The sequence below is a fragment of the Juglans microcarpa x Juglans regia genome, chromosome 3S, assembly GCF_004785595.1.
Source record: "Juglans microcarpa x Juglans regia isolate MS1-56 chromosome 3S, Jm3101_v1.0, whole genome shotgun sequence".
Lineage (NCBI taxonomy): Eukaryota > Viridiplantae > Streptophyta > Magnoliopsida > Fagales > Juglandaceae > Juglans > Juglans microcarpa x Juglans regia.
In genome coordinates, this window is record NC_054599.1 from 845,407 (window position 1) to 905,954 (window position 60,548).

The following is a 60,548-nucleotide window of genomic DNA, read 5'->3' on the forward strand; positions in this document are numbered from 1 at the left end:
TGATCAAATTCTGAATAAAAGAAGCATGTGATCATGTGATAAGAATATCATCAACATACACCAAGAGAAAAATGTGAATATCGACGTTGTGATAAGTAAAGAGAGAATGATCAACAGAAGAGCCCTGAAAACCAAGATCCAATAAACACTGTGAAAAGCGATTAAACCAAGCTCGAAGAGCCTGTTTTAATCCATAAAGAGCTTTATTAAGCCGACACACATGGTCCGGATGGTGAGGATCAACATAGCCTTGGGGTTGAGAAATATACACTTCTTCATCAAGAGTCTCATGGAGAAAAGTATTAGAAACATCCAACTATTTAATATCCCAACCAAAATGAACGACTAAGGTTAAGACCACTCGCATAGTAGCAGGTTTGATAACCGGACTAAAAGTCTCTGAAAAATCAAGGCCACTAACTTGATTAAAACCTTTGGCCACAAGACGGCCTTCTGTTGGTCAAGAGAGCCATCCTCATTTTGTTTGGTTTTATAAACCCATTTGGTATCAATGATGTTGTGGTCGGGAGGTCTAGGGAAAAGTGTCCAAGTGGCATTTTTCACCAAGTCAGCATATTCTGCATCCATCGCCTCTTTCCACTCTACCGAAGTTATGGCCTGTGAGAAATTCAAGGGATCCTTAGGTAATGAACTGGTGGCTAAGGCAGAAATAGGATGGCGTGTGGAATAATTAGAGAGAAAATCCAGAAACTGTTTTGGCTTAAGGGAACTCGCTTGTGATCTTGTCACAATTCGGTGAGAGATTTGATCTTGGCCAAAATTTGAGGAGTGATCAGGATTGATTATTGGAGGAGGAGAATCTCTGGGAGGTGGATTGGCTAGTGGGTTGACTAAAGGAGATTGAAGAGAAGTATGCGTGGTTGGTGGAGAAAAATTAGGTGTAGATAAATGGAAGGTAGATTCGTGGGATTGGAGAAATTGGTGAGATTTAAATGGAATTAAAAAGAATCGGATTCTAGTAGTTGAAGGGAAGCAGGTCCTAAAATATTGGGATTGGGATTGATGTTTGATGGAGGAGATAAATGAAGGGCTGATTGGTTCGAAAAATGAGGGCTTGATGAATCCAAATTATTGGGCAATAAAATTGAATCATTTGCAAGAAAGAAAATAGGACTAGGACTATCAACGTGAGGATCTACTTCCTTTGGTGGAGTGATGCGTGATTTATCCTGCACTGGAAATAATCTCTCATCAAAGACAACATGTCGTGACAAGTACGTTCTCTAAGAAACAAGGTCAAAACAACGGTATCCTCTATGATTAGAAGAGTAACCAATGAAGATACATTGTTTACTACGGAAGGCAAGTTTATGATTATTGTAAGGACGAAGAAAAGGATAACAAGCACAACCAAAGGATCGTAAAGAAGAATAATCGAGTGGCCTTTTAAAGAGGAGACTGTATGGAGACTCATTTTTTAGAATGGGAGTTGGCAACCGATTAATGAGAAAAATTGCAGTAGAAAAAGCATCAACCCAAAATTTTTGAGAAAGATTAGATTGGGCTAATAAAGACAATCCAATTTCCATAATATGACGATGTTTTCTTTTCTCTACTCCGTTTTGTTGAGAAGTGTATGGACAATTTAAATGGTGTAAAATCCCATTTGAATTTAAAAATGAAAGAAATTGATGTGAAGTTATTCCCCACCATTGTCAGATTAGAATTGTTTAATTTTGCATGAGAAGAGATTCTCAACCAACAATTTAAATTTTACGAAACAAGGAAACACATCAGATTTATTTGAAATAGGATACATCCATGTAAATCTTTAATAGTCATCAATAAAAATAACATAGTATCGACAACTACTTAGAAATGAAACAGGAGAAACCCATATATCGGAATGGACTAATTCCAAGGGACTAACCGACATTCTATGAGACTGAGTGAACGACAATTGTTTACTCTTTCCTAATTGACAAGAAGGACAAACAAACTCGTGAGTCAAAGAACCAACAATAGGAAGCTTGAAAGAGGATAAAATATGCTTGGTCACTTGTGAAGAAGGGTGCCCAAGTCGAGCATGCCAAACATCAAGATAAGTTTTAATGCCTAAAAGAGCCACACTTGCACGACATGTGTTTTGATAAACTTTATCCAACGCAATAGGATAGAGACCACCTTCACTTGTCCCCTCCAGAAGCATTTTTCCCGTTGTTTTGTCCTTCACACAATAATGAGAGTCGGTTAGGATGAAAAAGCAATTGTTATCCACACAAAATTTATTAATAGAAAGTAAATTAAGCATAACGTTGGGACAATGTAATGCGTCCTTAAAGAAGAGATTTTTCTGTGGAGTTTGAATGGAAAAAGAAAAAAGAACCGGTATTAGCAATAGCAAGACCTAATCCATTACCTATGGCCACAGAATCCTCACCACCATAGACTTCCTGCAAAGTCAAATTGGCAATTTCATTAAAAATATGCTGATTAGCACCCAAATCCGCATACCAAGTGTTGGAATCCGCAAAACCAGTGTTGCTTTAGGCAACCATTGCAGCAAATTGAGCTAGTGGATGACGGTCTTGGTAGCTATAATCCATACGGTGATAGCAATCCAAGGGGTGCTAAGTGGCGGATTACCAGTGTTGGAGTTTGGATAGAATCCTTGTGGCTTAGTAGGTGGTTGCTGTTTGATATTTTGAGGTTTGGATTGGCCTTGCCATGGAGGGTAATTCGGTTTTGAGTGCCACTACCTTCCCGAATTAGGATTCTTCCCAGCAAGCATAGCAAAATTCGGTTGTTCATGAGATGACCTTTGAACCTGATTTTCAATCATAATCTCATAGGAAAGCAGTTCAGATTGAAAGTCATCAAAATCCATGGGACAATGGCGTAAAGCAAAAGACACAAAAGTGACAAAGGGACTAAAAGCCAAATTTAATCCACTAAGAACATAGGAAAGTAGATCACTCTCATCCACAGGCTTTCCTATTATGGCCAATTGATCAGCCAATGATTTTGCAGTAGCTAACAATTCAGTGCAATTGGTATTACATTGCTGAAGAGTTTGCAATTTTCTTTTAAGATGATTAACATGTGCAGGAGAATGAGAGGCATATTTCTTGGCCAAAGAATCTCATACCTGTTTGGCAGAAGTAATGCCAAAAACAGAAGGAAGAACCTTGTCTAAGAAAGTAGCATTAAGCCAACCAAGAACAAACTGATCTTTCTTGTGCCAAAGAGCATATTCAGGATTCACAATTTTTGTAGGTTGTCCCTCAAAATCAAGAGTGAATTGTTGTGGGCAGGGCTCCGTACCATCCACAAACCCAAACAAATCATTACTGCGAAGAACAGACAGCAATTGAGAAACCCAATTAAGGTAATTCGAGCCGTCCATCTTCACCGAAACAAGCTGAGAAAAATTCGGTTGAGAGAAAACCATAGAAGCAGCTGAACTTGCGAAAGCCATGGAAGAGTTGTAAAACTTTATCTAGCATGAGCAAAAATACTCTGATACCATGAAAGATTTATGAAAGGTATTGTTCAATGATACAATACTGTGGGTTGATTCTCATTATATACAGAGTTTACATTACAAAGTTTGGAAGCTAAAAGCTGTACAAGGAAATAAAATCAAACAGTAAAGAAAGGTAGCCAAATATACAGGAGACAATTAGAAAGAATATATATATATATATATAGAAATTATAAATCTAACTATATATAATAAGATTAATTTTGACCTCAAGTACGTAATTAGTTATATAAATATATAACTCGGCACCAGTACATGGTCTTGCAAGACATGCTTAGAATGTTGAGAATATTGAGATGTGGGAAGATTGTATTCCAAACTTTCTTTTTCAAATTCTTTGACTTGATAAATATCTGTAATCTTGTTTATTTTCAATGAAGTTGGTTTTTCTATCAAAAAAAGAATTCTATCCAAAAAAGAATTATATAAATATATGACGATTGATCGAGTACTAGATCATACATATAATTTATTTATAATATTATGGACTATATTATATATACGCCAAGAGGATAAAAATCATGTTTTGATCATAAAATCTTAGTAATTAATAACTATATACAAGAAATGAATTAATCAGGATCAGGTCAGACTTTAATATTACTAATTAAGCGACAAATTAATTAAATCATGATCAGTTACATATAATATTATAAGAGTTTTTTTATCATATATAGGATTTCCGGCCTTGCTAGCTTTTCTGTTTCTAACCATTTTTTTTCACCCGAAAACAACAAATTAAAGCGATAAAAAAAAAAAAGGTTCTATATATAAATATATATATATATATAATATTTGATATGTAAGCTGTAAAGTTGACGAGAATGTTGTTATCGAGTCGGTATATATACCGATTATGGATCAATAATGCATCGTTCGGCAGCATCATCAGTACCAATAGAGTTTGTAGATAAGGAATCAGTTAATTTACATATTATAATGTCCACTACTCGAACAAGTCAGAGATCAGGAATATTGATCAGTGATCGCTCCATCGCTGCCAAACTTATTCACACTTACGATCATGCATGTCAATTTATATATTAACTAATTGAAATATAAATTATTATATTGCCCCGAAAAGTTTAAAAACATATAAATTAGCTAATTTCTTAAAGAAATTAAAACAACTAAAATATAAGTTTTAAAAATCTGAAAAGGTAAAAATTAAATATATAAAAAAATATATATGAATCTCTCCTGTATATAATTAAATGTGGTTTGTAGTAAGTGTTAACGGGCGCCTAAAATCAGCACAATAGATCGGAAGGGGTGAAAGAGTCCTTCTTGGCCTGCTATGGCAATCTAGGTCTCGATCAGTATGGTGTGGAGCTCCCGATAGTGATCTGGTACTGCTGTACGGTGTCGTTGCGTACATCCATAATAGTAAAAAGAAAATAAGTACAAGGAAAATAAAGAGAGTAAAAGACACACAGATTTACGTGGTTCGGCATTAGATATACGTCCACGGGAATTTGGGGTGGGAAAGTCCACTATAATGTACTTATTTTACAGTCTCTCATGGTCTCTCATCCTCACTGTATAATAGATATTGGAGGTCTATCTTCTGACAAAAACATCATCACTAGAGCTCCTATTGCCAGGTTGAAGAAGCCCCTCCGGAAGTCGAAGTCCCCCAAGAGATGCTTGGCCCAAAAGTCCCTGAAGTCGTCTGGTTCTCTCCCTTTTATCTTATACCCCATCTCCCTACTTTACGGCCCTTCATCCCTCCTTTATGTCACATTACCTCTTATTTATGTCAACTCCCTTCTTTTTCTTTTGACACCCTAACACACTTCTCAACCTTTTGTCCCTTCCCTCTCTCTTCTCATTCTTCCCTCCTTATGAGTCCCCCTACCGTGAGCTGGGCCTAGAAAATACCATGGGTTTGTTATTATTTTATCCCTTCCGGTAAGAGTTATTATAAAAAATAAAAAATAAAACATTCTTCCTCACAATTAAATAGACATGATGCACTTGACTCGTGAATTAAGTTAAAAAATAAAATAAAATAAAATTAGGAGACCCAAACCATACAGTGTGTATATATATTTACATGGCAAAATATAATCAACTTGAATTTGGGACAACTATTCAAAATCTTAGTGAAAGACTAGATTTATTATCTCATGTTTGCTTTTCATAAAAAAATCCCAATTGAAGTGAAGGGTATTTTCAAGCAACAAGTAATTGCATCAACTATTCAATCAAATGATATTGATCAGCATTTTTCCCTTCTCTTCTCAAAAAACAAGTGAATTATTTATTTGCAAAATTGTGTTCAATTTCATTGTAGCAATTCCGCCAAGATCTCTATTTTAGTCGGAGAAGAATCCGCACCAATCGGACTTTTTGAAGGATATATATACATTGAGATGGGAATTTTAACCTCTCAGGTCAAGCTATGGCTATGAAACAAGATTAATGTGCTTTTCCGATGTCCAATGGGAGAACCTTTAGCTTTTCCAGCAAACCATATCTCCAAATAATTACATACCTTTTCGAAGCAATTAGAATATGTAAATTATATATAGGCGACGGCCTTTAGCTCTCGTATAGATCTAACCATGCATGCAAGATCATCTCCAAATTACAATTTCAAGTGATTAGAATATGTCCCATACATACATGCATCGAAGTACTTTTCTTCTTCCAGCTTAGAAAACGAAATCTCAACTTAGATTTGGTTACTCCGTTAGATTCCAAAATATATGTCTCGTGCTTAATTCTTTCCCAAGATCTCATTACGTGCAATCTAAAATTATTTTCCTTTTTTAATTTCTTTGTCAAGAGAATATATATAATATAACTCAATGCTTCTGCTTCGATGATCTCCATTATATATGCAGCTTTTGTAAAAGGGGATTCCTAAATCTTGATAATGAAAAAATATGTCCCATATGCCCGCAATATGCATGTCAATTAATAGACATAGGAACCATTCGCGTAAACACTTTTCAGGTCCTATAAATATGTAGGAAGGAGGCTACATCGACAGGTGGAGATCAAAGCTGCAAGAAGTCAATGTTCCTGGGGAAGTAGACTAGGCGTGGTGTTGGTTTGGCTCATCTCAGCTCGTCTACTACCTTCACTTCCAATCCTCTGAGATGATGAGCCGAACCAATATCACTCTGGTATGCTTCTTTGCACTGTTGCAAAGCTTATTCTTCTTTTAAATGTGGAATTCAAGCTGCCAGTCGGAAATCATCATTTGCATGACCAACATAGAACCTTTTTGAGTCCCTAGTGCTGCAAATTTCTTCTTCTCCATATTAACTTGCCAATGTTTGGTTTTAGAAGGTAGCAAATTTCGGTTTCGGGATGATGTCGTCTATTGCAGCCACTTCAATATCAGATCAAAATTTATAAGCTCATATTTGCACTCACAGGTAATGTGCTTCAAGCTTTAAGAGCTTCATCCAAGGCATCTTTGGGTTTTGGCAAAATAGTCAACATTTCCCCTGTATGAGACACAACAAACTGTGTCCTCAAAAGCCTATTCCTTTCTTCAAGAAACATAAAGCAGAAAACAAAGTAATCCCAGTTCATTGTTTGTATTGTAATCAACTGAAAAAGTACTGGATAGAGAGTTGATTAATTCTGATAATGCGTACGGGCGTAATTATTGGTTGACACCCACCAATAACAAAAGAGAAGGGATACACTTAATTATGTAGCTTAGCCTTATTTTCATTAGGACTCTTTTTCTTTCTTTATTTTTTTCTCGAAAGAAGATAATACTCCTAATTTTATTAATAACAGTAACTTGTGGTGGAAAAAGACCGTGGTTATAAAATTAGAACACCATGGTGATCAAAACCAGAGTGCAAACAGCCTGCATAATCCGCTATAAAACTGTATTATACTATCTAAAGAACACAAAACCATTTACAATATCGTACAACTGGTAAGCCTAATCTGTCTAATCTCATTATCCTTTCTAAGAAGGCTCTAATCTGAACAATAGTGTTAGTACTGCCACTGCCATATAAATCTGAGAATGCCACCAGGTATATACCTTCTGCATCCCTTACTCCACCCCCACAGGTATTTGGGTTGCCCAAGCAGCTTCCCTCTATGTTCAATATCACATACACCGACTTTGGTTTTCTCCACTTTAAGCACAATACCCTCGGTACCTTTACAGGGAGGCTAGATATCCCCAGCTGCTGTAACACATACTGATCACCTTCTAAGTTTAACATTTGGCATTCTGTTCGATTTCTCTGCAATCAGTACTTAATTATGACTCTCATATACACAATGATAACTATCTAGTTCCAGGTATAAATCAAGCCATTTAGACCATAGCTTACAGTAAGCTTTGATGTTTTCCCCAACAAAAACTCTATCTGCAGTCACTTTTGTATACTCCTTGTACACTCCACTAATATGATTGACTGCATCACTTTTTTTTAATATAAAATAACTGCTTTAGCCAATCACATTAGTAGAGTGCGTAAAAAATATACAAAAGTAACTGTATGTAACAGAGAACTCTTATCTTTAGATTAATATAAAACCATCCTCTGTCGATTAAATTTCTCATTTTTCTCCAGCATTTTCTGAAACGATAGTAATAGCTTACACATCAGCAGAATGGTACACGTCCTTTAAAACCCTTTATAGAAGTTCCTGCCAGTCAGCTCTTCACATATTTGTGCTTACAGACTTCTTTAGTTAGCTATCGTCTTTGAATTCACATAGGCTGCAAGAACAATCGATTCTTTGTTGCGAAGACATTACAGTTAAGTCAGTCAGTTGTAAAGAACCTCAGTGAAACAAGAAAAAAATCACGTGTAGCAGCAGTTTTATGGGTAAATACAAGGACTTAGCATCCAGCAGAAGAATATTAGGCTGCAACCATTTTCTTGTCAGCAAGAGCTCCGCGTTCTCAAAGATATCTCACTACCCTAATAAGAATGAATAGCAAAATTGTGATTAGTAAGAAGCGAAGCAATTCTAAACTGTATGTACTTCATACCTTTAGCATACATGGACAAATTGGTAGCAAACGAAACAATAAAAGACTATATGACTGAGGCAATCGCTCACATGGTCCGCACATTAGCTTTTAATTTACAAAGCAAATTTTAAGTTTGACTTTTATTCAAAAAAATAAATAAATAAAGTTTGACTTCACAACAGCACCATGAATTTGCAAGCCAACCCTCAAATCATCGAACCCGAAACATGCTTTCAACAAACAAGAAGAGCATCACAGTGGAAATCGTTGTATAGGGAGCTTCTAATCATGACATTAACGAAAACAAAGTAATTTTATCAAATACTAGGTATGCAAGGCCGGGTTCCCTGCTAGATGCACAAGTTCTCATGAGTTGCATGCCAAGGGAGGGTTGGAGTGGAGATACTGTAACGTATTAATTTAAATAGTTATGGTTTTTTCTTCTCTTAAATTGATTTTTAGCCGATTATGTAATAATCCCAAGATTGATTGTGAGATCGGTGAAATTCAACTTAAAGAGATTGAGAATTAATTAGAAACATTGAAATATCCGATTTGGATACAAGAGTAATCTCAACTCATTTCATCTAATCATTACAATTTTTTTAAATTTTCACACAAAATATAATAAACAATTTAACTTTTTTAAATCTCAAAACAATAATAATATTAAAAAATAATAGTATAACAATATTTTATTCAACTTTTAACTTTCATTTCAACGGCAAGAAAAATACTAAAATAATTTTCACTTTTCATATTTCGAGAAATTTTATATTCCAGTGTTTAAAATACATGGAAGATATCAAATGAAATATTACAGCTTTATGTTAGCAACTCAAAAGGGGGGAAAAAAAACATGCTTACAAAAAACAGCAGGAAAATATTGACCTCAACCACTTAAGGTTTGCTTGCTCATGTCGCAAATGCATGGCAGCTAGTTCTAATCAAGTCTATGCTAGTTTCCCAGTGTTCCTATGTCAGAACCGCACGTATCAGGTCAGCTCGAAGTATATGGCTCATCATGAATCATCCTGGAACAAAGCCTTAGAAACAGAACCCCCAGATTGACTTCCAGAATCCTGGTAGTCTTCATCGTCAATGCTGTTTCCTAGTGGGCATGAACGTTTATTCCCTGTCATAGGTGTCTCGCATACCATGTCATAGCTTACCCTTCGGCGCTCCTTCCTTTTTGACAGCTTTCGAAGAGGATCTGACTTCTGTTTCATCAACTTCGGCTGCTTTGGGGCCCAAACTTTCTGCAAATCAGGCATCCAACTTGTGAAAGATGCAAACCTCCGAGCCCTCTCCCTCCTCTCCTGAGCTTTCATCAATCTGCAAGCATGCTCCGTCTGTTTAACGATCCCTTGAGGGCTTCCATCGTCGTTCTCTGGCAGTTGAAGGGACTCGGCTTCTGCTGACACCAGTTCATTGTTTCTTTTATTTTCACCAAATTCATCTCTCTCTGATTTCTCCCTCCAGGATTGATTGCTGTCCTCACTGTTGAGTAAAGTATTGTGGGATTCATCCTCATTGGCAAACAGCAATAAATCCATTTTTGTGTAGATTTTATGAACAATATCTCCCAGGGTGTGACAATACCTGAAATTTTGTTATTCAAATATTACTTTATCCCTCTTCATATTCTTTCATCTCAGTGATAATTAATTACTTGTGTTTATACATTGTAGAAGGAAACCAAGATGCTAAAAGTGAGTCATTTTTAGAAAACTATACAATTAGGCAAGTATCTGAGATCCACCATTTCCAAGGACCATATTAACAATCTAAACATGTCTTTATCAATGTTAATATACACAATTCTTAACTATAAAAAAATGGTAATATACATACATGGCCTATCTCTTGCAAAGAGCATCCTGTACAGCGTGAGGAAGCTGGTCTCACTATTGGAATTTTGAAACCATTTTGTCCTTTTTTCAGTATTTTGTAAAAGGTCAGATGGCATAAGAATATATCTCTTGAACGAATAATAATGTTCCAGAGAAAGATGGAAGAGCCAGCACCAGAAATATGTATCTGGTATAGCTCCACATAATAAACGTGTAACATGTTCTGGGCTCCTCAAAGAACCTATAATACAATATAGCATAGAACGTCAACATAATTGTTTGAAAACAAGTTTATTTATCAATTGTATGTACCTGTTTCTTATAATCTTTCCAACATAATTGTCAAGGCTCCAATCACCAAAAAAGCCTCCCTCCAGATGGCACTGAATGCTCTCTAAAAGCAAGCAAATTTGTTTCACAAACTTTTGCTTCATGGAGTCCCCAATACTCCCTCCAAGCTCTGATTGCAGTATCTCCATCCGAAATAATATCTGCATTTCATATCTTGTGCTTATAAAGGAAAAAAAGTTCTGAAAAAAGGAGTCCAATTGATAGATAAAGAAAATAAACAAGCGTATGGAGATGCAAGATTAGCGGAAATGAAAAAGGATACTCTCGAACTACATCTTTTGAAGCAAAAACAGTACATCCTGGATCAGATGCCTGAAAGGATGGAATGTTATCTTTGTGCTTTGCAGCCAACTCCTTGGGTTCCCTGAGTAACACTTTTGTCACTTCAAGAACTATGCTACCACAAGCATCATCAGATTTTACCTCAAGATTTTGACTCTCAGAGGGAGATCTCATTCCACGCTTTTGATATAACCAATATATGGATGAGTTCACAAGCCGCTCAGCCAAAGCCCCAAGTCTACTCCTTCAGACTCAAGTCCTTGTTGGATCTTACTGGAAAGATTACTGAAGAAGGCTTCACAAGTTTCTAACCGAAAGTCAAGAGTGGCTTCATCCTGTATCTTGGAAGCCTCGGTCAAAAAGTTTTCTCCAGCTGAGGCAGATGAAGAGACTGGCTGTTCAATTTCTTGGTGCAATTTAGTCAATCTATCATCCTTTTCCTTTTGAATCTCCTGTTGAGACATGTACTTTGGTTGTAAAGTTAGACTGCAATAACGAGGTTTCTTAATCTGCTTCATCCAACATTTTAGAAATTTCAACTTCTTTGAGTTATTACATTCCCTCGCAAAGTAAACTTCTCCCAAGTCTAGCTCAAGTAGTTCTACTGCTTTCTTGCAGAAGGCACTCCACGTGAGGTCTTGAAGCATGCATAACTTCTTTTTCTTTTTCCCATCTCCAAGGGTTGTCACCTTATTAGATGGTGAGGGCCCAGCCTGAGAATTTATACTTTTGTCTACATAGGATTTGTGGATCTCACTGTTCATCTTGGTAATAAATCGAGCCACTTCTGCTCCACCAAAATCGTGTACCATGTTTGGAGGATAAACTCCATCTTCTATAATAGACAGGAGAGCCGAAGAAAATGTGAAAGGCTTGAGAACTCCCAGATGAGAATCACCATTTCCATTTGAAAGAGACACTACTGCCCAGCAGTCTTCTCTATAAAGAAAACTCAAGAGAATCTGCCAAATGGGTATGGATTTTCTCTGCACAAACTCGCCCAATTCCATTGCCAGCATGTCAAGAACCCTATCTGCAAAAAATCCACCAGAACATTCTTTCAGGTTTCTCTTAGAGTGCCCCAAAGATTCATGCACAAGAATCGGATCAGATAAATGGCCAACAAACTTTGCACACTCTTTGTGCCTTTGTACAGCCTTAATATGGAGTTTTACTATCCCATCACCAAAAAGTCCGAAAAACAGGTTCTTCTGTTCACAACCTTGCGGTTGTAATTCTGGAGCAAACAGAAAATCATTACATTTATTTCTAGCCAGCATCTTCAAACGGACCATTTCAAGATCACTGCACTTGCATTCCAATGGCTTCGTACTTGCATCTAATATCTCAAGAATCAGCTGAGCTTTAAGTTTCCTACGACAATCATTACAATTGAAAAACTTGGAAGAAATGGCAATCTTCGGATAAATCAACCCAAAGGGAACGAGAGCAGAACCGAGAATGATCGAATCCGTCGTGCAAAATCCCCAACCTAAACTCCTAATCGCACTTAAAAAAAACCCCGACTTCAATTGAAAATCATCAAATTGAACCTTGCAATCACCATCTTCCAATTCATATCGAACATCAATCCAACTAAACTGAATACCCCTCTTAATAAACGCACTGTTCACATTGTCAAAAATCCCACGAAATGTTTCACAAAACCCATCCACATTTTGCAAACACTCATCATCAATTTCCACGTTCAAGAACTCAGAGAAACCCTCCTTAGATCTACAAGCCGGCGAAAGCAAAATAACCAAATTCGACCCAACAACAACAGAATCATTCTGACTGCAATTAAAAAGTGTACCCGTAATCGAGTCATCTACCACCGGGTCCCACGCGTAGTCGTGCACGAGTTGGCGCATGGACGAGGCGAGGCACGAGGCCCGCGACGGCGACATGGGCGAAGAATCGAACGCCTGTTGGTTGTGGAATGACTGGAGGGTCTGGGAAAGAGAAGTGAGAGTAAAGGATGAGTGATTGAAGGATAGAGAGAGGGAGGAGCTGGGAAGGAAAGGGTGTAGTTTGGAAGAGGAGAGGAGGGGGGAGAGAGAGGAGAAGAAGGTTTTGAAGGAGAAAAGGGAGGAAGAGAGAGGGGGAAAAGAGAGGAGGGTTTTGGCGGAGCTGAGGAGGTAGTCGAGAAATGGAGTTGGGTTAGAGATGTGAAGAAGTGGGTTTAGGTCAATAAGGAGGAGTATACGCTGGGTTTGGGAGTAGTCTGTGATTGGATCTTTAGGTTGTGGTGCCATTGAAGAAATAGAGAGACACGGACAGACAAATCTATGGGGGAATTGGGTAAAGGCGAGACGGAGAAAACCGGCGAGAGACAGGGTGCTAACATGCGCCGAGAGCCAAGGGAGTGAGTTGGGGAACATTAATCAGCAAGGCATAAGAACAAGGAAAGAAAAAAGGGAAAAGAATAGATCAGGAGGGCAAAACGGTGACGTTTGCTTTTGCAGAGACGGCAATTGAACGATGTTTGGGCGGGAAAGCAAAATTGGCGGCTGTGAATATGTTTTTTGTCTTTGATTAATTGTATTTTTATTTATTTTTTTTGGAGTAGTGGTTGCTTCGCTCCTCACCCCAGGCCCAGCCCATCTCCCTACAATCTATACTTCAAACGTCCAAGTCCCAACTCCAAAACCTAACAAAACAAAAAGTCAGCACATGTTTGTTTGGGTGTTCCAAACTCTCCTTCAAAGTTCGAAGTTTCCCAGTTCAGATTCCACACTCTCCCTCGAAGTGCACTTCCCCCATCCCAAATATCTCCACCATTTTTGGGGCCAAGTTCTCCTAAAGAAATACCATATTATTAGTTCTTTCTACCTCAAATTCTCATAAAAGATAATTAATTGATGGAGTAATACTATATGTAAGTTTAGAATATACAATTTGATAAATAATTTAGTCACAAAAATATTTTACGAAAATAAACTCATAAACTAATGTGACTAGTATGATATGTCAGATTGATTTTAAGGCTATTTTTATACTTTTATTGTAAATCAGATCTAACGTATCATATAAAATCAAGTCAATTTATTAACTTATTTTTGTGAAGTCTCTTTATGGTTGTATCACTTATCATTCTAATGTGAGTAGCATTTTTAGAAGGAAAACGCTATAAACACAAAGGAATCCCACAAAGAGATCTCACACACTAATTAGTGTGCCACGTCTCCACCTATTTTTTTCTCTTTCTTTCTCCCCTCCCATCATGCTGCCAACCCTACCCTCTCCTCGTGCCCTCTCTCTATGCAGGCTATGGTGGTTGGGGACCACTTTAGAGTGGGCAGAAGACACTAACAGTCCAAGCAACACCTCTGGCGTGGAGCTCACGGCAGCTCGTGTGTGCATGTTGGTGGCCGGGGGCCACATTTCGCACATCGTGTACATGGTAGACCGCGCGCCGCTAGGTGGCTGGGGTGGCAGGATATGAGCCAATGGCTTATCCTTTGGCCGTTTGTGGTAGTCAAGAACCACTCTGAGAGGGTAGACAGCTTCAATGAGGAGGGAAAGGGGGAAGAAAGAGAGAGAGAGAGAGAGAGAGAGAGAGGACAAAAAAAAATAGATGTAGCACACTACTAGTGTGCTAGATCAGTGTGTGGAATCTTTTTATGTCTCTAGCTGCCATCTTTTTAGAATTCTAGCCATTAGACCCTCTAAGGGTGGTGAAGGCTTGGGTGGTCACATATTTAATGTTTCCTTAAAAAAAAAAGGTCAATATTTTAAAAACCAGAAAAAATATATAAAGGATGATAATAAAAATATGATCGTGATTGTATTTTTCTTATGATCTCAAGGTGGAAGCCGACAGAGATTATCCCGTGCATCTTAGTAAATAGAATTAAAAAGAAAAACAGGATTCATTTTGACAAAACCAAACACACAGAGACATATATATATATATAGAGCAAGAGAGAGAGAGAGAGCACTATCGTCGTCCTTCTCTTCAAAGAGCAAAATGTCTGATATAACATCACATTGCATTGTGAATAAGAGTGGCACATGATTGATATTAGGCTGCAAGCAAGGGTTGTTGATAAATAATAGTTGTTTCTTAGTTAAATATGAAGTTCATGGAAGGGGAGCTCCTTTTGAGTTTCTCATTAATTCATTGCCTTTCAGTGAAAGGAAGCGTGGCATTTGAATATGGCTAGAGATACATAGAACGTTGGCTCGCTGCCTGATCTTCTGGTTGATCTCTAGTCCCCATTTATATCTGCAATATGCATTATGATACATTTCACTCTTCACCTTATTGCCACCAAGCCCAAGAAAAATCGTTGGATAAGAAATTATTGGTAGACTCAATTCGATTCTGCTGACTGATTATGAGACCAGTATTCCGAGACAAGCTGCCCAAAAAGTGAACCTTCTCTCTTCATTAGTTTCGTTGGCTCATCAAACTCCACCAGTTTCCCTGAAATAGAATGGAATGATTTCTTTCAAAACTCTTCAACACTTGATAATTCACTGCACATCTTTATCAACTTTTTCATATTTATATGATGCCGTTTGTCTAGTTACATGGACATTAGTATCACCTCCTTAATTCTATACACTAGCTGTTGGACCCAAGAATTGGAGACATTCTAATCTTTTACCACAATGGTCATGCAAACTGATACGATAGTCCTATGTGGCAGTGCATGTTAGCTAATAAACTGAAATGGGTGTTATGCTAGCTTTAAAAAACTAAATAAAAATTATAATTTAAAACAAAACTTGGGTGTTCGGCCACCCCGTCAGTCCATGGTGGCAGACCACTTCTATTGGGGGTGAGCGCCAACCGCCCTAAGAGGTGGATAGATCCACATTCTATGACCACAGGTCCACAAAGCCACCCAATTGCAGGGTATTGGATCTGGCCAATTGACCAGGGTGGGTCACAATCCACCCCACGAGGACAACTCAATCCACCCCTTGGGATGGCTAGCCCTTAACCCATTTTTCCGTGTTTTTTCTTATTTTTTATTTTTGTGGCTTATCATTATTTTTTATTTTTTGAAGCTGACATGGCACCCATGTCAGGTCATTGCGTGGCATGGCAGTGCCACATAGAACTGCCACGCCAATTTGTAAGGCCATTTTAAGTTAAATATAGAATTTACCATTAGAAACATAGTCGGCATACACTAATCACTATCAATGGGACAACACCCCCATCCCCCACCCCAAAAAGAAAAATTAATGGTCAGTCCAACTGTCTTAAACGATGATGTTGCCTAGGTAATATTCTATGGATAAGAGTTAGGGTAATTAATGTAACTCACCATCCCTAATGGAAAGAACCATTCCACAATCCATCACTGTTGGTATCCTGTGGGCAACCGTAATCACTGTACAATCAGCAAATTCAGTCCGAATTGTCTTCTGCAGAATCATGTCTGTTGCATTATCAATTGATGCAGTTGCCTCATCAAGCACTAATATCCGACTTCTCCTCAAAAGTGCACGCCCCAAGCAGAACAATTGTCGTTGTCCCTGGCTCCAATTTGATCCATCTTCAACAACTGAAAAACACGTTATTAAGTACTTTTGCTTTTCAAAACAAGTTAGTTGTCATTGGTGAACACATCCAAAAGTAGATGCAGACAGTGTACCAAAATGTCAGAGCCTTACCAACGGAGTCTAAGCCCATTTTTTTCTCATTCACAGCCTCTTGAAGCTGACATTTCTCCAGAACCTTCAAATGAAAATCACCTCTTGCTCAATATTCTCAACCCATGAGATAAACAAGCAAAACAAGAATGAGGCAGACCAAATGACTGGTATCGAAACAACCAAAGGTGTAACAGACATGACAAAGTACCTCCCATATTTCCTTCTCAGAATGTTGAGACAAGGGATCCAAATTATATCTCACAGTACCATTGAAAAGAGTAGGGTCTTGAGGAATGATTCCAAAACGCGACCGCAGATCATGCAGTCCAATCATAGAAATGTCAATGCCATCTACTATAATCTTCCCTCCTTCTGGCTCCACTAGACGAAATAGAGCACCTATGAGAGTAGTCTTTCCACTGCCGGTTCTGCCAACAATACCTATTTTCTGCCCTCCTTCAAATGTGCAACTGATTCCACGAAGAACAAGAGGTGTATTGGGTCTATATCTTATCTGTTTTAAGATCAATATTATCAATTTCTCAGACTCTTGGCATGATAACCTTATGTAATTCTAACATTAAAAGCAAATAAATATTTACCTGCAAATCAAGTATCTCCACTTTACCAAAAGAAGGCCAATTAGTTGGAGGACGACTTCCTTCTATTACTTCAGGGGCCTCACTGGGTATATGCATGTATTGGTTTACCCTTTCTACAGAAATGATGTAATTTGCAAGAGTGCACTGGTTTTGTATTGAGAAGACAAGAGACATGTTTAATGAAAGACCATAAGAAATTGCCATTCCAATAAACCCTGCAATAGGAGTAGTTGTTATAATAATAAAAATCTTCGTAATAAAAATAATCTGATACAAACATTTTGTGGCTAAAAATGACTCAAAAGATTGCTTGCTCAAACAAAAATGAAAAAAAAAAACACACTAGAAGAAAGCAATAATGACTACTCTTCAAGGAAAACTGCTACTTACCAGAGCTAAAAGTTCCAGGAGGAAGCAAAACCATGCACAGTGCAGCAGATGCAAGAACAATTGCACTAATTGTTTCTAATCTTTGGATCAGCCACTCATTTGCAGCAAAACTATGGAAGAAAGGACTAGCGTTTGTGTCTATTAGGTCAAGATTTTTTGCAAAAAACCGATCTTCCTCCTCAAAAGCTCTTATAGTCATGGCTCCTGCTACAGACTCCGCTAGATGATTTGCTACCAAGGACTTGGTTGTGCCATTGATACGCATCAGCTCTTTTGCAGAGGAAAAATAATATCGCTGTAGATAAAGAATGACATGATGTTATATTAACTATTCATATAAAAGAGAATTAAGATAAGATTTCCCCAAGAAAAGAAGGATGCTCCTGTTTTGAGAGTAAGGCATGAAGGCTGTGACTAGCAAACAATTGATCCAATCAGAAGAAAAAATGTCCCCTATTTTCAAGTTTTTCTGCAACATAGCAATAATATCCATTGCACAGAAAAGAGAGAGGACAAATAGTCAGTAACTCAGATTATGTTTCAAACAATTTGCCCCAATCTATGAACACATAGTCAGTAACCACACACAAAAATGCAACTATTTGCCCCTAACAAAATTCAATTTACATGGTGGCATCCAGACTTTGGCAGATTACATTACTATTGATTTTAACTTTCAAGTGCTTAAAATAAAATCATCTAAAACATCCACGCTATAAGAGTGTGATGATCTAATCTTCACTACGTGTATTGAGCCACCTCATCATAGCATGGGTACACAACTAGTTTTGTTAATAGCATCACATATCACAAGTTGAGGTTTAAAGATTCCTTAAAATGTGAGTAAGAAATGTATTGCATGGGGGAAAACTTAGACCATTGAGCGTTACAAATATAAGACAAGTATGGTGTTACCTGCAAGCGAATTGCCAAATAAACCATTGGTATGGAGACAAAAAGGACTTGCCATGTAACAACAGCCAGTACTCCAAGATTAGCGTAAGTATTAGTGGTTGCCCCAACAGCAAATATAAAGCTGAAAGGAACATCAAGATCAACAATACTCAGATCAGATGAGACCTGTACAATAACAAAAAGATACAACACCTTGTTACTTTCACAAATCTTAATCAATCTATGAACACATTTTCTGCTTGAGATGTATACCCGACTAAGTATCCTTCCCAGAGGCGTGGAGTCATAAAAAGACATGGGTGCACGAAAAAGGGAGTTGAGAAGCTGTGAAAATAAAGATTTTGACGATTGAAGACCCAAAACAACTGTGGAAATCGATCGGCATAACAAGACTAGTGTTGCGGAAAATCCAATCAGCAAGTAAACCATGATCAACCGCAATGTGCTGACATTGGGATTTTCCACATTAGCAGCCATCCAAGAGTTCTGTGATATCTGACTAATCACAAATAGAATGTGACTGAGACTAGCCAAGGAGAAGTACAAGAACCCCTTGTTCTGATTGAGATATTGTACATAAGGTCTAAATCCTGTGTCTCCTATTTCTCTTTCTTCTTGCTTAATCAATTGATCACCTTTAGATCCTTTAAATTCCTTCTCTATGTAAGTCTTCCTGATATCTTTGGCAGATGTTCCTCGTTCCAGGGCAGCAGAAACATCCGCAAGCCTATCAGAACCAGCAGTCTCTTTGTGTGCATTGACAAGCTCCTGAAATTCTTGGCTTGAGGCCAATAAATCATGATAAGGAGCTGCTTGTAGGACTTCCCCATCTGACATCAACTGTCAACAGTATCAACTTACTTAGATTGATGTATTGACAGATTTTGACAAGAAATAATATCAATAAACAACAAATTGCAAAAATAGAAAAATGAAATTCAATAAAGTATACATGTTTAGTGACTAGTTTTTCTTTTTGGTGGAAACTTAATGACATGATCTAGAAAAGTCAGGGATTTCCATCCAATTGGAATGTATGTGCAGAGTGACCAGAAAGTTATAGTAACATATCTTGTTTTTTGGGAAATAAGAGTCATCAAGATGGTTTTATAGGGGTGATCCATTATTGCATCATCGGTTTGGATGTGCTTGCACAGAAACATGTGGTCATTCAATCGGCCCCCATCCAATTAATAAGTTTGAACATTACAAATATCACAAAGAATTCAAAGGAAATAAATGACAAATGTTGACGATCGCAACTTAAGTTGAAAGTATACTCACCAAAACAGAATGAAACGCAGGCAGGAAATCAACTTGATGGGTTACAAGTAAAACTGTCTTCCTTGAGAGTGCTTCCATAACATATCCCTGCCAAGATGTAATTACTTTCCACTTAAGTTAGTTATTGACTTAAGAAGACATAGCATGGCGATAGAAAATGTGATTACATTGAATAAGCTTGAAGCAGTCTGGGCATCAACAGCACTGAATGGATCATCCAAAAGATATATATCAGCATTCTGATAAAGGGCACGAGCAAGTTGAATTCGCTGCTTTTGTCCACCACTGAGATTAACTCCTCTCTCCCCTATCTCGGTGAGATCGCCATATGGAAGCAACTCGAGGTCCTTTACCAGTGAACACCTTTCAAGCGTTTCTTTGTACTTTTGGCTGTCCATGTCAGACCCAAACAAAATGTTCTCCTGTATCGTCCCTGTCTGGATCCATGCCGTTTGGGAAACATAGGCAATCTTCCATAAACTTGAATCTGTAAATTCAAGAAATGTAACCATTTTACTCATGGATGGTACATGTTGACATTTTGCAAGTCATGATAGGACCACATATGTATTTATGCTAAGTTGTACGGAGTGTTTAACTCTAATAGAAATTGGTAATGCAGGGAAACATAAGATGAGAAAACTTGGCAAGAAATAAATAATATACTGTAACACTAGAAAGAAAAGCAAAGGGCAGTAGGAACTTACGGTTCCCTGAATATTTGGAACCTCGCCAAGAATTGCTGCCAGAAGGGTTGATTTTCCTGAGCCAACTTCTCCACATATAGCCACCTTTTCTCCAGGTCCGATCTCTAGATTTATGTTTCTAAGTGTGGGCTTTGGTAAATTTTCTTCCCATGAGAAATTGGCCGAATTTATAAGGATGGTATGGTTTACTGTCTCCATGTTGGTCTTCATCCGAACATTTGCACTCTGCAGCTCCGGCGCCTCAAGGAATTTTAAGATGCGTGAAAATGCAACCTTTGCTTGAATGACTACTCCAATAACATCAGGGATAGATCTAATGGGATCCTGAACAAGGCGTAAAGTTGCTACAAAAGTGAAAACATTATTTGCATGTAGAGGAACTTTGAGGAAATAACATGCGCCAAAGGTTGCAGCAGAGACTAAAACAGGGGATGTCCAAAAAAGAAAGCCATTATATGCTTTTCGCATTTGCACCGCTGATAACCATTTGTACTCTTCCTTCCTCAAATTTTCAATTACTCTCTTGAAATGGGTTTCCCATGCATATAATTTCAACACCTTCATGTTGACAAGAGCCTCAGTACTAGCCTTCAGTCTCTCATCTTGTGCAACCATAAGCTTACTTTGAAACTGATGCTGCAACTTTGCAAGTGGAGCATTGCAAAGCACAGTGAGGATTATCACCACCAAAGCTGCGATTGTTGCTAGCCCCACTGCACGAAATAGAATTACTAAAGCAATACAGAGCTGGAGGCTTGTTGTCCAAGTTTGATGGAACCAAAATGGGAACTCGCCAATCCTATAAGCATCCACAGTAACATAGTTCATTATCTCCCCTCCTGAATGCACTAGCCTTGCAGCGTTTGATAACCTCAGTTGTTTCTTGTAAATGGAAGCTGTGAGCAAAGACCTCACTTTTAGGCCAATAAGTCTGCTTCGGAAGTACCACTGCCTTTGTGATATGGATTCTATGCTCTTGGAAAAGAAAAGCGTTATGGCCAATACATAACCTTCATATTTAAAACTTTCTTTCCCCTCAGCAACCAAAATGAATGCATTCAAAAGTAGAGGACCCATGGACAGAGTGATAATCTTTAGCAAAGCAAAGAATCCAGACATTAGTATCTCTTTCCAATGGCAAACAATAATTGTCCTCAGGACTGATGGTTGAGAAGATGGTTCTTTTTGCTTCTGTTTGTTCAGTTGCTCCAAGAACACCAAATAGCAACTTTCAGCTCGATCAGCCTCGCGCAAGTTGGGAATATCTTCATCCTCAAGTGTTTTCTCCCTGCCCTTTTCATTAATGGATTCAACCACCAGAATGAAATTCTACTGAATAATCCGGCTTCGGCAAACAGAGTAACGGAGCCAACAGCGTCGCTTTTACTAATACCATTGGTTTCACCATTTAAAGGCATATACAGGGTACTTTCATTGATGCTCTCATCACTTGTTTCATATTTATACCCCTTAAAAGTACAGAACAGCAACGATATGGCTCCTGGAAAAGACAGAATATCCAAAACTACCTTAATGGATACTTCTTTGTTTAAAATGGCACCAGACAGAGATAAAGAGCAAACAATTCCAGCAAACAAAAAGGCAAGAATGGACAGTAGCCGCAATGGTCCTCTGGGAAACTTATATCCCCAAAGGCTCACGGTTAAACTCACCAACAGCCATGTGATCCCCTGTACCATTATTAGTATCCACCAATCAAGAGGAAAAGCAGTCCTGGTTTTCCTCAACTTCTCCTCTAAAATCCAAATTCCCAAGCAAGAGTACCCAAATCCAAGACAGCCATTGACAATTGAAGAAACTATCTGCAAATTTGAGAAGCCTTCAAATCGAGCTCGAATGTGAACTGTTTTCAATGGCGACTTCTGAAGCATATTCAATAAAAGCATGACCAATAGCAAGACATCTAAACAAATTATGAATATGTGATTAATGCACGACGAGGAATGACTCAGCAACTGAAAATTAAAACTGCAGGGCCTTCCAACACTGTCTGAACAACCAGACTCCCCACAGAATATATCCCATGAATACTCCATAAGCCTTTTCTCTTTGCTCTGTAAGTTCAGCTCCTGTATATGGAAAATAAGAACATGTTATCCACACAATCGATTCATCAAAGCAATCAACCAACCATACACAAGAAGCACACTACACCGAAGATTTTTTAGAAAAAGGGAAATCAAAGAAAAAAATTAAAAGAAACAACAATATGCACTATTTGAAACACAATTTAAGACACTCTCAAATGACAGACATCCCATACGACTACTTGTGAAAGGCAATGCAGAGAATGGCGTAGTGAAACACCTGAAAAAAAAAAAAAAAACAGTGATCGTGGAAAACAAATACCTTGGATTGGTTTAAGAACAACAGCTTTTTCTCTCTTGGCAAGTTAATCATACATAGCTTTGGTGCAAACTGTCCTGCAAAAGAACCCAATTCAACCTCACAATAGCAAGTTCTAATGATCACAAATTTAACCAAAATCAGCATTCATTAATTACCGAAGTTCTCCACGGGGGAGACGTGTAGACAGTTAAACATAAAAAATAAAAATAAAACAAATTAATAAAATCCAACAGGACATCAAAGCAGGCCAAACGTGGACATTGAAAAAACTTAAACCATCCATCAATGAATGATTTTAAAATGTCACAGATAAAGAGGAGGCATTCAAAATGACATAAACAACTGAACCAACCGACAATATGGATAAAACGCCAATTAAAAGAATGCATCTTATGTTTTTTAAATAAGAAAATCAAACTAACCAAGATCTCACGTAACCCGAAGTCACCGGCCAAAAAATGAACAAAATACGGACGGGATTTTTTTGTTTTCTGGCATATATGGACGCAAGACGTTGAAGACTTGCAGTTTTCCTATCAAAAATAAAAAAAAAAGACTTGCAGTCATGTAATTATGGAAATCCGGGTTCGTCTTTCATGGAGGATGAGGTCATGAGGTATGGCTCTCCCTGTATGGAAGAAGTTAGAAAGACAGAGAGAGCAGCAGAGAGGGAGAGAGGGAACGAGTTTTTCATTAATAAAAAAAAAAATCTTGAATGAAAGACAACATAACACCAATGAGGTTGGATCGGAGTAGGATGTCGTCATGGCTCACGTCTCTCTTTACATGGACATGTGTCTTCTTCTGCTTGTCGTCGTTTCATGAAAATTATACGTGGATCAGCGTCTCCTCTTTTTCCTCGGAAGGTTGATGCTCGCTCATTTTTAGCCATGATAGCCTTAGGTTAGTACAAGAATCACACTTGGAATTCTCTTGCGAGCGAGCAGGATGAATTTCACGCGTTTCTGGTCACCTGAAAGGGACAGTCTCACATTCATCACCCACACATTCAATTTCACATTCTCATCCATGCATGTATCTCAATGATTAGGATCGATTGTCGATTATCAGAAACTACCAATTTTTCTCAATTCTTACGTAACGATTACCAGCAGTTCTTTTTACTTTTTTTTAACAAATAGTAGTGTTACGTGTACTTAATATTTGTATTTGTTTACGTTTTATTTGCTACGCAGCCCACGTGGCTTCTATTTTATTTGTTCTTTCTTCTGGCTTGATCTAGCACTGAGATTCTTCAAAATCACAAACTCAAAGCTGAGATCCATTTGCCTCCGCGTCCGAGCTCTTTCCTCCGAGCCCAAAAGCTACCGTTAACGGCAACGAAACGAGATGGTCAACATCAAGCATCTAAGCTCGGAAACGGCTCTGAATAGTTGTGAAAAGAAGTATCCTAATTAAAAACTAAGCCTGAAAAGTCACAAATTCTGGAGGGCAGATCGTGAAGGGGGTATGTGACTATTCGAAACAATACAAAACAAAGAAAAGCAATACCATAGATCTTTTTCCAGTGGTGGTAGAAGGAGATCAGAACTCTAGGGAGTATGTTGTGAGAAATAGGCATGGGCTGAGAGAGGAGGCTTTTAACATCATCCCCTGAGTTTTGTTACAGCTGTTGCATTCCGTTTACATATGCCGGCCGGTTGTACGTAACAAAATGGTTATTTTATTTAATTATTATAATTTTTTAAAGTATTATATAAAATATAATAAATAATTTAATTTTTTTAAATTTAAAAATAAAAATAATATTTTTACAATATTTATAAACAAAATGATGCGTAGAGCAGATCAAAGTTCCCTTAATTTCTCTTTATTTTAAAAAGCTCCTCGATCGACGAGACAAGATAGGGAACAGCTTGTACTGTAGTTGATGCAATTTTGAAAAGAAAAATAATAAAGTGACCGAATTTTTTATACATATTTTATACCATTTTTTTATTTTTTTATTTAATAATTATGGAAGGATTTTATTAATAAATTTCAATATTTTATTTTATTTTTAAAAATATTTAAAGAAAAATAAATTACACCATTTGGTCAGTACCAAATCGATGAAAACCATATTGATATTATATCATAACTTTATATAATCCCTGCTTGTATTATTTGTTGTTTTAGAGGACTATCTCAATCCATATTATTTTATTAATATAAAACGTTATCTAACAATATTGGTCATATTGTAATCTATTTACCTTGCTGCGCAATGCGCATCTCCTATAAGAAACAGCCAAAACAGCAGTCGTGGTTCTCCCAGTGCAGGTACATATATATACGGGGTATGCCTGCATGCCCACATCATTCAAATGATACCGACCGACCATGATTGATCCTTTAATTTGAACGGTTGGAAACCGTAGCTGTCCAGAGTCGAGGTTGCAGGAAATAATTAATTAGCAATCTGCGGCCGTGGGGTAGGTTCCGATACCATCACCACTTGCGTCATCTAATTGAAAACGAGCCAATTAATTATATAATTGCATTCTAAAGGTAACTGGCCTTTCATCTCCATACATATATATTCCATTAAATTAATTACCAGTACTACTACTTTTGCTTAGAAGCAATGATATATCTACAATATTTTATATAATAACATGTTAAATAAAGAATATTTTTATAAAATTATGTTATTTTTATAAGATATTTTATAAAAATATCTTTAATTTAATATATTATTATATTATACAAAAAATTATGGATAAATCATTTTTCTATATGAAATTAGTTACATGGTTGGTGTCCAGACTCCTGCAGGCAAAACGTACAATTCCGGAGGCCAGCGCATGATTGAACTACAAATTAAGGCAGGCAGGCACCAAAACCATTGGGAATCAGCTTGACCTTAATCGTGGGATGCATGCAATAACTAGTTTATTGATCTGTAGCCTACGGCTACGTGCATGGGCCTAAACTGACCTAGCAAACTTTTTGCTGTCATTTGGACGGCCAGCAATAATAATTATATATATAGACGTTCCTGCATTAATTAATAACGTCAACGACCATCGATGCAGAAAGTATTTAAGGTATTATTTGGACACACATTCTAGATTAGATAATATATTTTAAATAATAATAATAAAATTTTTAAATTAAGATGAAATAAAATAATTTATAAGATAAGTATGTATTTAAATAGTAAAATGAGATGAAATAGTTTTTAATTCTTGAAATTTAAAAAATGTGTGAGTCCTAGTGTACCCGAATTGTATATTGTTTATAGATTATTTATGTTTATATCAATTTTGATATTGTTCTATTCATATATGAAGGAGTAATGAAAAACAGAGCTTTACACCTATTCGAAGAAATGCTTCAACGAAAGTAAAGTCTGTGTAAAACTCATCATTGTATTACTATTGCATTTTTTTATTCCGAATACAACCACAACAGTGCAGTATTTATAGGCATGTTTATCCTATATTTCAGACTCATTTACATAAAGAAAATAATAATAAAAGTCCTGCATTCGGTTACAGATATATTCAAGAATCTTCTACTTTATTCTAGCACGTCTATTGTGCAATTCTGTTGAGAGTTTGTTGCAGAAGGTTCTTTGGATGCTGAGTCACTATGTGCTCTATTATCCCCCCTTGCTTCAAGCGACATAGGAAGTATGGTGAGACTTGAACGCAGCAATGAGAAACGAGCAGTAGATAAGGGCTTTGTAAGAGTATCAGCCAATTGATCATGGCTAGAGATAAATGACACATTGAGTGTTTTGGCTGCCACACGGTCCCTCACAAAATGAAAATCAAGGTCCACATGCTTTGTCCTAGAATGCAAAATAGGATTCACAGAAAGATAAGTAGCACCCATATTATCACATAGCAAAGTAGGAGGATCAGCAAGACAAATTCCTAATTCTTTAAGAAGGGATTGGAGCCATAATAATTCACAAGCAGTATTGGCAACGGACTTGTATTCAGCTTCAGTTGAAGAACGTGCAATCGTGGGCTGCTTTTTGGAACCCCATGCAATTAAATGAGAACCAAAGAAGATACAGAAACCACCGGTGGACTTCCGATCATCAGGACAACCAGCCCAATCAGCATCGAAGAAGGCTAAAAGCTTAGGAGAAGAAACTGGAGAAAAATGAAGAGCAAAGGCAGCAGTTAAACGAAGATACCGAAGTATTCGTTTAACAGCTTGCCAATGAGAAGTGCGGGGACAATGCATAAATTGGCAAACTTTGTTGACAGCAAAAGAAATATCAGGACGAGTAAAAGCAAGGTACTGAAGACTGCCGACGACACTACGATAAAGTTGTGGATCCTTAAAAGTGGATCCATCAAGAGCACTCAGCTTTGTCGAGGTAGCCATGGGGGTAGACACTGGTTTACAACTGTCCATATTATTTTTTGATAGTAAGTCAGAGATATATCGAGACTGAGAGAGAAATAAACCAGTTGGGTTACGAGTGACTTGTATGCCTAGAAAATAATGTAGGGAGCCTAAGTCTTTGACAGGAAGGGTATTTCGAAGAGCTGTAATGAACTCAGTGACAAGCATAGGATCAGAGGCTGTAACTATGATATCATCTACGTAAATGAGTACATAGACAGTTGCAGAACCAGAGTTAAAAATGAACAAGGAAGAATCAGAGACAGATGCATGAAAACCCAAGGCAAGTAATTGTGAACTAAGTTTAGAAAACCAAGCTCGTGGGGCTTGTTTAAGCCCATAAATGGATTTTTTGAGTTTACATACATACTGAGGGAAGTCAGAATTAACAAACCCGACTGGTTGCTGCATGAAGACGTCCTCCTCTAAGTCACCATGGAGGAAGGCGTTCTGTACATCAAGCTGGTGCAAGGGCCAGTGCCGAGAAACTGCAATGGAGAGTAATAAACGGATGGTGATAGGTTTCACCACTGGGCTGAAAGTCTCAGAGTAGTCAAGACCAAGCTGCTGATGGAACCCTTTAGCAACCAAACGAGCTTTCCGACGCTCTAGAGTACCATCAGCATGTCTATTGGTCTTGAGTACCCATTTTGAACCAAGAATATTTTGAGAAGGGTGAGGAGGAACCAGGGTCCACGTTTGATTGTGAAGGAGGGCCTCAAATTCACTGGCCATGGCAGCACGCCAGGCAGGGAATTTGGAGGCCTCAGTGTATGTGGAGGGTTCCTCAGGAATAAGTGTAGCTTCGGTGAGATGAGAAGAAGGATGAGTAGATGGCCAGGGTATAGTGCCATCAGATCTTTGTTTTGGTCGATGGATGTTTGTCTTGGATCGGGTGAGCATAGAATGGGTATTGGACCGATGCTCAGTAGAAGAGGGAGGTAAGGAGGAGACCAAAGTAGGTAGAAGTTGAGAGCTGGAGTCAAGAGAGTGGGGTAAAGAATCAATCTGGGAAGAGAAGGAAGTATGAGTTGTGGAGATGGGTGTCGGCGCTACCGAAGTAGAAGGGGGATTTGGGTCTGAGGAGGAAGACGATATTTCGGAGCTGGGTATGAGGGTTTCACACGAGAGAGGAGACTCAGTTGGTAGGCTGGGTATGGGTGGATCGGGTTGGGGGGCTGGAGTGGGCCCAGATGATGTGGGAATAATAGATGGAAGGAAAGAAGAGGTATCGGGCCGAACAGAGGAGAGGTTTAGAAAAGTAGGATCAGGTTGGGCCAAATTTACAGATGCTAGGGAACCAGTGCTATTAGAAAAGGGAAAATTAGTTTCATCAAAACGCACATCACGCGAAACATAAATTCTACCAGTTGGAATATGAAAACAATTGTATCCTTTATGGTCAGACGTGTAACCAAGAAAGACACAGAGTTGAGAGCGCATATCCATTTTATGTTTATTAAAAGGACGTAAATTAGGCCAACAGGTTGAGCCAAAAACACGGAAAAAGGAATAGTCAGGAGTTTGAGTAAAGAGAATTTGAAATGGTGACTGATTTTGTAAAATTGGAGTGGGCATTCGATTAATAAGAAAAATAGCGGTTTGAAAAGCATCAACCCAAAATTTAGTAGGAACAGAGGACTGAGCGAGTAAGGACAGTCCAGTTTCTATAATATGACGGTGACGCCGTTCAACACTGCCATTTTGAGAATGTGAATATGGACATGTGATGCGATGATAAATACCAAAATGTTGTAAAATTTTTGGAAGTGGGCGGAATTTACCACCCCAATCCGTTTGGATGGCAATGATTTTAGAAGAAAATGTATTTGTTATATATTTAACAAAAGCCAAGAAAATAGTAGGTACATCAGATTTAGCATGAAGGGGAAAAAACCAGATGTATTTACTAAAGTCATCGACAATTGACAAATAATAACGAAAGCCATTAGAGGAGAGCACAGGCGCTGGTCCCCAAACATCTAAAAATAAAAGTTGAAAAGGTTGGGAGGATTGAGATGGTGAGGGAGGGTGCGGGAGAGCATGGGCTTTTGCTTGGAGACAGGCAGCACATGGTAAAGGCAGTAATACGTGAAGACGGATGACCGAGACGAGAGTGCCAGATTTGAAGAGAAATGCGTTCACCAATAAGAGCATGTTTGGAAGAAGAGGACATGACCCGAGCATCAGCAGGAAGCACATATAAGCCATCCTTAATGGGTCCTTGAAGAAGAACCGTCTGTGTGTGCAAATCCTTCACAAGAAAACCAGATGAATTAAACTCAAAGAAGACATTATTGTCATGACAAAACTGACGAACAGATAATAAATTGTGTGAAATTGATGGAACATGTAATAAATGACGAAGAAGAAATTTGCCATTTGGGGTGGGAAGAATTCCAGTGCCAGAATGATGAATTGGAAGTGATGAACCATCTCCGATGCATACTTGGTCAGTGCCTTGATACTGATGAGAGTCCAAATTTAAGGTGGAGAAATCGGCTGTAAAATAATTAGTAGCTGCTGTATCAGGGAACCAACTGTTCGGATAAGTGGGTGTTTGAGTGTAGGTAGTGTTATTTGCCGAGAAGGATGGTGGTGGAGGTGACTGATGAGCATGATCAAAGCGATGGTGACAGACCATAGCAGTATGACCAATTTTATAACAGACCTGACAGACAGGACGATTAGAGGAAGCATTAGAAAAGTAGTTTGGAGATGGAGGGGCTCGACCTCCTCCTCGTCCACGCCGAAAGCCACGACCACGGCCTCGGTTTGGAGAGGAAGGTGAGAAAGAAGTACGAGCAGAGGTGGAGTGGGCAGAAAGTGAGGTACCAGAGAGTAAAGACTGAGTTTGATGAGCCAGACGTGACTCGTGGTTAAGTAGATAGCTGAAAATTTGAGAGGAAGATAAAGAATCAGGTCGGGTGGAGATGGAAGTGACCAAGGATTCGTAATCCGATCCAAGGCCAGCCAAGAGATAAACATTGAATTCTCTAGAAGAAATGGGACAACCAGCAGCAGAAAGGGAAGAAGAGAGAGCTTTGACTTTATTAAAATACTCGGTAATGGAGTCACTTCCCTTCTTAAGGGTTGCTAACTGAAGATGTGTTTGCATAAGATGGGCATCGGAGTGAGAAGAGTAAAGACCTTGAAGAGTTGTCCAAACCTCATGCGAGGTGGAGCAGTCCGTGATTTGTGCAAGAATGCCATCAGTAAGAGTGGCAGAAAGAGCAGAAATAAGTAATTGATCATGAAGAATCCACTTATCATGCTCAGGATTAGGGGCATCATTGAGAGTGGAGGGGGGGGTTTACAGCAGGAACCATCGACAAAGGCAAATAGTTGATTGCCTTTGAGAAATGGTATAATCTGGGATTTCTAGAGAATAAAGTTTGTGGTAGAAAGTTTGATAGTGATGGTATGGGCAGTGGAGGCAGTGAGATTGGGATTGGGTGGAGGAAGTTTTGCCATGGTGGATCGGAGAGAAAAAAAAGAAAAGAAAAAAAAAGAAAAGGGATGGAGGTCCTAAGGGCTCTGTGATACCATGAAGGAGTAATGAAAAACATAGCTTTACACCTATTCGAAGAAATGCTTCAACGAAAGTAAAATCTGTGTAAAACTCATCATTGTATTACTATTGCATTTTTTTTATTCCGAATACAACCACAACAGTGCAGTATTTATAGGCATGTTTATCCTATATTTCAGACTCATTTACATAAAGAAAATAATAATAAAAGTCCTGCATTCGGTTACAGATATATTCAAGAATCTTCTACTTTATTCTAGCACGTCTATTGTGCAATTCTGTTGAAAGTTTGTTACAGAAGGTTCTTTGGACGCTGAGTCACTATGTGCTCTATTAATATCAATTTTCATTATTTTATACTGTTTATTTAAATAGATGAGGTTCATCTCATGTATTGACTAACCAAACCGGACCTTAAGCTAGAAGCCGTACACTACAACAATTACATGCATACAGTGTTAAGCACCTGTGAAATTCCAGCTTGCATGATTAAGACAATAAAAACACAATCAATAATAAGAAAACGTCAACCACCATCGATGAAAGTATTTAAGCCAGAAGCCGTACACTACAACAATGACATGTACATACACTCTTAAGCATCTGTCAAATTCCAGCTTGCATTTTCTTTTATTTTTTACTTTTTTTCAAATATTTTTTTAGACTCTTCCAACATTTAAAAAAAAAATAAAAAAATAAAATTATTTAAAAATATTTACTTAATTATTAAATAAAAAAATTAAAAGCATATCGGCAGAAATCATCGGACATTATATCTGTGACTACATCATTTTCAAAATGATGACATTAATTAGGTTGTCTCTAATGGTTAGAATTGAGTAGAATTGAGTTGAGTTGAGATGATAAAATATTATTAAAATATTATTTTTTAATATTATTATTATTTTATAATTTAAAAAAATTAAATTATTTATTATATTTTGTGTTAAAATTTAAAAAAATTATAATAATAAATTGAAATGAATTAAGAGAAGTTGAGAATACAAATGTAAACCTTATTGTCATTATTTTGTGACTACGGCACTCTTGACCCTTGGGTTAATGGGTACTACTGTACATTGGCCAGAAACGAACATTACGTGGATGGTCGGTTGTCTCTAATGGTTAGAATTGAGTAGAATTGAGTTGAGTTGAGATGATAAAATATTATTAAAATATTATTTTTTAATATTATTATTATTTTATAATTTAAAAAAATTGAATTATTTATTATATTTTGTGTTAAAATTTAAAAAAATTATAATAATAAATTGAAATGAATTAAGAGAAGTTGAGAATACAAATGTAAACCTTATTGTCATTATTTTGTGACTACGGCACTCTTGACCCTTGGGTTAATGGGTACTACTGTACATTGGCCAGAAACGAACATTACGTGGATGGTCTAAAATTACTATATTCTATAATAATGGCTAAGGAGTGGTTTATATTCATAGATGAGTTGAGATGAATTGAGATAATTTGTTAATAGTAAAATAAAAATTGAATTATTTATTATATTTTATGTAGAAATTTGAAAAATTTTTTTTGAGATTTAAAAAAAATTAAATTATTTATTATATTTTGTATAAAAATTTAAAAAAATTGTAATAATGAATTAAAATAAATTGAAATGAATTTTAAATACAAACGAGACCTAAATCTTTTGACTAAACTGCCCTGTATATTCATAATGGACGGCATGCAGAAAATGCGCTCTAGTTGAACTTTTTATCGATAAAATAGATTATTATTTTTAATATTGTTTTACTTAATAATTAAAAAATGATAATTAATAAATTAATAATTTTGATTTTTAAAAATATTTAAAAAATACATTTATACTTACCGATACAATGCGGCACCATTCTCAATAGTCAATCCTCTAACATTATCTATAGAAAAAATTTACACAATCTTTTACTATTTAAATAACTTCTATACATCACTTTTTTTTTAATTTTTATTATTTTCTTCTTTTATCAAATATTTAATAAATAAATAAAAGAATTAAATTAGTTTAAAAAGAATAAACTAAAAAAAAAAAATTTAATATTCAAAAATTTAAAAATTTTAAAAAATATGGTGCGTAGAAGTTAGAAAAATTGTGTAGTATTACTCCTATCTATACGGTACAATGAATTAACTGGTGAAACGTAGACGTGGATATATGGTCTATTAATTTATAATAAGTTCTATATTTACGATATATAAAATGTGAACGGACGTAGATATATATAATATGCATGCCTGTCGCACAAGCTTTCATCTTGAAAAAATAGTTTGGATTTAGAGATAAGTTGAGATAGATTAAGATGATTTATAAATAGTAAAAAAAAGTTAAATTACTTATTATATTTTATGTGAGAATTTGATAAAGTTATTTTAAAATTTTAAAAAGTTAAATTATTTATTATATTTTATGTGAAAATTTGATAAAGTTATTTTAAAATTTTAAAAAGTTAAATTATTTATTATATTTTATATAAAAATTTTAAAAAATTATAATAATGAAATGAGATGAATTGAAATAAATTAAGATAAATTTTGAATACAAATGAGACGTTAATTTGTTAGATTTTCAAATTTATAATGCAGCTGTCTTTTAATAAAATTCATCAACTACACTTTTAATACAGCCAATACCAATACTCTTGAGTTGTCCACTAGCGGTTGGCTAAAATTGACTAAACCTTATTGGCATTATTATATTGTGACAACGACACTCTTGGCCTTTGAGTACTGTATATTGGCTAGAGACGTACATCACGTGGATGATCTGCGAGCTTTCATCTGGGTCCACCTTTTTCATCTGGGTGAAAACTTACTTTGATGGGTTGCTATCTAGGCAGCGAATTTTAACTTTCATTCCCTTAACTTTACACGTGGGTGGCTGTTGGTGCCAATTTTTCTTTTTTTCTTCATTTGTTCTCGTAAAAATTTTATCTTATTTTATTTAATTATTATAATTTTTTTAATTTTTAATATAAAATAAAATAAATAATTTAATTTTTTTAATTTTAAAATAAAAATAATATTAAAAATATATTCTAATAATATTTTTTTAAAATTTTTAATTTTAATATCTACTCATCTCATTATAAAAATAAACGAAAACTAAGTTTCCACCTAAATGATAAAAAAAAAAAAAAAAAGTAATTTCCTTATAAAAAAGTAATGCTAGCACGCACATTAAGCTGCTAATCAACTTTTTGAAATTTGATTAGCACTTTAAGCTGCTAATCAACTAGTTTGTCTTTCGTTCTTTTGCGAATTAATTTCTTTTGCTCGATGCTACTTAATTAAAATGCTATCTTGGTTGCTGCTGCTTCATTCCTCAAAATTCTATAGCTAAATTAAGCTACAGCCACTACTACTACTGATGGCAGTAGTAGTTGCATGGACTCGTTCCAACACTTATATACATTGATCAGATGGAGTACTCGTCGGACGCTAATTATGAATATGTGATTAATGCACGACGAGGAATGGCTCAAAAACTGAAAAATAGAACTGCAGGGCCTTCCAACACTGTCTGAACAACCAGACTCCCCACAGAATATATCCCATGAATACTCCATAAGCCTTTTCTCTTTGCTCTTCAAGTTCAGCTCCTGTATATGGAAAATAAGAACATATTATCCACATAATCGATTCATCAAAGCTGTCAACCAACCATATACAAGAAGCACACTACACTGAAGATTTTTTAGAAAAAGGGAAATCAAAGAAAAAAAAATTAAAAGAAACAACAATATGCACTATTTGAAACACAATTTAAGACACTCTCAAATGACATCACGTACGACTACTTGTGAAAGGCAATAGCAGAGAATGGCGTAGTGAAACACCTGAAAATAAAAACAGTCATCGTGGAAAACAAATACCTTGATTGGTCTAAGAACAACAGCTTTTTCTCTCTCTTGGCAAGTTAATCATACATAGCTTTGGTGCAAACTGTCCTGCAAAAGAACCCAATTGAACCTCACGATAGAAAATTCTAATGATCACAAATTTAACCGAAGGAGGCCAAAAGTGGACATTTAAAAAACTTAAACCATCCATCAATGGTCCTCTGATCCCTTGCCTGGGGAAATGGTTTCCAATGAAGAAACGTAAGGAGGTGCTATGAGAGAGGGACGAGATTGTTTTGGCTGATGTGGGTCTAAGACGGTGTTCCTAGTGCAGAAGGCAGAAGAAAAAAAAATAATAATTCTTCTATACACAGTCGCAGATGTTTATTGAAAAAAAAAACAAAAATGAATCTTACAGCAGAAGGGTAATGGTTTCTTCTCGTATAGATGTTGTGCAGTTAACTGACACGTCAGCTGATATTTATTAAAAAAAAAACAAAAATGAAGACGAATTAAATTAGAAAACAGGGATGAAAATCCATTTCGTTTGGTTAGCTGCTGCAGTGAAGCATAGTATAGAAACTGTTTTTTCAGGTAAAATGATAATGTTTTTTTTCACTTAAAATGCAACATTGAAAATCTATAAAGGAGAGGAAAAAAAATGTTTATGCTCTAGTAGGTCTTTCTACTGTGTCAGAAGCCCTTCTACTTGAAGTTTTCGTGTTGATTTTCTTCTTCTTTTACTTTTTCAAAGAGGTAGGGTCTTTACTATCTGCTGTTTGAAACTTGCTTTGACGTTTGGCCTGTATGGGTTTCCTTATCTCTGTCTAACATTTTTGAAAGACAAGTTTGGGTATGAATGGTGTTTGTGAGTGACGGTACTTTTATTTCATGAGGAACTTTACCTTTAATATTCGATCTTAAAGTGGGTTTCTGATATGAGTTTTTTTTCACATCTTTTCTCTCTTAAAGTTCTTTTTTTTTTAAGCGTGATTTTGTTGTATTTTGGAGTTCTTTTCTGCGTGGTAAAGCTTGCAACCTGCTGCATTTGGGCACTTGTTTCTCTTTGAGAAAGCATTTGGAGAATTTGACTTTCTAATTTTAAGTGTGGCACGAGGGTGGAATAGTGTCTCAAATGAATCTTAGAGTTGTTTTTCGGCTGGACGGATAGAAGGGGCAGCAAGGGAGAGAAAAGGGGAAAGGGATCGAAGAAACACAGAGAGGTCTCGGGAAAGGAGAAACACAGAAAAGGGGTCGAAATTGGAGAGAATGAGGGAGGGCTGGGGAAATGGGGCAAACTTAATAAAATTAAAATGGCGTGGTTTTTCTTTTATCCACGTTAGTGCCGTTTGCCCAGCGCTTGCACTAGTCAACTACCTCCAACATTTTAAAAAATAAAAATAAAAACCCAGTTGGGTAGTAGAGAAGTGGTACGGAGTGGTATCATTACCCATATTTATATATAATTTTATTTATAGAACTTGTTTTATTATTTTTTAATTTAAATTAAATTTCATGATTCTAAACATATCAATAAATGATATTTAGATAAATAAATTTTTCTTAAATAAATTTAGCATTTTCCTTTTAAGAACGTTTTTTGCTACACAACCAACTACACTACACACCATATTTTTTTTTTATTCTTACTAAATTAATAGAGTTCTTTTAATTGTCATCCGTACACAACATACTTGTTAAGAGAAAAAAAAAAACAAAAAGTCAAAATAGATGTGTGGTGTAAGAATGATTATTAGAATTTTTCTCTTAAGAAAATATTTTGCTCAATGAGTAGTGCTAGATAAAATCATAAGGTGTTAGTCTCACATATTTTTTCTCAAACGAGTGTGCGAAACTTGAACATCCTAAAACTGTAAATATTGATCATTTGTCTTTGTTTTGGCCATCGTAATCACGTGTAAGATCTTTGTTTCTTTTTTTTTTTTTTTTTTTTTTTTTTTTTTTTTTTTTTTTTTTTTTTTTTTTTTTTTTTTTCTAGAATGACCACATGCATCTTATATAGTGAGTTATAATACCCATTCCACTTTCGTATGAAATATCGATGCCTTGGAGAGTCATGCACGTTATCTCGTACTCGCTTTGTAATTGCTTTATAGCCACATCCCATGATCTGTTGATGCGATGTTATAAAATAAACATGCTTGTGGATTGAGAAATGTTTTATATAGATTACATAAAAATAAATTTATAATTAAATTGATATGATTTTATGTGATATTTTAAATCTATTTTATAATAAAAATAATTTTATAATCTAATACGTCATTTTGCATATTTACTTTTAAATGGCTAAAATATTTCTTTTGTGGATTTATTAAGATTTTCAATTACGGCAAGCAATTCAATTATGACTTTTTAATACAAATTTTGAAATCCCAAGAAATAGCTAGCACTATATATTATGTGCTCAATTTATACTTCAAAACAAATCATTCAAATTCATTTTTTGATCGATCTTTTTAGAACCGTTACGTCGATGCACTCGTGAGAGTTGTTACACGTCATGTGGGTGTGGTAATTTTGTCTAATACTCCGATTATGTGGTTTTATTTCGATATATGTAATTGTTTGGTCGCGTATTTAAATTTGTTGGGATTCTTTATTTCTTTCTTTCTTTGTATACCTTGTGATTCTTTCATTTGGATGTAATTGTGATAATAAATTACTTTATTTAACAGAACTGTTTCTAAGCGATCGGGCTATTATATGAAGTAGAGTAGCCCTCCTATCAACTGTTGCTACGTCAAAAACCATAAAATAATTTCAATACTCTCAACCACACATAATAGATCATTTGCAAGACACAAATTTCACCCATGAGCCCCTCCCTTGCATCTTTTCTTCTTCCCTCTTCCATCGATCACACAGACTCACCATCCATTTGCATCGATTTCAACTCCTCGAATTGCAATCGAAAATTTATAAAAATCCCTTCACTCGTGAGCTACCTGAACTGCAAAACCCCTTCCCCAATATTTTAAACGCTTACTTTTGTCAAACAGTTAGGGGACTTAAACAAGTTTCATAAAAAAAATACTGGCCGAAGTATTCAAACACTGACTTTCGTATGTATACACGTAAACAAGCTATAAGTATTCAAAGACCAAAGAGAAAATTTATGTATAGATATAAGAAATCGAAAGCAAATGCAGAGGTAAAGAAACGTTCTAGGTCAAAAGCAAACTCAAGAAACTCATAAATCAAGTTTATGCGAGGGATGGTCACGCATGCGAGAGTCGTCAACCATCATTCGCCTCTTTCGTATAGTTTATGGACCTTTCCAATCGATATAGCTTTATTTTTCCTTTTTTCGCAATTTCTCTCGATACGATCAAAATTTCATGGATGTGTATAGTTTCTGGACGGTTCCAATCGATATTGTAATACCCTCGAACTCCTTCAAACCGGTCAAGTTTTGTCACGGCTTGGTGGCAAGGTCCGTTGGCTCTGTGTTTTTTGCACTTTCGCTGTGATGGGTGCTTTGGGGGGGAAAAGGAACGAGGGCACAAGAGAGAGGGTTACGATGAGTTGTTGATCAAGTGTAAATAAATGCACAGTATGTAAAATAGAAAACTTACATGAGGGCTATTATTAGAGGGCTGTTGATTGAATAAAAACAGCCGAACCGGTTTGAAGGATTTCTCTTTATTTAAATAGAGGTACTCGATCGGCTGTCTGTTTTCCAAACTCCAAGAAGAAATGTTGTTAGTGGACACAATTAACGAGACCTTTTGATGTGAAAAAGAAAAGGAAAATGGAAGTCCTACCGCTCACATTTGTTTTTGTATTTTTGTAGCTTTTTGTTTTACTTTGTATCAACTATAGTTGTAGGGTACATAAATATAATGCAGTTATTTTTTTAAAAAATAAGATTATTAAAAAATTAAATTTCTTTTTATATGAATCTTATATTTATTTACTTTTTTTAAAATGATTATATGACATTTATACACTCACGATTGCGATTATAATTTTTGAAAGAGAAATAACAACATCAACTAAGACTCTGTTTGATATAAAAATGATTTTAAGTCATTTTAATTTATTTTATTTAGTTATTATAATTTTTATATAAAATATAATAAATAATTTAATTTTTTTAATTTTAAAATAAAAATAATATTTAATAATATTTATAAACAAAATGATGCGTAGAGGTCCAATTTGTATTCGTAAGTCATCTCAATTTATTTCAACTCATCTCAATTCATTTCATTATTATTCGTTAACTTTAACTCATAAATCTCATTACTATTCACAATTTATCTTATTATTATTCACAATCTATTTTAACTTATTTTAATTCATCTTTAAATATAAAGGATTTCTAAATTTTCTTAAATTTTTCTTTATTTTAAAAAGTTCCTCGATCGACGAGACCAGATAGGGAACAGCTTATACTGTAGTTGATGCAATTTTGAAAAGACAAAAAATAAAGTGACCGAATTTTTTATACATATTTGTAGTATTTGATTATTTAATAATTATGGAAGGATTTTCTTAATAACTTTCAATATTTTATTTTAATTTTCAAGATATTTAGAGTGATTTAAAAAATATTTAAAAAAAAATAAATTACACCGAATCTTTGATGGAAATAACACTGCTCTTTTGAAAAACCACATTGATATTATATCATAATTTTGTCAATTTTACAGTTTATCTTATTTTATCATTATAATTTTTTTATATTTTATATAAAATATAATAAATAATTTAATTTTTTTAAATTTTAAAATAAAAATAATATTCTAACGACATTTTATTTAATTTTCATCTCAACTCACTATATAAAATAATCTCGCTACCCTTAAAGTAACCTCATGCTATAATGGCCATGAAGCAAATTAATTAATTAATCTATGATTATAATTTCTTATATATTGCGTCATGGATATCAGGAGTCTTTGATCCTCTTGATCTATGATTAGAATTTCTTTTATATTGCATTAAATCTTTGTACTGTATTTTTTTATTATAAATTGAAATAAAGTAATTTTCTACAGTTCAATGAATTCTAGACACGTTATCAAGTTTTAATTGATTGCAGTTTTCTTTCACTTTTCTTCTATCCTACATGACAAGGATCACTCTTGACACAATTTTCTTCCTATCCATAACGTGTTATCGATGTCCCATTGCTCATCTAACAGTACATGCATGCTCGAGTCCTGTTCTCCTTTCCCACCCCGTAGAAATAAATGATCAAGGTTTGAAAACTTTATCAGAAGTAATTAACCAATTGACATGCTACAAACCGAAACCACCACATTGTCGTTTTCTAGAGTACTTTGGTAGGTTAATTAATGAATTATAGTACTATGGTCAATATTGGGCCACGTATGCATCTGAATATAGTACTGATACTATTGAAGTACTCTAATCTTTTTTATTTTCACAAATTTTTCAAACTATTTTATTTGATTTTCTCTTAATATTTAAACACTTCAAATATAAATATTTTTAAATTTTAAATGTTTGTTTTTTTTATCTAATCATTAATTAATTATTATAATTCTTCAAAACTTTTAAATAAAATATAAAAAATAATTCAGTTTTTTTAAATTTTAAAATAAAAATTATATTATAACCATCTTTTTAACTTTATAATTTTTTTTATTTAATTTTTTTTCTTTCATTTCAACTTTTTTTTTATTTTTTAAAATCTCATAAAATATTTTAATTTAAATCATTTTATTAGTCTTTATAAATTATCTTATTATTATTTATAAATATTTTATTTCACTTTATCCTATCTCATGTGTGTATAAACTGAACGAGGCCTAGGCCAGCGCATGATTGAACTACGAAACAAACAAGGCAGGCATTGGAAACCAAAACCTAAATGATAAAAAAAAAAAGTAATTTCCTTATCATGATTAGGTAGGTAGGATAATTATTATGTCATTTCATCGATCCGAAAACATGCTTGCACGCACATTAAGCTGCTAATCAACTTTTTGAAATTTGATTAGCACTTTAAGCTGCTAATCAACTAGTTTGTCTTTCGTTCTTTTGCGAATTAATTTCTTTTGCTCGATGCTGCTTAATTTAATGCTATCTTGGTTGCTGCTGCTTCATTCCTCAAAATTCTATTGCTAAATTAAGCTACAGCCACTACTACTACCGATGGCAGTAGTAGTTGCATGGACTCGTTCCAACACTTACATATATTGATCAGATGGAGTACTCGTCGGACGCTAATTAATAGGAACAATTAGTAATTAAATAGGCATCTTTCGAAGAGTATTTTAATTATTTTCTATTAATACAATTATAATGATCATAATCATCTGATCACGACTAATTATTTCTAGCTAGCAGTGCTACTACTCACTATAACAAATTTAACTTTTAGGAACGAACTAAATTTCATTCTTAAAAGTAATTTTTTTAGATAAAATTTAAATTAAGTTATCTCAAAAAGTTTTGTCCGTTCAAACGGATAAAAATTCAATCGAACAATAAAATCTTCGCGGAAAGTAATTTATTATGCCAGGAAAAGTTCAAAACCATTCGAACCGAAAATTTTATTGTTCGAACGAAAAAGATTTGATGGCAAAACCTGGCAGGAAGTTTTCTAGACCGTTCAAATGGAACATATTTAGTTTAAGCATATTTAAACACCACATTTATACATTCGAACGTATAATATTAATCTCGATACGTAACTCAAAATATAAAAAAATATATATTATATATACGAATTCAGAAATTCATTTTATGTAATTAATTTAAAAATATTTTAATGATTTCTTTTTTGTTAAATAAGATTTTTAGTTAAATAAATATTATTAGTCATACACAACATAATATAAATCAATAATTACTCCAGAAAAGACAAAATATTTAATTTATAACTAAAGCAAATTATTAAAATATCATATATACTGTTCATAACTATAATAAACAAATATAAAAAAAAAATAGAAACTACTGTGATGCGAGGTCTTTGCACATATTTTCGACTGCAGCTAATCATCTCTCTACCTGTGTCAGTCGAGTACTAAGCATGACCTGAGTTGTATTACTGGCATGAATCTCTGTACGTAACTTAGAGATACTAGCATTAACATCTGTACGTAACTCAGACATGACAGTATGCACTGCATCGATCACCGCTGATGTGCGTATGCCGTTCTCAGCAAGTAGTATGCCGGCCATCTTCTCGCGAGTAAATGTGCGTGATGCCTTAACCTATATAGATGCCTCTGCCTTTGTATATGCCTCACCAGCCGATACTCTAGGATCTACTAGTTGTGCATCTCTCTAAATATCAATCCTGTCAGGAATAGGTCCACAAAAATGAAGTCTCGAGTGTCCTGTGCCCCGTGATAGGGTGGTGCTATTGATCAGTCCCATCGACTCCCGTGCACGCTCGGCAACTTCTGGCACGATCCCGAAATATAGTAAAAATCGAGTGATCATGATCCCAAACGGCAGTATATCTGTCATAATGTACCGAGCTTCTGATCGGATCCTCTCAAATATATACCTCACAAGTTCGATCGGAATGCCATGAGTGACTCGTATCATAAATTTCATTCGATCTATGCCAACATCGATCTTGTGCTGTCGAGGGTCAATATTATTGACGATTATCAAATTTATGATCTTGAAGAAAGAAGATAAATATGCCTGCCTCATGCTCTTCTTCCCATCGTACACTGGAGCATTTGGACCAACAATCAGGTCTTTGACCTCATGATCAACGAGTGTATCAACCTCATCTGTGTAAACTGGTCCCTCGTCCTGAGCGGTCTCTACATCACCTAAAGGATTAGACTGTCTAGATAGCAAGTTCGGATAGGCATCGACCAACTTAGGAATACTGAGATATGCAATGAGTCCGTTCGTTGAAAATATAACAGGAGTTCCTCGGACACAAATCTTGTATGCCCCTCCATCGTCTAGGCTGGCACCACTGAGCTCTTTATAGAATGCAACAACGATGTCAATATATAACATGAGCTTCATTCCTTTTTCTCATTGATCTAGGATTGATGTCCAACCACGATCATTGGATACTGATGGGATAGAATGACTCTCCCATATAAGAGTCACAAAATTAGACAGTTTTACCTACCGCTCAAGTAAAACAGTCCGTTCTTGAACTGTATGGATGGAAGGCTCGCCTGATCTGCCATTTTTACGGCCCCTATAAGACATTATTATGAACCTGAAATTTAAAAAATAAAATATATATATTCAACATTAGTGATAAAATCCAATATTAGAAAAGATTCACAAAATTATATACTAATAAAAATTTAATAAATTAATTGATAGAATAATTTAATAAAAAGATGAAAATAATTTAATAAGCTAATATAAAGTAATTGGTTCGAACGAAATCTGTAGTGGTCGAACGTAAAACATCTTGTTTGGTTCAAACCGTTCGAACATCAAAAAATGTTCAATCGGATAGGTTAAACCTGTTCGAACGCGTTCAAATGAAAAACAGATCGAGCTCGCTCATGGTTGAGTCAACTTAGCGGCCATGAAAACACTTAAAAATATGTCGATTTGGTGGGTTTCTTCGACAAAACACATACTACTCTTCATTTCTAAACATCCTACGGTGGATTTGTAGTGTTCTATTGTGCTATTGATAGAAAAATACAATTTTTTTAGAGAAAAACAAAAAAATGATAAAACTCTAAAAATAAACAGTAAGATAACTTATAAAGAGCATACATTTACTTTAGGTGAAAGAGTGTTCGAGGTGGGTGGTGATTATGGTTGCTGACAACGACGAGTTATGATCATTCAAACGTTTTCTCTCGTTTGCAAACGGTTGTGACGATGGTGTTGAAATGGCTTCATCCGTGATTTCTTATATTCGCATATCCATTTGAACGCAATCTTTAACCATTCAAACGGCTTTAAGATATTGTTCGAACGATAGTAGTTAACTATTCAAACGATATTTGTTTCAAATTTAGTAAAAATGTATATTATGATTAGTATATGTTTTAAATGAAATTTATAATACTATAATTTAGTATAATATATATATTATTATAGTAGATTATATATACTATAATATATATGTAATATTATAGTATATTATACATATATATACTATGCTAGTATAATATTTTAAATGAAAACATAATATCTTATGTATATTTTATTATAGCATAATAGTAATATGTTATAATGCTTTACTATCAAAGTATTATATATGATAATATATATATATATATGAAGTGGAGGGAAAATATCTCGCCAATTAGTGACTCGTAGATTACCGTTCGAATGTACTTTATCATCATTCGAATGGTTTATTGCAGTGGTTGGAAGATATCCCTCCAATTAACGACTTGTGAAGTACCGTTCGAATGTATTTTTCACCGTTCGAACGCGTCACTGAAAATTTTTGCAAGCGAGAAAACTTGCACATTGAAACTTTTTCATGTTCGATTGTCAATTATTTCCGTTCGAACGGTAAGTGAGAACTAAAAACATTTTCGCAATCTGTCAGTCCCTCATTTTGCTCTCTTCTCCGTTTTCTCTCCAAAATCTTCCATTTTCTTCACACAATCCTTCATTCTATCATTTATCAAAGAGGGTTGCACACTTATTTTGCTTAAAGGTATAATTTTCTTTTTTATTTTATTTCCAAATCAATTATTGATTCTATTTTTTGTATATATATTGTGTGGGTGTTTATTGTAGAAATCTATACTTTAATATAAGTGTTTATTGGATTAAATTCGAAATATTGGTGTTTATTAATTTTATAGTTTATATATATATTGTGTAGGTATTTATTGGATTAAATTTGAAATATATGTTGTATATTTGTCATGTTTCGTATATATAGTTGCTATTCGAAGTATATATGTTGTATGTTTGTAGTGTTTTTTCAAAATGAGTTTGTAATGTTTTCTGAGATTGTGTTTCATCTAATCTGACTGGTGTTTGGATTCTGGATTGAAACCGTTCGAACACTATAATGTTCCATTTGAACTAATTATCCTGTTCGAACAGACATTTAAGTATTCAAACGGTTGTACTCATGAGTTGTGATACTTAAAAATAATAAACATAAGAATTATTATTTTTTAAACTCATATTAATGCTTGAAAGACAATTAATTAAAAACTATGAGGACTAACTTAAAAAATAATAAAATTAATTATAATTAATATTTAAAAATACTAAATATAAGAATTATTAATACTTAAACTCATATTAATGCTTAAAAGATAATTAATTAAAAACTTTGAGGACTAACTTAAAAAATAATGAAATTAAATTTTAATTAATACTTAAAAATAATAAACATAAGAAGAGTATATTTTTTGAACTCCCCTACTGGTCGACGTTAAAATTGCTACATAGTCTCGATGTTATGCATATTGAGAAAAATATATGTGAATCTGTGTTAGGAAGATTGATGTAAATTGAAGGTAAAACGAAGGATAATATAAACTCACGGAAAGATCTAAAGCAAATAGGTATCAAACCTGAAATACACTTGCAACAAAGTGGTTCGTCTGTCTACATGCCAATGGGGTTGTATACATTGTTAAAGAGCAAAATGACTACATTTTGTGAGTGGTTGTAGAAAATTAAAATACCGGACGAGTATGCCTCGAATCTAACAAGGTTTATGCGGACAAATGACTGGACTAAAAAGTCATGATTGTCTTGTATTTTTACAACGTATCTTGCCTTTTAATATCCATGGGTTCTTGACGAGAGATGTGAGGGTTGCGTTAATTGTTTTGGGTGCATTTTTTTAAATATATATGTGCTAGAACGTTGAATGTAGAAGTTTTGGATCGTATGAAGTGGGAAATTGCTATAATATTGTGTAAGTTGGAGAGTATTTACCTACCGTCATTTTTCGACATCATGGTTCACTTATCCGTTCATTTGCCACGTGAGGCTCGACTTGCAGGACTAGTCCAATGTAGATGGATGTATCCCATTGAATGGTTTTTTAGAAAGTTGAAACGCATAGTGGGTAACAAGGTCCGCCCAGAAGGATCAATTGCAGAAACATATACTAATGATGAGTGACATAAATTCTATTCCAAATACTTCCATGACGTTAACACAACGTTTGATCGGCCGGAAAGAAACTTTGACGTTGACCAAGCAAGACAACGGAACGGGTTTTTGTATTTTTCTAACAAGTATGTCCACTTGGTGCTCAGCGTGGATATGATTTGTGTAGAAAGGAGTTCGAGAAAGCTTAGTGTTAGTGCTAAACACGGACAGAAAAATGTAAGGTGCATAAAGATGGACTGTCATGGAAGCTGGTATAGAGAATAGAAGTTGGCATTGAAAGGAAATAAGTGAACAAAACGGGGCGTAGCAAGTTGTAACAGAAATAACAGCATTACACTTAAGTGACAAGGTGCATATTGACTGTAACAGAAATAACTGCCTGGAAGTGCAGACTAGGCTCATTACGACGATGTTTTATTCTTCCTTTTCGTTCTATAAATAGCATTGTAATAAGTAGAGTAAGGCATTGAACAATCTTGATAGAAGTTCTTCATTTCTTGTAAGGAGGTTCAGGGTTCCTCGAAAACCATTGGCAAAAATCAATAAGAGTGGTTCTTGATTTACGTTCTGGTTTGTGTGAGTGAGTAAGGTTACTGGTTAATTTTCTTGAGTTCCATTATTGTTTGGTTTGGCACCTTACACATATCTATGGAGGAATTGGGTAAGGCGAGACGGAGAAAACTGGCGACAGATAGAGTGCTAACATGCGCCGAGAGCCATGGGAGTGAGTTGGGGAACAATAATCAGCAAGTCACAAGAACAAGGAAAGAAAAAAGGGGAAAGGATAGAGGAGGCAGGCAAAACGGTGACGTTTGCTTTTGCTGAGATGGCAATCGAACGATGTTTGGGTGGGAAAGCAAAATTAACAGCTGTGAATATATTTTTTGTCTTTGGATAAATTTTTTTTTTGGTTGCCTCCAAAACCTAAGAGCATCCTCACTGGCTTGGTCAAATTCATCTTTAAAATTTAGCTAATATCACACTTTTTTATATTTTTCTATTCCATTTAAATTCAATCTCCACATTGAATTATTCATTCACTTTCTATATGATAATAAAATATTATTAATTTAATAATTTTTTTTATTTAATTTATTTTTATCACATTTTGTAGCTCTACCGATTAAATGTTAATAATAATTATATTCTAATTAGATTAATATTAAAAAAATCATATTTTCAAAAATCATTTAATACTAATAACAAAAAATATTTGATTAAACTTATATAAAATTCTATCCAAATTTCTTAATTACAAACCAAATAGTATTTTTGCTTAAAGTGAGAAACTAATATTTTAATGTTTGATGAATCAATTGTAGTTCTTTATCTTTCTCCAACCACTATAACAAAAATCTAAATTAATTTAGATTTGCTCAATTCAATGTTAGATATTTTTGACATCAATTATGTAAATTTTAACTGACATTCTCATTTGGCCAAGCCAATGAAGATGCTCTAACAAAAGAAAAAGTCAGCACAAGTTTATTTGTGTGTTCCAAACTCTCCCTTCAAAGTTCGAAGATTCCACACTCTCCCTCGAAGTTCACTTCCCCCATCCCAAATAATAGAAAACTTTATATATCATATTAGTAAATTAAAAAAACAAATATGTCCACCATTTTGATGCTAAATCCTCCTAAATAAATACCATATTATTAGTTCCTTCTACCTAAAAAAATAATTTAGTCACAAAAATATTTTATAAAGTAAATTCATAAATTTATGTGATTTGATATGATATGTCAAGTTTTAAAATTATTTTTATACTTTTATCGTAAATCAAATCTAATGTATCACATAAAATCAAATCAATTTGTTAACTTATTTTTAAAAAATCTCTTAGAATTCTAGTCATTAGACCTTCTAGGGTGGTGAATGCTTGGGTGGTCAAATCTTAAATGTTTCGTTAAAAAAAAATGGTCATTATTTTAAAAACCAAAAAATATATATAAAGGATGATAATAAAAATATGATCGAGATTGTATTTTTCTTATGATCTAAAGGTGCAAGCCGAAAGACATTATCCATGCATCTTAGAAAATAATAAAACAAAAAGGGATTCATTTTGATAAAACCACACACACAGACATATATATAGAGAGAGAGAGAGAGAGAAAGAGAGAGAGCACTTGCGTCGTCCTTCTCTTCAAATAGCAAAAGGCCTGATATAGCATCTTATTGCATCGTGAATAAGAGTGGCGTGCGCAAGATTGATGTTAGGCTACAAGCAAGGGTTGTTAATAAATAATAGCTGGTTCTGAGAAAAATATGAAGTTCATGGAAGTGGAGCTCCTTTTGAGTTTCTCATTAATTCATTCCTTTCAGTGAAAGGAAGCGTGGCATTTGAATATGGCTAGAGATACATAAAACGTTGGCTCGCTACCTGATCTTCTGGTTGATCTCTAGTCCCCATTTATATTTGCAATATGCATTATGATACATTTCACTCTTCACCTTATTGCTATCAAGTCCGAGAAAAATGGCTGGATAAGAAATTACTGGTAGATTCAATTCGATTCTGTTGACTAATTATGAGACCAGTATTCCGAGACAAGCTGCCCAAAAAGTGAACCTTCTCTCTTCATTAGTTTCGTTGGCTCATCAAACTCCACTAGTTTCCCTGAAATAGAATGGAACGATTTCTTTCAAAAATCTTCAACACTTGATAATTCACTGCACATCTCTATCAACTTTTTCATATTTGTATGATGTCGTTTGTCTAGTTACGTGGACATTAGTATCACCTCCTTAATTCTATACACTAGCTGTTGGACCCAACAATTTGAGACATACTAATCTTTTACCACAACGGTCATACAAACTGATACGATAGTCCTATGTGGCAGTGCATGTCAGCAAATAAACTGAAATGGGTCTTATATATGTTAGATTTAAAAAACAAAATAAAATAATAATTTAAAACAAAACTTTGGTGTTCGGCCACCCCCGTCAGTCCATGGGGGCAAACCACTTTTTTTGGGGGTGAGGGCCAACCGCCCTAAAGGGTGGATAGATCCACACCCTGTGACCACAAATTGGCATGGCAGTCCTAGTTGGCGGTCCTATGTGGCACTGCCATGCCACGCAATGACCTGACATGACACCCATTTTCCTATGTTTTTTCTTATTTTTTAGTTTTGTAGCTTATCATTATTTTTTATTTTTTGAAGCTGACATGGGTGCCATATCAGGTCATTGCGTGGCATGGTAGTGCCACATAGGACTGTCACGCCAATTTGTAAGGCCCTTTCAAGTTAAATATAGGATTTACCATTAGAAACATAGTTGGCATACACTAATCACTATCAAGGGGACAACACCCCCATCCCTCACCCTTAAAATAAAAATTAATGGTCAGTCCAACTATCTTAAACGATGATGCTGCCTAGGAAATATTCTAAGGATGAGGGTTAGGGTAATTAATGTAACTCACCATCACTGATGGAAAGAACCATTCCGCAATCCATCACTGTTGGTATCCTGTGGGCGACCGTAATCACTGTACAATCAACAAATTCAGTCCTAATTGTCTTTTGCAGAATCATGTCTGTTGCATTATCAATTGATGCAGTTGCCTCATCAAGCACTAATATCCGACTTCTCCTTAAAAGTGCACGCCCCAAGCAGAACAATTGTCGTTGTCCCTGGCTCCAATTTGATCCATCTTCAACAACTAAAAAACAGGTTTTTTTTCCAAAACAAATTAGTTGTCATTGGTGAACACAACCAAAAGTAGATGCAGACAGTTTACCAAAATGTCAGAGCCTTACCAACGGAGTCTAAACCCTTTTTTTTCTCCTTCACAGCCTCTTGAAGTTGACATTTCTCCAGAACCTTCAAATGAAAATCACCCCTTGTTCAATATTCCCAACCCATGAGATAAACAAGCAAAACAAGAATGAGACAGACCTAATGACTGGTACCGAAACAACCAAAGGTGTAAGAGACATGAAGAAGTACCTCCCATATTTCCTTCTCAGAATGTTGAGACAAGGGATCCAAATTATATCTCACAGTACCATTGAAAAGAGTAGGATCTTGAGGAATGATTCCAAAACGCGACCGCAGATCATGAAGTCCAATCGTAGAAATGTCAATGCCATCTACTATAATCTTCCCTCCTTCTGGCTCCACTAGACGAAATAGAGCACCTATGAGAGTAGTCTTTCCACTGCCGGTTCTGCCAACAATACCTATTTTCTGCCCTCCTTCAAATGTGCAACTGATTCCACGAAGAACAAGAGGTGTATCGGGCCTATATCTTATCTGTTTTAAGGTCAAAATTCTCAATTTCTTAGACTCTTGGCATGATAACCTTCTGTAATTCTAACAATAAAAGCAAATAAATATTTACCTGTAAATCAAGTATCTCTACTTTACCCAAAGAAGGCCAATTAGTTGGAGGACGGCTTCCTTCTATTACTTCAGGGGCCTCATTGGGTATATGCATGTATTGGTTTACCCTTTCTACAGAAATGATGTAATTTGCAAGAGTACACTGGTTTTGTATTGAGAAGACAAAGGACATGTTTAATGAAAGACCGTAAGAAATTGCCATTCCAATAAACCCTGATACAGGAGTAGTTGTTATATTAATAAAAATCTTCGTAATAAAAAGAATCTGATATAAACATTTTGTGGCTGAAAATGACTCAAAAGTGAATTTCTAAATTGAAGCATCCATAAAGGAACTGTAATTACGAGAAGATTGCTTACTTACCAGAGCTAAAAGTTCCAGGAGGAAGCAAAACCATGCACAGTGCAGCAGATGCAAGAACAATTGCACTGATTGTTTCTAATCTTTGGATCAGCCACTCATTTGCAGCAAAACTGTGGAAGAAAGGACTAGCATTTGTGTCTATTAGGTCAAGATTTTTTGCAAAAAACCGGTCTTCCTCCTCAAAAGCTCTTATAGTCATGGCTCCTGCCACAGACTCCGCTAGATGATTTGCTACCAAGGACTTGGTTGTGCCATTAATACGCATCAGCTCTTTTGCAGAGGAAAAATAATATCTCTGTAGATAAAGAATGACATGACTGTTATATTAACTATTCATATAAAAGAGAATTAGGATAAGATTTCCCCAAGAAAAGAAGGATGCTCATGTTTTGAGAGCAAGGCAAGAAGGCTGTGACTAGTATACAATTGATCCTATCAGCAAAAAAAATGTCCCTTATTTTCAAGTTTTTCTGCAACAAAGAAATAATATCCATTGCACAGAAAAGAGAGAGGTCAAAATAAACACGCTAGAAGAAATGAATGGATTAGTTGGTAACACAAAATTGCTTACAAAATACAAAACAAAAAGGATTAAGTAGCTCAGATTAGTCGGTACACAACAAGTTTTAATAATAGCATCACATATCACAAGTTAAGGTTTAAAGATTCCTTAAAATGTGAGTAAGAAATGTGTTGCATGAGGGAAAACTTAGACCACTGAGCGTTACAAATATACGACAAGTATGGTGTTACCTGCAAGCGAATTGCTAGATAAACCATTGGTATGGAGACAAAAAGGACTTGCCATGTAACAACAGCCAGTACTCCAAGATTTGCATAAGCATTAGTGGTTGCCCCAACAGCATATGTAAAGCTGAAAGGAACATCGAGATCAACAATACTCAGATCAGATGAGACCTGTACAATAACAAAAAGATACAACACCTTGTTACTTTCACAAATCATAATCAATCTATGAAAACATTTTCTGTTTGAGATGTATACCCGACTAAGTATCCTTCCCAGAGGCGTGGAGTCATAAAAAGACATGGGTGCACGAAAAAGGGAGTTCAGAAGCTGTGAAAATAAAGATTTTGACGATTGAAGACCCAAAACAACCATGGAAATCGATCGGCACAGCAAGACTAGTGTTACAGAAAATCCAATCAGCAAGTAAACCATGATCAACCGCAATGTGCTGACATTGGGATTTTCCACATTAGCAGCCATCCAAGAGTTCTGTGATATCTGACTAATCACGAATAGAAGGTGACAGAGACTGGCCACGGAGAAGTACAAGAACCCCTTGTTCTGATTGAGATATTGTACATAAGGTTTAAATCCTGCGTCTCCTATTTCTCTTTCTTCTTGCTTAATCAATTGATCACCTTTAGATCCTTTAAATGTCTTCTCTATGTATGTCTTCCTGATATCTCTGGCAGATGTTCCTCGTTCCTGGGCAGCAGGAACATCCGCAAGCCTATCAGAACCAGCAGTCTCTTTGTGTGCATTGACAAGCTCCTGAAATTCTTGGCTTGAGGCTAATAAATCATGATAAGGAGCTGCTTGTTGGACTTCCCCATCTGACATCAGCTGTCAACAGTATCAACGTACTTAGATTGATGTATTGACAGATTTTGACAAGAAATAATATCAATAAACAACAAATTGCATAAATAGAAAAGTGAAATTCAATAAATTATCCATGTTTAGTTACTAGTTTTTCTGATTGGTGGAAACTTAATCTAGAAAAGTCGGGGATTCCATCCAATTGGAATGTATGTGCAGAGTGACCAAAAGTTATAGTAACATATCTTATTTTTTGGGCAATCAGAGTCATCAAGATGGTTTTATAGGGGTGATCCATTATATGTAGACCTGATGACAGTTGAATTCCAACTGCACCATGCATAACTGTAGATCAATGAATCTCGCTCAGTTATAATGTATCATCGGTTTGGATGTGTTTGCACAGAAACATGTGGTCATTCAATCGGGCCCCATCCAATTAACAAATTTGAACAATACATATATCACAAAGAATTCAAAGGAAATAAATGACAAATGTTGACGATCGCAACTTAAGTTGAAAGTATACTCACCAAAACAGAATGAAACGCAGGCAGGAAATCAACTTGATGGGTTACAAGTAAAACTGTCTTCCTTGAGAGTGCTTCCATAACATATTCCTGCCAAGATGTAATTACTTTCCACTAAAGTTAGTTATTGACTTAAGAAGAAATAGCATGGCGATAGAAAATGTGATTACATTGAATAAGCTTGAAGCAGTCTGGGCATCAACAGCACTGAATGGATCATCCAAAAGATATATATCAGCATTCTGATAAAGGGCACGAGCAAGTTGAATTCGCTGCTTTTGTCCACCACTGAGATTAACTCCTCTCTCCCCTATCTCGGTGAGATCCCCATATGGAAGCAACTCGAGGTCCTTTACCAGTGAACACCTTTCAAGCGTTTCTTTGTACTTTTGGCTGTCCATGTCTGACCCAAACAAAATGTTCTCCTGTATCGTTCCTGTCTGGATCCATGCCGTTTGGGAAACATAGGCAATCTTCCCATAAACTTGAATCTGTAAATTCAAGAAATGTAACCATTTTACTCATGGATGGTACATGTTGACATTTTGCAAGTCATGATAGGACCGCATATGTATTTACGCTAAGTTGTTCATAGTGTTTAACTCTAATAGAAATTGGTAACGCAGGGAAACATAAGATGAGAAAACTTGGCAAGAAATAAAAAATATATTGTAACACTAGAAAGAAAAGCAAAGGGCAGTAGGAACTTACGGTTCCCTGAATATTTGGAACCTCGCCAAGAATTGTTGCTAGAAGGGTTGATTTTCCCGAGCCAACTTCTCCACATATAGCCACCTTTTCTCCAGGTCCGATCTCTAGATTTATGTTTCTAAGTGTGGGCTTTGGTAAATTTTCTTCCCATGAGAAATTGGCCGAATTTATAAGGATGGTATGGTTTACTGTCTCCACGTTGGTCTTCGTCCGAACACTTGCACTCTGCAGCTCCGGCGCCTCAAGGAATTTTAAGATACGTGAAAATGCAACCTTTGCTTGAATGACTACTCCAATAACATCAGGGATAGATGTAATGGGATCCTGAACAAGGCGTAAAGTTGCTACAAAAGTGAAAACATTATTTGCATGTAGAGGAACTTTGAGGAAATAACATGCGCCAAAGGTTGCAGCAGAGACTAAAATAGGGGATGTCCAAAAAAGAAAGGTATTATATGATTTTAGCATTTGCACCGCTGATAACCATTTGTACTCTTCCTTCCTCAAATTTTCAATTACTCTCTTGAAATGGGTTTCCCATGCATATAATTTCAACACCTTCATGTTGACAAGAGCCTCAGTACTAGCCTTCAGTCTCTCATCTTGTGCAACCATAAGCTTACTTTGAAACTGATGCTGCAATTTTGCTAGTGGAGCATTCCAAAGCACAGTGAGGATTATCACCACCAAAGCTGCGATTGTTGCTAGCCCCACTGCACGAAATAGAATTACTAAAACAATACAGAGCTGGAGGCTTGTTGTCCAAGTCTGATGGAACCAAAATGGGAACTCGCCAATCCTATAAGCATCCACAGTAACATAGTTCATTATCTCCCCTCCTGAATGCACTAGCCTTGCAGCGTTTGATAACCTCAGCTGTTTCTTGTAAATGGAAGCTGTGAGCAAAGACCTCACTTTTAGGCCAATAAGTCTGCTTCGGAAGTACCACTGCCTTTGTGATATGGATTCTATGCTCTTGGAAAAGAAAAGCGTTATGGCCAATACATAACCTTCATATTTAAAACTTTCTTTCCCCTCGGCAACCAAAATGAATGCATTCAAAAGTAGAGGACCCATGGACAGAGTGATAATCTTTAGCAAAGCAAAGAAACCAGACATTAGTATCTCTTTCCAATGGCAAACAATAATTGTCCTCAGGATTGATGGTTGAGAAGATGGTTCTTTTTGCTTCTGTTTGTTCAGTTGCTCCAAGAACACCAAATAGCAACTTTCTGCTCGATCTGCCTCGCGCAAGTTGGGAATATCTTCATCCTCAAGTGTTTTCTCCCTGCCCCTTTTCATTAATGGATTCAACCACCAGAATGAAATTCTACTGAATAATCCGGCTTTGGCAAACAGAGTAACGGAGCCAACAGCGTCGCTTTTACTAATACCATTGGTTTCACCATTTAAAGGCATATACAGGGTACTTTCATTGATGCTCTCATCACTTGTTTCATATTTATACCCCTTAAAAGTACAAAACAGCAACCATATGGCTCCTGGAAAAGAAAGGATATCCAATGCTACCTTAATGGATACTTCTTTGTTTAAAATGGCACCAGACAGAGATAAAGAGCAAACAATTCCAGCAAACAAAAAGGCAAGAATGGACAGTAGCCGCAATGGTCCTCTTGGAAACTTATATCCCCGAAGGCTCACGGTTAAACTCACCAACAGCCATGTGATCCCCTGTACCATTATTAGTATCCACCAATTAAGAGGCAAAGCAGTCTTGGTTTTCCTCAACTTCTCCTCTAAAATCCAAATTCCCAAGCACGAGTACCCAAATCCAAGACAGCCATTGACAATTGAAGAAACTATCTGCAAATTTGAGAAGCCTTCAAATCGAGCTGGAATGTGAACTGTTTTCAATGGCGACTTCTGAAGCATATTCAATAAAAGCATGACCAATAACAAGACATCCAAACAAATTATGAATATGTGATTAATGCACGACGAGGAATGGCTCAAAAACTGAAAAATAGAACTGCAGGGCCTTCCAACACTGTCTGAACAACCAGAATCCCCACAGAATATATCCCATGAATACTCCATAAGCCTTTTCTCTTTGCTCTTCAAGTTCAGCTCCTGTATATGGAAAATAAGAACATATTATCCACATAATCGATTCATCAAAGCAGTCAACCAACCATATACAAGAAGCACACTACACTGAAGATTTTTTAGAAAAAGGGAAATCTAAGAAAAAAAAATTAAAAGAAACAACAATATGCACTATTTGAAACACAATTTAAGATACTCTCAAATGACATCCCATACGACTACTTGTGAAAGGCAATAGCAGAGAATGGCATAGTGCAACACCTGAAAAAAAAAACTGTGATCGTGGAAAACAAATACCTTGGACTGGTCCAAGAGTTAATCATACATAGCTTTGGTGCAAACTGTCCTGCAAAAGAACCCAATTCAACCTCACAATAGCAAATTCTAATGATCACAAATTTAACCAAAGGAGGCCAAACGTGGACATTTAAAAAACTTAAACCATCCATCAATGAAAGATTTTAAAATGTCACAGATAATGAGGAGGCATTCAAAATGACATAAACAACTGAACCAACCGACAATATGGATAAAACGCCAATCAAAAGAATCCACCTTATGTTTTGTAAATAAGTAAATCAAACTAACCAAGATCGCACGCAACCCAAAGTCACAGGCCCAAAAAAAATTTGTCCCTTCAAACGTTAAAAAATGAACCAAATACGGATATGATCTTTTTTTGTTTTCTGGCATATATCATATATGGACGCAAGACGTTACAGTCATGTAATTATGGAAATCCGGGTTCGTCTTTCGTGGGTGATGAGGTCATGAGGTATGGCTCTCCCTGTATGGAAGAAGTTATTACGACAAAGAGAGCAGCAGAGAGGGAGAGAGGGAACGAGTTTTTTCATTAATAAAAAAAACCTTGAATGAAAGACAAATATAATCTTAATGAGGTTGGGTCCGAGTAGGATGTCGTGATGGCTCACGTCTCTCTTTACATGGACATGTCTTCTTCTGGTTGTCGTCATTAAGAGAAAATACGTGGATTAGAGTCGCCTCTTTTTCCTCTGAAGGTTGATGCTCGCTCATTTTTAGCCATGATCGGTGAGTAGAAGAATTCACACTTCGATTTCTCTTGCGAGCGAGCAGGATGAATTTCATGCGTTTCTGGTCGCCTGAGAGGGACAGTCTCACATTCATCACCCACGCATTTGATTTCACATTCTCTTGCATGCGTGTATGTCAATGATTAGGATCGATTGTCGTTATAGAAACTACCAATTTTTCTCAATTCTCACGTGACGGTTACCAGCAGTTTTTTTTTTTAATTTTTTTTTTATCAATGCATTTTTATTTGTAAATAATAAATTAAAAGTTAAATTATTTATTATATTTTATATAAAAATTTTAAAAAATTATAATAATAAAATAAAAATAAATAAATTAAGATAAGTTGATATGTATTTTGAATTCCATCGATGCCTGAATCACTGAAGTGGAAGCAGCACTGCTCTTTTGAAAAGTTATATTGATATTATATCACAGCTGTATAAAATTGCTGCTTGTTTTATTTATTTGTTTTAGGGTTCTTTGGATTGAGACAGCATTTAATTAATTCATCTTATTTTATTATTATAATTTTTTTAAATTTTTATATAAAATATAATAGATAATTAAAATTTTAAAAATTTTAAAATAAAAAAATATTTTAATAATATTTTATTTAACTTTTAACTTTTATTACAACTCACTATCTAAACTTCTTCAAGTAACCTCATGCAATGCTGGCCATGAAGCAAATTAATTAATTAATTGACACCTACCGCATGCCATGTTAATGCACAAGGATGCTTCCTATAACGCCCCCATTAAACTCCATACATGTCTGTAAATATTATATATTGTGTTAATGCACTCGATAATAATTCATTGCGATTATTTATTAAATTCTCAACGAGGTTTGCATCATGGAGAGGAGTCTTTAATCCATTTTAGCTCTTGATCCGACCAGGTCAGATGATTAGAATTTCTTATATATTGTATTAAAAATACTTACTTAAAAATTAAATAAAACAAATGGGCAGAAATTGATCTCGGGTGACTACATCATTTGCTATAGAGAAAACGATGCATTGTCTCCTAGCGGTTGGCTAAAATTGATTAAGGAAAAAGCTACGCTCACTGCTTTCCCTTCCCGTTTGACCATCCTGCTTGATTTGGCATCCCATGTGGCATGACTTAATAGATTAAAAAATTGGGTCTTCTTCAAACAAAAAATTAGACTTCATCTCCTTCAAGCTATGCCCTTTCTCCCAAAAACAAAGCTACTTCAAGCTACACAATTTCCTTCGTCTTTTTCAAATTCAAGCTATGCCTTTTCTCCCCGAAAACAGAGCTCTTATAAAATCCGTCACCTCCATCAATAACGTTTCTCTAAAAAACAGAGCCTTTGGAAATATGGAGTTAAAGGTCTGTCTAAATCTCTCATTTTTAAAATGATCATGAAAATGCAACTTCGTTTGATTTTTTTTGTCATCTCTCTTTTTTAAAATCATTTCCCATAAATAACTTTCTAGTCCAATTTTTTCTTGGATATTGATAAATTTTAAAATCAACAAACATGCATCACCATAAGGTAGTTATCTACATTGGTGTGTTTTTATTTTATTTCCTGATTAAAAAGAATTTTTAATGCTTTGTTTATATAATTTGGGTTAGATTCAAATAGGCCGTGGAATAATTTGTATTGGGTGTGGAAGGAAAAGCTCAGATCTGGATATTATTCTTACTCTCAGAGATTGAAACAACAGATAAAAAGTTACTGTGTTTTCGGGAGTTTAGTTTTTGGCTCTAAAGAGGGAAAGAAATGAGAAAAATGAGAGAAGGAAAATGCCTTCTCCTTTTTTTTAAAAAGAAACAAAAAATAAAAAAAGCCAATGTATCATGCCATGTCATGCAGTAGCTGCGAGCGGGAGCAATAGCTGGTGGCCGTAGAATCAATCATTGACTAAACCTTATTGTGATTGGACAATACTACAGCTCTTGTCAGAGTTTTAACATGTATTTTTATGTAATTTTTTTTTTAAATTATTTTTTATATAGATTTTTTTAATATTTTTAAAAGATAAAATAAATTTATAACAGTATTAAAAACACTTTTTTAATTAGAAAGTAAAAAAAAATTAAAAATTACTTTCTTAATTACGAAGTATTTTTTAATAATATTATAAATTTTTTTATTTTTTTAAAATATTTAAAAATATTAAAAAAATTTACAAAATAAATACATAAAAAAACAGATAGTAAAACACATGTTAGAACCAGCGGACCAACGGGAACTCTAGCATTATTGTGATTATAATCATTGTGATTATATTGTGGGACAGCTACTCTCTTTTGTCCTTTGGGTACTGTACGTTGGCTAGAAACGTACATCACGTGGATGGTCTGCAAGGATTCATCTGGCTCAACTTTTTTGGATGGGTTGCTGTCTTGGCAGCAGCGAATTTTAACTTTGATTCCTTTAACTTTCCACGTGGGTGGCTGCTGGCGCTAATTTTTCTTTTAAGTTTCCACCAAAATCATAATAATTATTATGTCATTTCATCGATCCCAAGCTGTCAATAAGATACCATGCATGCACTTTAATCAACTAGTTTGTCTTTTGCGAATAATGTCCTTAATTATTAATTAAGTCCTACCTATGAAATATAGATCAGATGAACATGTATTAATTGAAATAAATGGATCGTGATCATATATATGGATAATACTACTTTTGCCGTTCTATTTAATCGCCGTATTTTTTTATTTAATAATTAAATAAATATTTTTTTTAGTAATATTATGATTTCCTTATTTTTTTTAAAAAATATTTACAAATATTAAAAAAATACATGTATAAAAAAGGAAAAAAAAAACTTATAATTAACATTAACAAAAGCTGATTTTCCTTTTTTTTTTTTTTTTTTTTCCTTTTTGCCATCAACTCTCTCTCTTTCTCCTCACGCCGATTTTCTTTTTTTTTTTTTTCTTTTTGCCATCAACACTCTCTCTCCCAACAAAAGCTGTTTTTCCTTTTTTTTTTTTTTTCTTTTTGCCATCAACTGTTTGTGCGGAGGATAAAACTTTTTTTTCATAAAATCTCCTCAGCAGGTGAACAGCACGTGAGAAACAAAAATGTGAGATCAACAGTAGTAGGTCCCCAATAATTTTAAATTTTTTTATAAATATATCTAAACTCTTCTAATCATTTAAATACACTTTAAATTCATTTTATCTGAATTTCATAAAACTCAATTAACCATTTCAATTTATTATTATTTATAAAGAATTTAGATTAACTCAACTCAAGTTAACATCCAAACGCAATCTTAATTATTTCCGTCACTGCATGCGTCACAGTACATATATATGTTACTCCAACCGCGTCACAGTATGTTATTGGATTTACTATCCTCTGTTAAAAATGAATTTAAATCAAAAAGCTATTTCAAAATCAACTGCAAGAAAGACTCTCTTGATCCAAAGTTCTATCCCAGATGCGAACATTCAAGTTCCAAAGATGGTTTATTGGAAATATATTTCTCTTCCCAATGAATAGACTTTAGAACATAAAGTTCTTCCTATTAAAACTGTTTCAGATGATTGTACTTTGGACTACATCTAACAATATTTGGATGGAACTGTTAAAATTAGTTTTGATCAAGCTCCCAACTTAAGAAGAAATTCTTTTGTCAGGTCTAGATCTTATTTTGTTGGTTCTGTTTCTAACAATCCAATAAGAAGAGATCAAAATCTGAAACAATTTCTGGAAGATTCGATCAAAACAGCTCAACCAGTTAATCCTGATTTAAAACTAAAAGGAATTTCAACATCCTCTCAGGTTACTTCTGCTTATTATTCTACCAAGGATGTCGAAATATCCAAGGATAAGTCTGTAAATGAAGAAGTAGATAAAGAAGAAAATACTTCATTTTATCTCCTACAACTTTGGATATGGCCGCTCCTCTTGCACCTATTCATCGCAGTCTTTTGAGTTTAATTTAATTGCTCTTGTTAATGAATACAGTTCAAAAGAAAACCATGATAAACGAAAGGCCTATTATGTTACTTTTTCTGCTTTTGAAAAATTACGTGTTAAAAGAAAATAGAAAAAAAAGATGAATGACCCGCAAAGGCACATAATTTTCTTCAATTTTGTTGAAAACTATTATGTTTCAAAAAATAGTTTAAATGTTGTTAAAAATAATTTCGTCAAGCAAGAAGACAAAATGGTGATTCAATCCAGTCACCCGCCTTTGGAGGCATACTTAGATTCGTACAAAGGATTTGAAACTGTATCCAAAGATTCAAAAGAAG

The 60,548-nt window shown here is 35.2% G+C and overlaps 3 protein-coding genes and 1 long non-coding RNA gene across 5 annotated transcripts; all 4 read right to left on the minus strand.

The window, feature by feature from the left end:
- Window positions 1–9,140: 9,140 nt before the first annotated feature.
- LOC121257706 lies at window positions 9,141–13,361 on the minus strand. Its single transcript, XM_041158869.1, is given in 4 exon segments — window positions 9,141–10,073; window positions 10,637–10,828; window positions 10,938–11,190; window positions 11,193–13,361. Coding segments are annotated over 4 exon segments (3,174 nt in total). The 5' UTR covers window positions 13,342–13,361; the 3' UTR covers window positions 9,141–9,493.
- Window positions 13,362–15,042: 1,681 nt separating this feature from the next.
- Window positions 15,043–23,547, minus strand: LOC121257704 (ABC transporter C family member 10-like). Its single transcript, XM_041158867.1, is given in 16 exon segments — window positions 15,043–15,389; window positions 16,243–16,482; window positions 16,592–16,655; window positions 16,782–17,087; window positions 17,176–17,390; window positions 17,566–17,860; window positions 18,481–18,645; window positions 18,733–19,320; window positions 19,765–19,851; window positions 19,932–20,236; window positions 20,239–20,251; window positions 20,472–21,769; window positions 21,772–22,561; window positions 22,842–22,937; window positions 23,264–23,355; window positions 23,399–23,547. Coding segments are annotated over 16 exon segments (4,677 nt in total). The 5' UTR covers window positions 23,409–23,547; the 3' UTR covers window positions 15,043–15,276.
- A 10,652-nt stretch (window positions 23,548–34,199) lies between these two features.
- On the minus strand, window positions 34,200–55,866 carry LOC121257707. Of its 2 annotated transcripts, none has more exons than XR_005939266.1 (3): window positions 55,830–55,866; window positions 34,629–34,703; window positions 34,200–34,355 (listed from the first exon to the last, which is right to left on the minus strand). It is a non-coding gene; the product is annotated as an uncharacterized LOC121257707 (long non-coding RNA). The 2 variants fall into 2 exon arrangements; XR_005939265.1 differs by having other exon boundaries at window positions 34,629–34,725.
- LOC121257705 (ABC transporter C family member 10-like) lies at window positions 47,781–55,247 on the minus strand. Its single transcript, XM_041158868.1, has 11 exons — window positions 53,175–55,247; window positions 52,634–52,954; window positions 52,467–52,553; window positions 51,370–51,957; window positions 51,118–51,282; window positions 50,365–50,659; window positions 49,999–50,213; window positions 49,605–49,910; window positions 49,415–49,478; window positions 49,078–49,317; window positions 47,781–48,264 (listed from the first exon to the last, which is right to left on the minus strand). Exons 1-11 carry the CDS (start codon window positions 55,230–55,232, stop codon window positions 48,170–48,172), a joined length of 4,434 nt encoding a protein of 1,477 aa, XP_041014802.1. The 5' UTR covers window positions 55,233–55,247; the 3' UTR covers window positions 47,781–48,169.
- Window positions 55,867–60,548: the final 4,682 nt, after the last annotated feature.

Bases quoted from the DNA above. Each gene is read 5' to 3' on its own strand.
- LOC121257705 (XM_041158868.1), bottom strand. From the start codon at position 55,232: ATGGAGTATTCATGGGATATATTCTGTGGGGATTCTGGTTGTTCAGAC. The intron at 51,283-51,369 runs GTATACATCTCA...GTTATTGTACAG, and splicing joins TGGGAAGGATACTTAGTCGG to GTCTCATCTGATCTGAGTAT. The intron at 49,318-49,414 runs GTAAGGCTCTGA...CCTGTTTTTTAG, and splicing joins AAAGGGTTTAGACTCCGTTG to TTGTTGAAGATGGATCAAAT.